General features: G+C 46.8%; 2 protein-coding genes across 2 annotated transcripts in view; both read right to left on the reverse strand.

Annotated features, from left to right (window-relative positions):
* Positions 1-12,994: 12,994 nt before the first annotated feature.
* LOC134396855 (G-protein coupled receptor 22-like) lies at positions 12,995-53,267 on the reverse strand. The gene is made up of 2 exons (XM_063123446.1): positions 53,232-53,267; positions 12,995-14,380 (listed from the first exon to the last, which is right to left on the reverse strand). Exon 2 carries the CDS (start codon positions 14,308-14,310, stop codon positions 13,021-13,023), a length of 1,290 nt encoding a protein of 429 aa, XP_062979516.1. The 5' UTR covers positions 14,311-14,380; positions 53,232-53,267; the 3' UTR covers positions 12,995-13,020.
* A 13,953-nt stretch (positions 53,268-67,220) lies between these two features.
* LOC134395885 (sodium- and chloride-dependent creatine transporter 1-like) overlaps positions 67,221-72,089 on the reverse strand; it is a 24,100-nt gene continuing 19,231 nt past the window's right edge. The window contains exons 12-14 of the mRNA XM_063122104.1: positions 71,980-72,080; positions 69,041-69,211; positions 67,221-67,862 (exon numbers count right to left, since the gene is read on the reverse strand). Coding sequence (XP_062978174.1) covers positions 67,713-67,862; positions 69,041-69,211; positions 71,980-72,080 — 422 coding nt within the window. The 3' untranslated portion in view covers positions 67,221-67,712. The remainder of the gene's footprint in view (positions 67,863-69,040; positions 69,212-71,979; positions 72,081-72,089) is intronic.

The raw sequence follows: 72,089 nt of genomic DNA on the forward strand, positions 1-72,089 counted from the left end.
CTGGTCACCCTAGTAAAGCTCCTGTTGTGATGAAGAGGGAATTTCACCAGGTGCTGCATGCATAAAAATGACACCTGCTGAAATTCCCTTTTCTATGCATCTGTTAAAGATACAGGAGCCCTGTCCTCCTTCCCATAGGGTCACCCTATCTAAGTACAGAAAACGTGGTGACAGAGAGGAAAAACTGACACATGAAGGTGTATATACAAATCTCCTAGGGATGTAGGAGAAATTATACCTATTTGCATTTTACCTAATTTTGCACTTTCAAACCAATACATGAACGGAAACTCAGTTATCCTTTGAAATTTGGCAAGGATTCCTGACTCCCAACTATTTAACAGCAGCAGCAACAAAAGGATTCTAGATTTTAAAAAGGAGTGGATTTTTGTGTTGAAGGACTGAGAGCTGTGTTCAGTTCTAGTGGTCAAAACAAACTCCTTTAATTCTAAGTGTACACCTTTTGCAGCGAGATGCTCCTGCATCTCGGGTTCTAAGGAAAAACAAAAAACAAAGTAGGTATTACAAGCTTAAAGTCTGTCCTGGAGGATGCTGCCTGCACCACTTTTCTAGGACTTGGAACTACATTGTGATAAGGATTCCTTCTCATTACAGGAAAGTTCACTCCTTGAGCCCTTTTTGAACTCTGGGATAAGGGCCTGCCAGGTGGGGATCTATCAAGCGCTTGCTGTACCTGTTTCATTAAAATGTTGTGTTCTGAAAGGCTTTGTTTAATTACAGTTTGTGAAACACATTCTCTCCCCCACCCCCTTTCTTACAATGCTTAGTGGTACTCTGTGAGGCTTTTAACAGGACTGGATTGAGATGGAATCCTAGGCCTTTAACCCCTAGAGCAGATGTGGGCAACTTGTTGCTCTCCACATGTGTTGTCCTACAACTCCCATCAGCCCTAGCCAGCATGGCCACTAGTAAGGGATTGTGGGAGTTGTAGGCCCAAATATCTGGAGGGCCAAAAGTTGCCCACCCCGCCAAAAAGAAGCTAGAGAACATTGTCTGCAATTCCTAGGCAGCTGCATGCTACCGTCATATCTGGTATAGGCAAAACACTGTTCCACACCTACACATGAGGAATAGCAGGAGTCACCAACAATAGTTCATTATGAAACCTCCTGTAGGGCATTCTGCTACTTTGATGAAGTTGACCAGCACTACATATCAGTCATATGGGGCACAGGAGCTGAAGGGCAGTTTCTAAAAGAAAAGGGTTCCCCCACCACTCTGAACCATGCTGCCAAAACCTTTTAATCTGGAAAACAACACTCCTATTTGTATGGATGTGGCATAGAAAGCAGAAACCATGCATTTTATGACCTAAATTGTGGGGAACGGTAGGGTGACCACATATGAAAAGGAGGACAGGGCTCCTGTATCTTTAACAGTTGCATAAAAAAGGGAACTACAGCAGGTGACATTTGTATATATGGAGAACCTGGTGAAATTCCCTCTTCATCACAACAGTTAAAGCTGTATGAGCTATACTACAGTGACCAGATTTAAATGCTTTATGTGTGTATGTTCTGTGTTTTAGAATTTTAAATTTTGTATACTCGTTTTTATCTTAATTTTAGAATTTCTGTAGACCGCCCAGAGAGCCCTGGCTATGGGAGTGGTATATAAGTGCAATAAATAAAAATAAATAAAAATAAATAAAAATAAAATAAAATAAAATAAAATAAAAGAGGGCAGGGCACCTGCAGCTTTAACTGTTGTGATGAAGAGGAAATTTCACCAGGTTCCCCATATATACAAATGACACCCGCTGAAATTCCCTTTTCAATACAACCGTTAAAGATACAGGCGCCCTATCCTCATTTTCATATGGTCACCCTGGGGAAGGGAAACTCGTGGTCCTCCAGTTTTTTTGGCCTACAACCCCCATCATCTCTCACCATGGGCCATGATGAGAATTGTAGGCCAAAATACCTCTTCTGCTCATTCTCAATGAATGTGGATTTTTATGTGCTACAGGAAATGCAAAAACTGATTCACGTATGTGTTGCATGTGAAGGTTTGCAAGCCGTATGTCTTGCAAGGAATAAGAACAATTTGGGAGCAGTTTCTTCCAGTGCTCACTAGATGGCACCAGTGCATCATCTAGGCCAAAACATTACCATGTCTTCTGAGAAGCAAGGCCCAGTACTGGAATAACAGAAGTCACCATGGAGAGCAATCAATAATGGCAGGAGGAAGCTTTGTAATTTTTGCTTTGTCATTTCATTACCAGAATGTTGTGGCATTTCCTACTTTCTTGCACGAAGCACAAAGCCACCCTCCCTTCAAACCGCTGCTGAAATAACACCGCAGAATGAGAGGATGTTTTTGGTTTGGTTTTTTTATTTATCTCATTGACTGAAGTTCTGGATATTTGCGTGGGAAAAGCAAAAGGAGATATTTACAGAAAAAGCCACTTGGTCCATAGAGCTAGAAATAAGGCGGCCAAGTGGCCTACTTTACAGAGGGCAGTCCTGTAATTGAAGGGCTGTCTGGTCCAAGTCCAGTTCAAATAAAGAGAACCATTAAGCAGAGAGAGCAGCCGGGGCCTTGAAGTTGTCCATCAGCAGTTAGCATCGGGACAGCAGACTGAGCAGGTGCACAGGTCCCCGTTACAGTCTTCCCCGCTAGGTTAAGTTGTATTTCTATGTAAATTATTGTAATTATTTCAAAAGGTCCATCTATACATATACATTAACATATGCCTTGTTATGAAAATTTTGTCCTCTTGTTTCATGATGTGCAAATTGCCAACCGATCTAGAAACCCTTTTGCTGACTTCCGGAATACAGCCCGTTCTCTTTCCAGACGCAATGCCTGCTCTGTCTGACAAAGATCACTTCATCAGTGACAAAAGGAGGGAAGAGCCAAGACTAAGGAGGGCATGGCTGTTTGTGCTCAAGGGCAAAGGAAAACACTACAGACCACTGCCACTACCAGTCCATGTCCTGTTGAATCCCCCTGATCCCAACACATTAGGTTTGGGCTAGTTGCAGGATATTCCCTGGCAATGGGATTCTGGAGCGTGAAGGCACCTTGAACCCCTCAGTCTCTGCTGCATCCCCAATTCTATCTCCTGCCATAGAGCTTTTCTGTCTCGTCCCCTCCAGATGCACTTTAGGGCCTGCCTCATGGCCTTGACTAAGAAGATGCCTGGAAAGAAGTGTGGGGAGTAGGTTCGTTGTGCCCCTCTGGGAATTCCTTGGTTGGTTAAGACACAGAGTGTCTTTGGCCACTAACACATCTCAGGCCTTGTGTTTGAAGCTTTTTCTACTGAGTAGTACCACCGCTTCTTCATGCTTCCCTGCATAACCCCAGCATATGAGAAACCCACCTGTAAGTGAAAGAGACAACTGCGCAGAGGAAAATAATCTCTGTTCTCTACAACAATGAATTCCTGAGAACAAACATGCCTCACTGGAAGCCCTGCTCTTTAATAACGTCTGCTCTCTTCATCTCATAGGCATGGAGGCAGGCTATGGCTACTCCCCCATGTGACAGGAAGTATTTTGGTCAAACTGTGGAACAGGATCATTAACAAAGGAATCGAAGATAAAACTGCCAATAGACTAATGAAGCTTTCCTCAGCCTGGTGCTCTTCAGATGTGTTGGACAAAGGGCCCATAGACAGCATGGGGGATTGTAGGCCAGGGCTGGCCCAAGACATTTTGCTGCCTGAGGTAAAGAGCAAAATGGCGCCCCTCCCATTCTATGTACAAAAGCTGACTGGACTGGTAGCTGAATCTTTTTTCAATACCACACCTGAAGGAAGCAGGCTAAAGGGGTCACAGGGCAGGCCACAGAGTACAGAGAGCTCTCTTCCAACAGCCAGTTGCTGCCTTTCAACATCTGCCTCCTGAGGCAACTGCTTCACTCTGCCTAATGGTAGGGCCAGCCCTGTTGTCGGACAAAATATCTGGAGGGCACCAGGTTAAGGAATGTTATAGTAATGCCTTTGTACAAATCTATGGTCCAACCACAATTGGAACACTGTGTGCAGTTCTGGATGCCCCAAAAGGATATTGTAAAGCTGGAAAAGGTACAGAAACACCAACCAAATGAGAAAGGTTACACTGTTTTGGAGTTATTTAGTTTGGGAAAAGTCTAGCAAGTAGTAGGATGGGGGATGGGCTCAGGATTTAGGTACATAAAATAATGCGTAGGTTGGAAAAAGTGAATGGTTTTCTTCCTCTCTCAAAATACTACAACCTGGGATCATCCCATGAAGCTGAATGGTGGGAAAATCGTAACAAATAAAATGAAGTACTTCACATAGCGCTAAGTCCAACTATGGAATTTGCTACTACAAGATGCAGCGATAGCCGCCAATTTGGGATGGCTTTAAAAAGGGATTAGACAAATGTGTACAGAATAAGGCTATCAAGGGCTACTGGTCATGATGTTTATATATTACCTTTGTTATCAGAGGCAGTATGACAGTATCTCATCTCCTTCTTGTGGGCTTTCCTTGAGCATCTGCTTGGCCACTGTGGAAACAGAATGCTGGACTAGGTAAGCCTTTAGTCTGATCCAACAGGGCTTCCCTTCTTCCAGGGCTGAGTCCAAGCATGAGAAATAGGTTCTGGTGCTGAGCAATAAGTCCTGCTCCTCTATCCAATTCAGACAGCCCTGTAGGAACAGGTTGACTGTTTCAGCTACATTAGCTCCAGGGTAGAAGCAGCCTCCTCCTGCATAGTAGTGGATGTTTGAACTGGGAAAAAGTATAGGGTGCATGCTTGCGAATGAGTTTCACAGATTCCTTTCCTTATTGTTGCTATACTCTCAGCAACCTCAAGGGTAGAATATGGAGCCCCTTGTGGAGTTACTACTTCATAAACTGGGCTTTGTGGGGCAGCATAGGAAGCAATTTAGGACACACTGTGGAGGAGAGTACAGAGAAGGCTATCAATGGCTACTAGTCCTGATGGCTAAGTGCAACCTCCAGTATCAGAGGCAGTAAGCCTGCATACACTAGTGACTGGGAACATGAGTAGGAGGGCACCTATGTCCTGCTTGTGGGTCCCTGGTCGACAGCTGGTTGGCCACTGTGTGAACAGAGTGCTGGACTAGATGGATCCTCGGTCTGATCCAACAGGGCTCTTCTTACGTTCTTATGGTGTGGTGTACACATCAGGTCTTATGGGACAATAGAACATATTGCCCTGGGAAGTGGTGGGTTTTCTCTCCCACACTAGAGGCATTCAAGAGGCAGCCGGACAACCATCTGTCAGGTATGCTTTAGGGTGGATTCCTGCCTTGTAGGCCCCTTCCAACTCTGCTATTCTGTGATTCTATGATTCTTTGCTAGAGGGAATTAAGCAGAGGCAGGATGGCCATCTGCCATGGATGCTGCAGCTGCATTGTACATCCGCATTGCAAATCCTGCACTGAGCACGGGGTTGGACTAGATTATCTCTGAAATCCCTTCCAGCTCTTATGATTCCATGAATTCAGAGAGAAGTGTTCCTGGAGACATACTGCAAATTAAATGTGATATTATTCACTGCAGTTTCAAGTTGTAATCTATCTATCTATCATCTATCTATCTATCTATCTATCTATATAATTTTTTATTGTAAAATTTCAACAAAACCAAAAAGACAGAAAAAAATGAGGCTACATAGATTTTAATAATAATAATAATAATAATAATAATAATAATAATAATAGCTGTAATCCTGGCACTCAGCACTGGCAGTTCAACATATAATGTGAAGTGCATCCATTGAGAGGGTGAGATCTATTTGACATCAGCAGCAAATGTCATAATACCGCAGTGGCAGCACCTACCGAAAGCACTGGAAGTTGTGATGAGAAAAACAAGCATCTCCTTGAATATGCCACTGAAGCTGGGGACTGCCTGTATGCATAGAGCACCATCGGGTACTGAGGACCCACTCTGACAATTACAAGTTGGCTGGTTGTAGCAAAACAAGAATCTACATGGCACGAATACCCCGTTGCAACCTTCACCAATCTGGTGCCTTCCAGGTGTGTAGGACTACAACCTCCACCATCTCCAGCCAGTATGTCAATTGACTGGGGACAATGGGAGTTGTAGTCCTACACATGTGGAGGGCTCCAGGTTGGGGAAGGCTGTTTTACATGATAAAGAAAGCTGAGTGAAATGGGCCCTGGCTTGAATCCTGAAATAACACCAGCCACAAGCAATCCTAAAAGGATCAAAGATCATTGGGATTTAAAAAACTGACTGTGATGCGTTCCCTTGATCTCTTATCATCCTATCAAGGCTCATGAAAAATTGACTAAGGTAAGAAGACTCATCACAGCACAGGAGAACTAACCGGTGAAATGCAGTGAAGAAATGAGTTGATCTAAGCCATTTCCTCCTCTTAAAAATGGATCAAGCCTCTCTGGCTGTCGTGAGTGTGTGTGTGTGTGTGTGTGTGTGTGTGTGTGTGTGTGTGTGGTTTTTTGGGTTATATGTGTGTGTGGTCTTTTTGGTTATGTATATTAACTTCTGATACATCGTAAAGCAAGTCTGTGACCATAATTTCAAATACATTTGTTGAAGTTTGCAGCTGCATCAAGGACAACCAGGCTGCCCATCTGCATCATTTGGAGCTATGGCTCAGACGGCACAGGAAGCGGGTAGTAAACCTCAGCCATCTTAGATCCGATAAAGGATGGCACAGGAGAAGTGAGCGCCAACCCTGCTGTGTAGTCCTACACAGGGCCATAAAGCAACTACCCTGGCCTGCAATGCAGAGCCTGCGGCATGCTGCAGCTCCGATGCAGAATGTGCACATTAGCGAGGTGGCAATGCAAAATCGTTTTGCAGATCCATGCTTCTGCATACACCATTCTGGCTATGGGGAACTGGGGCCCTTAAGTTACGTTTGAAACCTTGGAGCAGGGATGGGGAACCTCTTTCAGCCCAAGGCCTGAATTCAGTTTTGGAGAAGCTCTGGGGAGGGTGGGCATTCAGTGATGAGTGGGCGCCAAACCCAGAATACCAGCATATGTCAGCTTAAAGCTCTTACTGATAGCCACTAAGCCTTAGGTGAAGCATTTCAGGCTTTTAGAATGTGGGAAAAACTTCACAAAAGCTGGGAAACCACCCAAGGAGCAGAAGGAGATGGGGCCTGGGGAAGGGGGCGTGGCCATATGGGGTTGATTTGGCTCGTGGGCCTGAAGTTTCCCACCCCTGCCTTAGAGGAATGGGCCATAAACAGAAGTGGCCCCGTTCAGACAACATGCTAAACCATGCTGCTTAACCAAAAAATGGTTAATGGAACGCATAAAGGTTAATACATTGTTAATCATTTTGTGGTTAAGCAGCATGGTTTAGCGTGTTGTCTGAATGGGGCCAGTGTACGTTTGCAGAGATTGCATCTGGGAAACAGCTCAAAGCTTTCCAAAGAATAGAGCGTGAGTGTAATCAGTCACTACAGATCTGCTCCCAAGAATTGTGCCAGATGCATAGCTCAGTGGGGACCATGTGGTTTACACGTGCAATGGCCCCTGCTCCAATCCTCCATATCTCCGGCTGGAGGCTTCTAGGTAGCAAAGGTTTGGAAAGATCTCCACCTGATGTCTCAAAATGCTTCTGTCAGTCTGAGCGGGCAGTGCTGGGCTAGTCAAACCAGTGATCGGCTTTCAGATAAAGCAGGTTTGAACAAGACCGGTTAATAACACCGTATGAATGAGGGATACTGAAAGTGCGAGGGACCCCACAATCAATATTATTGCACCTTTTTTTTTGCTCCCCCCCCCCCATGCAAGATAAATAATGGTGCCGAATTTCTAAAAGATGATTGAACTTTTGCAGCCATGGCCACTAGGTCTTGTTCTGGAAGGATGTGATATCTTGTTTCATCTTCCTTGGAAGGATGCCAGTCCTGAAGAAGCACTTGTCAATTTCTGATAAGAGCAACACAGAGTATACTCGGCTTGATATGCAAGTTCTTTCCCCACCCCTGGTGAGATCTATTGAATCCACTGAAAGCACAATGCTCACAAGATGAACATGATGCAGAAAAGACCCATTCTTCTGTTACATCACTTGCCTTTGTGGGTGATTGTTGACTCTCCCAATCTGTCCCACAGCATTTGATTGCCATCACTTACGGTAACAAGCAAGTCAATTCCCCCTTGCACGTGGTTTGCTGCGACAGGGCAGTGGTCAGCACAGAAAATGAATACCTAGTCCTTAGTGGAAGAACCCTTCATGTTTTTCCATCTCCTCTTTTCCTCCCGCTCCCTAGCATCCACCACTGATTCTTTTGTTGTAGTCCTATATCTGGCATCTGTGTATTCATGCACCTGTTGTAAAGGAGCTGGCAGGTGCCTTCCCACACTCGAAAGGAGTGACTCTATAATTAAGAAGTGTCAAATAGGGATCTTCTCCCACTTTATATTTTTAATGCAAATAACACTCTTCTCACCATACACGAAGCGTTTTTGTGTGGCATGTGTACACCTGAGCGCTGATGTCACATTTGCAAAAACAACAACAACAACATTGCAATGACCAGTCATACCTTTTAAAATAAACAATGGCTCGCTGTCACATACTGCTGCTCTTGGAATCTCTTAATTTATTTATGGGTATTTTAGATCGTCTCATGAGGAGAGCTTGAGGCAGATGATATTTTCAATAAAGATCCTGGAGAAGAGCGGGGGGGGGGGGGGGGAAGAAACCTACAAAATGGTAAAGCAGCCTTCCCCAACTGGACGCTCTGCAGCTGTGTTGGACCACAATTCCCATCATCCCCTGTCAGTACAACCATCCCTGGCCAGCATTCCCATCAGGTTGGAGCAGGCTGCAGATAAACATCAAGTGAAATCTTTACCCAGGCCAAATAAAACAGCTTTATATCGCTTCTGAAAACGTTTTAAACCTGGAGGTTTACTATTCTCGGGGGGGGGGGGGGAGGAAATCCACTATGAATTGTCTGCTTATATGCTCTTGATGGACAGCATCATCAGGAGGACACACTCAGAAAGACTTTGATATATTAGTGGAACATAAAGGTAAAATATGGATTTTTGATCATTGTTTCTGCTGCTATTTTCAGTGTTGCCACCCCTGGGAAATCATTAAAGCAACCTATTATCACCCAAATGATCATGTCCTGCCAGGATAAATCTGTGAACTCCCAACTTTATCTGAAGAAACAGCAGGTTGTTCATGTGATATCAATTGGTCTTTTCCACTGAGAACCCCACTATTTCTGACACATTTCACACTTAATTCACCAGCTCTTTATTACCTTCAACGATGGCCACTTTACAGCTTCTAGAATATGACACTTCTGGCGAGGTACACAAATACACAGAGAACACCATGTGATCTCCTTCAAACTTCTGGCAGCCAGAATCCAGGCACTTTTGCAGGCTGGGCCCCATCTACTAATTACTTCCAAGCTGGCTTATAATAGCATGCTTTACATGGCTCTGCCTTTGCAGACAGTTGGTGCAAAATGTGTCCTCCTGGATACAATTGGGAGCCAGAAAGTCTAAACAGATAACACCATTTTTGTGCCAGTTGCACTGGCTATCAGTGTGTTTTCAAATTTCAAAGTGCTTTTTTTAATTTTTAAAGCTCTAAATTGCTTGGGAATGGGTTACTGAAAGGACTACCTTCACCTATATCATTCTGCCCATTAACTCAGATCTGCATCAGGAGTCCCTGCTCTTGAGCCTGCCAATAAAATTGGCTAGGACGGTGAGCACAAGAGGCAGGGGCTTCTCACTGGTGGCCCCACAGTTGCAAACAGCTTTCCGATTGATTTGTGCTTAGCCCCTTCAGTACAGGTCTTTAAGGAGGCCTTGAACATTTCTTTCTTCACAGCAGAATGTGAACAGCTTGTGTGATTCATAGCAGTTTGCCTCCTAATCCACCTGTCTGAGGTGCACACCTATCTGATGCTCCAAATTCTTTTTTGCAGCATTCCTCTTTGTATGTCGCTTTCAGCAGTTTTGACCCCAAAATAGTCTATAGTGTTATAAATACTCTATTTATTCAGAGTATTACTTCAGATTTTACTTCAGTCACATTCAGTCTTTTGTTGATATTTGCGTTCAATGTGAATAAAGGATGCAAGTTTGTGAGGAACTAGTAGGCAATACCCAGTTTGTGTAAATGTCTGTATGGCTCTGTGCCTATTGGAAGTCTGTTCATGTAGAAAGCAGGTTTAATGTCAGCTTTTAGGAAGCTCAAAGCAAGAAAACTACAATGAGCAACCAGTAGGATGACCATATGGAAAGGAGGACTGGGCTCCTGTATATTCAACAGCTGTGTAGAAAAAGGGAATTTCAGCAGGTGTCATTTGTATGCATGCAGCACCTGGTAAAATCCTCTCTTCATCACAACAGTTAAAGCTGCAGGAGCCCTGCCATCTTTTGTATCTGGTCACTCTAGGTAGGGCTCCTGCAGCTTTAACTGTTGTGATGAAGAGGGAATTTTACCAGGTGCTGCATGCATACAAATGACACCTGCTGAAATTCCTTTTTCTATACAGCTGTTAAAGGTACAGGAGCCCCATCCTCCTTTTCATAGGGTCACCCTAGTACCAGTAACCCACTAGGGCACTACTCCCAGAGTCTCGCAACAGCCTTTCGGCCTACTCAAAGATAGTTTCCCGCTTTGAGGATCACTTTCCTGCCCCTACCAACACTGTCTGCTCAAGAGGTCCATTCTAAGAGAACTCTGGGAGGCAGCAGGTTGCCCAACAGCTGACCAGAAGTGATTCCAGCATTTCCAGGTGGCCAGAAAGCAGCAAGGGGAATATCTGTAGCTGCTAGGCTACTTTTTGAGTGTTTCTTCTCCTTCCCCACTGCTTCCCTTAGCATGATCGCAGCAAGGAAACATTCTCTTGTGGCATGGAGAGGTTTGGTATGTGTGTACTTGTGTCTTGGGTTCCCTGGCAGTGCAATCCTATCTATGTCTACTCAGAAGTAAGCAACATTAAGTTAAATTGGATTTACTCCCTGGTGTGTACAGGACTGCAACGTGACTCTGCTAGATGCTTGTGACAGCCCTGGGGAGAGTAAAATGCAGCCTGTACGAACCTCAGGCCCATGGGCCAAATCTAGTCCACTGGGGTCCCAATCTGGCCACACCTCCTTCCCCTGACTCCACCCTCTTTTCCCCAATTGCTGATCTTTTTGTACAGCCCCAAAAATGTCTCTGATATTGGAGGGAAAGGGATTTGGCACCCCTGACTTAGAGGACCAATCAAATTGTCCCTTGGAGCCATGCAGACCATAGCTGTGCTCTGTAGCAACGCCTGCAAAGTGGTGGTATGAAACTCTGGGCCTAGCTCTTGCCCTTCCACCCTGCTGGCCTTGGGCCAGCCAGGGCCGGCCTACCATTAAATAAAGTGAAGCAGTTGGCTCAGGCAGGAGATACTGGGGGCAGGGCGGCAGCACGTTACCATTTCCCTCTAGTCCCCTAAACTAGCCTGCTGCTCCCAGGTGTGATGGAAGAAGCAGTGGGATTCGATATGTGGAATGCGGGGTGGGTGTCACTATCTTGTCCTTTGCCTCAGGCAGCAAAATGTCTTGGGACAGCTCTGGGCCCAAGTCAATACACAGGAGCCCTCCATTTTGCTGGGAAGCTATCAGCCTCCTAAAGGGCCACTCCAAGCCTCAGCACGCTCCAGTCAGCATACCTGTGGCATAGACTGCTCTTGTTTGGCAGCAGTACACCTGAAAGGGTCACATCTAACTCTGCTGTTGGTGGAGGTCTGTTGGTGAGACAGCTCCTCTTCTTTCTAGGCCATGTTGCCTGGAGGATACTGGCTGAGGAGGACAGAGCCGGGATGTGTCTGTCCTGTGGGCAGGGCTGCTTTGGGACACCGCTACAGCAAAGGTCCCTGTTCCTCTAAAGAAGCTCCTTATGGTGGTCCATTTCCCTCCTTTTCATCCCTAGAGCTGCTGCCATTTGGCACTGTGAAGGCCTTCAAATTCAGCAGAATGGCTGAACCCTGAACCTGACACTGCAAGTCAGTGGCCACCAGTGATAGAAGAGATGGAGGGGAAATTAGTGTCTCAGTACCAAGGCTTTTTTGAGCAGCATGTTAGGAAACTGGCCCCAATACAAAAGTGGGGTGTGGGAGGAGCACCCACTATAAGCCTTCACAGAGTTATGGGATACATCTACCAGGCTCCAGTCACTGGAAGAGGTGACTAGTAGTTCCACAACAGCTCTTCCGAAAAAGCTGTAGTGGTTTCTGGATATGGAAGGGCCTGAAACACTTGGACCAGAACACTGCACAGCTTGCCTAGATTAAGGGGCTCTGGAGATAAAAGCACAGCAGAGGGGCAGAGACCCACATGAGGCTCAGGCTAATCCCAGCCCTTCCCAAAGGCTGAGTTTCGCCCACAAAGGCAAATGCGTTCCAGGCCTTCTCTTCTTCCCTTAGCAAAGAACTTATTCCAACCATCCTGTACTTAGCCAGCCATATAGAGGACGGTGCGTTAGTTGCTTAGGCCCCCTGGGGTGCTCACTTCCTTAGTGTTGTATGGGTTCAACGGTCCCCTATGTAAGGGAACTCATGTGAGTTGGCAGCCTAGCACAACTCTTGGCACAATATAAACATTAAACAGTAGTAATAATCCTAGCTGGTCTGAGTGCGGTGAACTGGCCAATGTCATGGGTGGGAAGGCCTAAGCCTTCAACTTTCACCTCAGATTGTCGAGTGTTTTTGGCTACAGGAGGGTCTGACACTTGCAGGGGGGGACTTTGTGAGGAATCAGTATCGCACCCTACATGGAAACCGTTGAGGTTTCCGTGAGGAGTTGATGACTGAGCCTCACTGTTTGGTACGAGATTGCTCGCCCCGACTTATCTCCTTAGTGGCTTCCAACTGAGGCGTTAGCACCGGTTTCGTAGTTTCAGGTGACCTTGGTGAGAGCTCTGTGCCTGCCTCTCACTCTTTCGCGGTTTCAGTGTTTTTCACCAGCTTGGGTGAGGCAGTGGGATTAGTACACCCACCCAAACACTCTTGGCAGCCATTTTGAGGGCTCAGCACCTACACCTCACTCCTTAGTAGCCTCAGTCAGGCAGTGCTCAGCCCCATCGCTACCCCGAGGCCGGCCCTTGCAGTTTTTGCGTGGCGGCTCCACCCAGGAGTTGTGGATGACTGTACCGCCAGGCGCAGGGTCCACCTGCAGTGCCGACACCACCCGCTTCTTCAGCTTGCTGCGGAGCACGTTGCGCAGCTTCTGGCGGGTGAAAGCGTACAGAAGAGGATGGAAGATGGTGGTGCCATAGGCCATGGCCAGGAAGCAGATGCGCACCTTGCCCAGCAACGGGCTGGGCCCGAGGCACAGGATGACCAGGTTGGCGATGGACAGGGGTGCCCAGCACAACACGAATGTCGAGATGATGAGCAGGGACATGCGGAAGACTCGCCGCTGGCGCTCCCTCCGGTCACGGTGGCGCTTCACGGCCCGCCGGAGTGCAATGATCACAGAGACGGAAGCCTGCACCCCCATGGGAGGTGGCGTTGGGAGGGCGGGCACCGGCTGAGACCGCCGCTTAGCTTCCCCTCCGCTGATCATGCTGCCGCTTGGTTCTGCCGATTTCCGACGCTTCCTCTTCTTGGTCTTGCGGCGCTGGCTGCGCTTGAAGGTGCTGCCGATGCTGATGTTGAGAGCCTGCAGGATCTTGGCATACGTCACCAGCATGACAGCCACAGCGGCAAAGAAAGTGGGGATCTGGATCGCCAGATGGTAGGAGGTACCCAGTTCAGCATGGAACTCCTCTGGGCCCACGCAGAGCACCGTGCGGTTTTGCCACACGCTGGCATGGCCAAACTCGCCCTCGAGGAACGGCACAAAGAAGACAGCCAGGGACAGCACCCAGACACCGGCCAGGAGTAGAATGGCCCGGCCTGGGGTGAGCACACGCTGCGCCGGGCGCACGGAAATATCGTAGCGGTCCAGGCTGATCACCAGTACGTTGGTGGCTGTGGCCACGCTACTGAAGGTGATACAGGCCTCGTGGAAGCAGCAGAGCAAGGTGGCGGCCTGGTCGGGCGGCACCAGAACCACCACCATGGTGAGTGGCGCGCACACCACACAGATGAGCACATCCAGCACATGCAGGTTCATGGTCACCATGTTGCTGACGGAGTCGACCAGGCCGGCCTGCAGGCAATACAGCACCAGGACAGTCAGGTTGCTGCTCACTCCCAGCACGATTTCCAGCATGAGGAAGCCTGTCAGTGAGACTTGGAAGCCCAATGGGTAGGGCAGGGACCAGCTGGGGTCAGGGGTAACCCCATCTGTTGTCTCCAGAATAGTGTCAAACATGGGACTCTCCATGGCTGAGAGGGGCAGGGGCGTGTGGGCATAGTCCTTGGGCTGGGCTGGTGGTGACGGGCTGCTCCCTCACCTGTGGGGGGAGAGAGAGAGAGAGACCATCAAGTACCGCAGCAGGAATGTTAACCTTTGCATCCACAGCAGCCACCTGGGGCAGAGTTTTCAGAAGGGGCTGACTAACGCCCTGGGGTGTCTCCCTCGCCCTATAAACGTGCCATGGGCAGCCTTTCCATCAGCTAGCCTAGGTAACATCAAGTGGGAAAAACTGAGATACTAGCTTAAACCCCACATACAGGTTCAAGCGAAAAGGCAACACACTAAAAAAGAAGCAAAGAATATCTCACTGTGCTGTGAAAAGCTTTTGTAGTGAAAAAGAGATTCAACCTGTGCATTTCTTCCACTGAAAAACCATGTCTCTCTTGATGTCTGTCTCCTTGCCATACAGAAGTGCACTTACAAAAACGAGCAATTTATCTGAGGCAGTAAGCCTACATGCACCAGTTGCTGGGGAACATGGGTGAGAGGATGATATTGCACCGTGTCTTGCCTGGTCGACAGCTGGTTGGTCACTGTGTGAACAGTGCTGGACTCTAGATGAGCCCTCGGACTGATCCAGCAGGGCTCTTCTTATGTTCCAGGTGAGGGGGGCTTTTAAGACTGCAGGGATAAGGGACACATGCTGAAGGCCAGGGTTGGAGAACCAGATAGCCCAAAACAAGGCTCAGATGTAACCCCTCCCAAAGAGCAGCTGAGGCTATCGAAAGCACTCTGGTACATATTCAAATATGTCCTCAATGACCATGATGGCAAAGATTTTCAGGAATTGAAATTCTACACACACACCTTAATAAACCCTGAAATGACACTTGGAGGAAGAAGTGAAAGACAGAAAACCATGTAGCCTGTAGGGAAGGGGTGGGTGGGAATGTGTGGGTTGTTGACTGGCGTTGGGAGGGAAAAACTGTCCACCATGGGATGTGTGAGCATGAGGGAGAGGGGCGGTGGGGGGAGGGAGAGGGAGGGAAAGAGCAGTCAAGGCATGACAACCTCAGCAGTGACTTGACTCAGCATGGGCCGGTATCTAGTCCCCATCCATCCAAGCCCTCACAAATCAGGAAATATGGCACTTGTAGAGAAGACTTCAGTCCCTGTTTTCCTGAAAAGTGCAACAATTTTCAGGGCCACAGGTAGTTAAATCCCAATGGAGGTTTCTTCTAGATAAAAGCAACTGTGGCTGGAGCAGGAAGGGGCAACTTTCAGGGCAGAAGTGGTGGAAGAGGGTGTACTCTGCTTAGGGTGTCCATATGAAAAGGAGGGCAGGGCTCCTGTATCTATAACAGTTGCATAGAAGAGGGAATTTCAGCAGGTGTCATTTGTATATATGGAGAACCTGGTGAAATCCCCTCTTCATCACAACAGTTAAAGCTGCAGGAGCTATACCAGAGTGACCAGATTTAACAGAGGGCAGGGCACCTGCAGCTTTAACTGTTGTGATGAAGAGGAAATTTCACCAGGTTCTCCATATGTACAAATGACACCTGCTGAAATTCCCTTTTCAGTACAACTGTTAAAGATACAGGAGCCCTGTCCTCCTTTTCATATGGTCAGCCTAAGTTAAGTACACCCTCTTCCAACACTGCTTTTGCACTGCAACTCTGGGATGCCAGATGTGTTTGCACAGGGGATGGGAAGCTGATGGAAGAGATGGCGCTACAGCAGAAAAGAGGTGGGAAGGAGAAGGGTGAAGCACTTCCCCTGCCTGCTACTTCTCTAGTGAAAACCACATCCTGAAGCTGGTTTTCCCTAGGGATGGGGAACTTCAGGGGGAAGGCACTCATGGCTCTCCTCCCCACCCCCAGGTGGGCCGCATTCATGCTGGTGCTGTGCCATTGAAATCAGTGGCAGCAAAAGAAAATCAGTTGTTTCAGCCCAATAAAATAAAATAAAATTCAGCAGCAAACTGCTACAGAAGGACTAAACAGTCAAATTGACCTTATTTTCAAGCTAAATTTGACCTTATTAGCCCTCTGTAGTGGCCAGGTTTTTTTTCCCCTTTTTGCTGTCACTATCATTAATTTCAGTGGCATGTCAGAAGGGGATCATGGGTCCTCATGCAGCCTGGGTGTTGCCATCCATGACCTAGGAGAAGCCGTTACTGGAGTTTAAATACAAACATTTGTCCCTATTCCAAGGTTTGTCCCTCAGAAAACCGAGAAAAGACAGAAAAGAAAATGAACGCTTGGATAAAATTTGTCATGTACAAAGAAAAAACAAGATGATTGTTCTCTAGCATGAAGTACCCACACAAATCCTGGATACAAATGGATGCACGGTTTTGCCTAGCATATTGTGTGACTATCGACCAGGGCTGCTCCAGAAGGGAGAGGAAAAGAAAAACATACAACACAAGGGAAAAATTAGCACAAACTGAGGAAGATGCCAACCAACACGAGCTCCTTCTGGCAATTTTAGAATGAACACGAGCCAAATAATCCCAATCAAAACTGCAAACAACTGAGGAAGAAAGACCAGGGTTAAACACTTCCAATTTAAAAGCAAGAAAAACAACAACAATCACAGATTAATCCATCTTGGAAACGGCACCCAAGATGGCTCACTGGAAAAAGAATCTATACTTGAAAACACAAAATATCTACTGATGCCGTGACTCTGGAAAAATGAAAGAATGTGGGAGGCAGCTTGGCTCAGGCTCTGGAAGCCATATAGGCTCTATAAGAGTGACAGGTCGTAAATTCATCAGTCACAGAATTAGGACTCTCCTAGGGTGACCATATGGAAAGGAGGACAGGGCTCCTGTATCTAGTGGAATAGACAAGGGAATTTCAGCAGGTGTTGTTCGTATGGCATGCAGCACCTGGTGAAATTCCCTCTTCATCACAACCATTAAAGTATAGCTAGTGTGTCCAGAAACAAAAGAGGGCAGGGCTCCTGCAGCTTTAAATATTGTGATGAAGAGGGAATTTCACCAGGTGCTCAATGCATACAAATGACCCCTGCTGAAATTCCCTTTTCTATGCCACTGTTAAAAGTTACAGGAGCCCTGTCCTCTTTTCCATATGGTCACCCTATGTAAACTGACGCCAAGGGACAGCCACTCTCCACCAGGCCATATAGAAAGCCCTTGCCTAGATATTTGCTCCTTTGTCAGTAGGCCCAGCCCAAGGGATTTTGCTGCCTGGAACATAGCAACAAATGGTGCTCCTTATCCCTCAATGAAGGTACACAGTACCTGAGACTGAACACATTATTTTGGCATCTCTGAGACAACTCCCCCGACCTCTCCCCATCCCTAGCAGCAAAAAGATATATTAGGAATAAATTAAATAACTAACGATTTCCTGCCCTTTCAACTGCCTGCCAAAACCCATTCTGCCTAATAGTAGGGCCAGCTCTGAGTCTGACATTCTTATCTCTTGCTGCCTTGGATTTTGACTTGTGCTTCTTTTGTACAACACTCCTGCTTATAGCCCCTTGGAGCTTGACCTTTATATGTTTTGGACAGCGCATTTACTTCTGGGCCAAATGGACAGTCGGCGGGCTTTCCTTCCATCCCTGGATCCTGACTCTTGCTGAGGCCTGACAAGAGCTGGTCCCACACCCCATCAGGTATGAGATCCCACAAGCCACCACCTGGTATGTGCTGTAAAGCTCTTTTGGAATTTCTGGGTCTTTCAGATAGGGCAACTGTGGGCCAAACAAAATGTGACGTTCAATGTGTCTTGGCGTTTAATATGCGTATTTTAAAACGCAAAGAAACATGGAGTGGGGGGGACTGAGTAGGATCAGAACTGAGATAGGTAGGAAAGGGGAGTTTAACCCTTCCCTTGCTATGATCCCGCTGAAATACCCCTGCTGATGCTGTAGTTTGCACGGGGAGCAAAGCTCCCATTGTTAACAGGAATTTTAATTCTTTCCTCCTTGTGAAAATAGCATGGAGAAATTTTAGATGGGACTACAGTGAGGGAGAAGTGGTTAAATCCCCCCCTCCCTGTGCACTCCAATCCCAAACCTGCTCCTTCCCTCCTTGCAGTAATTTGCTGTTTAAAAACACTGTATGTTAAATGCAAAACACATATTTAAAGTCATATGTCCAATTCAATTTGAAAAGCGAGTGTCCCTGACCTTGCAACCCCTGGATTGACTATGTCCATGCAGTGTAGGCAGAGCTGCTCATGCAAAGTGCTTGCAAGCTTCAGATGGTTCAGAATACAGCTGCCAGCTTCCTTAAATGGAGCAAGTCAATAAGAACGTACGACACTTGGGCTCCACAACCTGCACTGGCTGCCAGTAGGCTTCCAAGCAGAGTTCCAGGTGTGGGAACAACCTATGAAATTCCAAATGATTTGGCTATAAGAGCCAAGCAAGATGACCAGCGGAATCATGTGTTGTAGTCAGGGCTGGCCCTACCCTGAGGCAGAGTGAGGCAGTCGCCTCAGGCATCGGATTTGGGGTGTCATGAAAGGACAGCAAATTGTTAGGTATTTTGTTTTTGATTAACAGGGATGGGGAGAGGTGCTGATGGGATTTTCTGCCTCATGTACTAAATTAACATGACTGGCTTTGGATACTATGCACCTTACTTGGGTAGGTGAGTGAGGTGATATTTGCTGCTCTGCCTTAGGCAGTATAATGTTGTGGGCCAGCCCTGGTTGCAATTCTTATTGCTCTAGATTGTTGTACGGCGTGGGCAGATGATGGCATGTTTTCGTGCTCCCCCACTTTATGCATGTTGACGGCTGGAGAACAGCTGGTTTTTACCCTTAAAGGTGGATTAAAAGTAATTTTAAATAAATACTCAGGGGACCCCCAGAAACCCCCAGAGCCAGTGTGGTGTAGTGGCTAAGGTGTTGGACTGGGAGTCGGGAGATCCGAGTTCTAGTCCTCACTTGGCCACGGAAACCCACTGGGTGACTTTGGGCCAGTCACAGACTCTCAGCTCAACCTACCTCACAGGGTTGTTGTTGTGAGGATAAAATGGAGAGGAGGAGGATTATGTACGCTGCCTTGGGTTCCTTGGAGGAAAAAGGGTGGGATATAAATGAAATAAATAAATAAAATCTGGGGTGGGGGATTGACTGCCTTCACCAGGAGTCTGAATGCAAAAAGATGGGGAAGAACTCCCCCTCGTGGGAAGAGGTTCACAACCTCAGTCCCACTACTGAAAAGGTGCTATCCCAGGTGACCCTTACCTGCAGTCATCCTCAATGTGGTACCCTCCAGATACGTTGGACTGTAACTCCTATTGTTTGTAGGTTAGCCTCTGGGGACCTTCAGGAGAATGGATACATTCTCACATCAAAAGGTTTGTGGAGTTGAGTGACATTCTTTTTTTTCTTTTAACCTGGAATATGATTTTACTTTAATTAATTAATTAAAGCATTTATATGTGTGTGTGTGTGTGTGTGTGTGTGTCCCCGTAATGTGTATCTCAGGGAGGATTATGGCATATTGGTTGGTTTGTTTTTGTATTTGTTTCTATTCAGTAACCCACCTGGATCCTTTGAACTGCACAAAAGTGGGATGCAAGTTCAGTAAATCCATCCATAAGTAAAGGTATAGGAAATTAGCCCTGTGGTCCCATTCCTGAGCTGAAGTCAGTCTCCCTGGTCAAATTTCAGCTGCAATAGACTGTTTATCCAAGAGCAGAGATGCCCTCCCACAAGGAAAATGTAGAGATGCAGGCCTTCGTTCTGCAACATTAGTAAACTGTGCCGCAGCAACCCCATCCTTATTCAAAATCTAAATCTGGAATCTGTCAATCACATTTTAATTCATGACAACTAAACACAGTTACTGTCTAGGGGGAAAGCTCTCACCAACTGCATCTGTAAGATACAGTCGCTCATTAACCAATTGTAAAAACAACTATTTCCTTGCTTTTTTGATTACAAAAAAAAAGAAGCATTGGAGAACTTTGGACTATGCTTTAACAGACTGGATATAGAAGGAGAACCTGCACATTCAGGTAAACAAGCCGTATAGACAAGCCCTTAGATGGCTTTAAATCAGACAAATTAATGGAGAATAGGCTCATGATGGTAATATGAAGGTTTCATCATGATCAAAGGCAGTATGCCAACGAATACCAGTTTCGGGTATGTGTGTGTAGAATATGCAACTTTAAAACATATTTTTAAACATGGGATAGCCTGCCCAAAGCAGGACAGGTAAGAATGAGAGCTGACTCACCATACAACTTCACATATTATGTACACATATAAGCAAACTGTGAAGCCAGAGTCACACACTCAATAGATCCCATAAGACTGAAGTCTGATTTAGTATAGGATTGCAGTCTAAATTAAAATCCTATAGTTCATCTGCCATCAGAAGGCCAGCAAGCAACATTTCCTTTATGTCCAGAATTTGAAGAAAGATGACTGCAGAGCAAAACTGGGACATTTCCCCCATCGCTACTGTGACCCACCCAAGACTTGATGATTAAATTTCTTATCCAACCTCACACGGCATTCTTGTTCTAGGTGCCATCCTTCGCTGAGATTTGGGCCTCTGATAGGTCCACCTTAGTAGAGGATCAACCTCTCGCTCACCCCAAATCAGGCTCCACCTATCCCTCACTCTTTTACAATTCTAGGTGTCAAGAGAAAGCCTTTCTGCTTACACACACTTTTAATATTTTGATAGGGTGACAATTCTCTTGCTGCTGTTTGTTCTAATCATGGCATTTGGTTTTAATGATTGCTTTAATGGTTGAATCGTTCATCACCTTCCATATGTAATTAGAAAGGCAATTTAAAAATACTTAAGTAAATATCCTGTTCCCATATCATGTTTGTGATTTCTTCTAAACTGCCCAGGAAAGTGTGTCTGCTGCTACCATTTATCACTTATACAGCATTTTATCACTTTAATTTGCAAAGTGATTTACAATCTGTGCGTCATCCATCATTCCCATTTTACAGAGGGGGAACTGAGACAGCACATGGCTTGCCCAAGGCCACAAAAATACATATGTGGCAAAGAAGGGCACTCCAATTCCAGTTCAGCTCTGATTATTGGCACACACTGGTAGTTCACTCCAACAGCACTTCTCTTGGGCAAGTCAGAATCTAAGAAAAAGAACTTGCTGGCTTTTTAGACGAAGTCTGTGGATTGTCAGCTGAGAATCTTATATCGGGTTCTGAGGCAGGAATCTGAGCACTATCACTGCAGTGAGTATGGACCTGTGGATCTGCATCCTTAGAACTCTGCCCCACAATTCTGGTAAGGAAGAATTTGTTTTGGAGGAATATAGGGTGACCATATGAAGTAGAGGACAGGGCTCCTGTATCTCTAACAGTTGCATAGAAAAGGGAATTTCAGCAGGTGTCATTGTATATATGGAGAACGTGGTGAAATTCCCTCTTCATCACAACAGTTAAAGTGAAGGAGCTATACTAGAGTGTCCAGATTTAAAAGAGGGCAGGGCACCTGCAGCTTTAACTTGTGTGATGAAGAGGGAATTTCTCCAGGTTCTCCATATATACAAATGACAGCTGCTGAAATTCCCTTTCCAATACAACCGTTAAAGATACAGGAGCCCTGTCCTCCTTTTCATATGGTCACTCTACTATGCGGAACAGAGGCTAACAGAGCAATTCTGTCTTGGAGTTATACCTGTTAGGTGGGATAGGATTCTCCTGCACTAGCAAGAAACGAAATTATGCCAGTGTACCGACACCCTTGTGCCAATCGAAAGCTACCACTGCTGCAAATTTGATGCTGGCGGGACTCCATGAGAGCAACGGGGAAAACTGGATGGAGTTTGGGGTGTAGTGCCAGAATACAAGGCCTTAGCTGGAATTCCATGCTTGCTCAGGAGTTGTTTTGGCCTCTGATGATGGCGTAACATTGTGCCTGTGAAAGTGAGAGTAGTTAGATGAGTGACCACACATGAGAGGGTCTTCTCTGCAGTGGCCCCACACCTTTGGAATAAGTTGCCATCAGAGATCTGCCACACTCCATCATTGCAAGCTTTTAAGAAGACCTTGAAAACATATTCTTTTGCCTTAGCCTTCTCTTGATATGACTGCTGTTGTTGCTGTTATTGCTGCTGGTTTTATTGTTGGCTTTTATTGTGTTAATGTTTTTATTACTTTTAATATTTTATCTATTTTTATGTATTTTATTGCTGCAAGCCACCATGGGAGGCCATCTGCCCTGAAAGGAAGCCAAGAAATATTAGAAAGAAAGAAAGAAAGAAAGAAAGAAAGAAAGAAAGAAAGAAAGAAAGAAAGAAAAGTATTGGCATAAGTTAAAATGATCCCATTTGAAAAAAATAATAATGACAGCGCTGGACAAGTTTTGTCTGCCTCTCTCCCAGCCACAACAGAGGATAAGGAGACAGCTCTGAAAAGCCAGGATCTCTCTGGCTATCACTCGTTTGATCCCAGCCTTGGCTCTCCCTGATCTCAGCACACAGGGTGGGGAGGTTTAAACTTCCACATCCCTGCGTGGTGAGATGTGCATGCATGTTGGGGTGGGGAGATGCCTGGGTGAATGAGTGTGCCTGCATGAGTGCATGTGCTGAAAGAGGGGAAAGGGTGCATTGGCACACACACATCCTGACACACCGTCCATCACTGTGTGCAACCCTTAGGAGCAAAAGAGTTGCCCACCCCTGACATCAGTCAAGGGGTGGAGAAGCAATGCCCTAGAACCACTTTCTGGGACTGACTCCCTGAAAATGACCAACAGCCATGCTGTCTGGGGATGATGGAAGTGTAGTCCAACACATCTGGAAGGTTCCAGGTCCTGCACCACCTGGCTTGTGACCACAAACATTTAAATGCAGCCAAGCTCACAACATGCACCAGACTCAAATGTGCTCAAGAGTCTTTTTGCAGCCCTCTTCCCTGGGGAGGCCATGGCTGTTGGGCTTACTTAGGGCCTTTGATAGGCTAAGCCTGTGTTCTTCCATTCTGCTATGGCCCTAACAGTGCCCCACTGGTTCTGGGCTATAGGGCTGGGAGGCTCCCTTTCCCCCCTCCATGTAGAGGGCTGTGTGTGGGAGGGAGAGGACAGGGCATGCTGTGGGCATGGGCCTAGGTGCCTACAGAAGTTCCCCTCCATCTTAGGGAGGCACGTTCAGAGGGTTGATTTGTGGAGTTCAGCCTGGATGCAGGCCCCTTTCTCCAACCTCATGCCGTTGTTGTCGACAAGACCCCTATAAGGCTGATTATGGGCCAATCTACACCAAGCAGGATATAACACTTTTAAAACGATATGAAAATGGTATATGTAATATGTCCTGGGCCTGAACAGTTGCCATAACCCTTATAAACCGTTATAAGCAGTAGTGTAGATCCTGCCTATGCCTTGTTGAAACCATGTCCATGTCTCCATCAGGATACAATTCAAGGCTCCACATTCTGCTCCCTCTTGCATTTGTCTTTCCCACAGAGTTATTACGGAGCTGACAGTGCTTCCTTGTGCATGCGCCCCCACTCCCCGGCAATCCTCTGGCTCCCAGGCAGCAAAACAGATGTGCTGAGTGCACTGTTGCGGGATTTGTCTATATGGAGACATTGTTCCCACAGTGAAGCTCATTAACCCTTTTCCTGGGAAATCTGTAGAGGGAAGGAGCTGTGGTCCTAGTTGTGTGTTGAGGTTGTGGTTGTTCAGTTGGAAGATGTCATGAGGTCATTCGGCTGTATTCTGATTGGTGCTTTCTATGCATGGGCAGTCATTCATTGATCAATGGCGTTGTGATGGGTGTCTGGTGGTGGAGTCCCAAAGCTAGATGTCATCCAGGATGTGGCGATTTCCACCTCCTAAGCCCAGTGGTGCAGCTAGGTAATTTTAGACCATGGGCTTTATGGTCCTAGAAAGCCCCCCTTTAGTAATGTATATTACTTCAGTTGTGAAGGACACAGATGACAATTCTTTTCCCCCCCGCCACCCACCCTTCCATGATTTTCAACTGCTTCTACATGTGTTCTAACTTAGAACATTATTTGCCAACCCTGATAAAATAACAACAACAACAATCTGAGCATATAAAACTTTTTGAATTTAAAACTTACTTAAACCATAGCACCATTATGACTGCAGGAATAAAGTTTGCTTGAGAATATAAGAAGAGTCCTGCCAGATCAGACCAAGGGTCCATCTAGTCCAGCCTTCCTCAACCTGGGGCGCTCCAGATGTGTTGGACTGCATCTCCCAGAATGCCCCAGCCAGCTGGCTGGGGCATTCTGGGAGATGCAGTCCAACACATCTGGAGCGCCCCAGGTTGAGGAAGGCTGATTCCAGTCCAACACTCTGTTCCCACAGTGGCCAACCAGTTGTCGACCAGGGACTCACAAACAAGACACAGGTGCAACAGCGCCATCCCATCCATGTTCCTCAGGAACTGGTGCACATAGGCATAAAGCCTCTGAGAGAGGAGGTAGCATATGGCTATCAGTATTAGTAGCCATTGATAGCCTTCTCTTCTAGAAATTTGTCTAAATCCCTTTTAAAGCCATCTAAATTGGTGGCCATAACTTCTGTTGCCCTCATCACCTTCCATTTTCTGGGTTGTCATGCGGGCCACTGTAGGGGTCCCAGACACTGGCCCTGAGATGCAGCCCCATCTGCAGCACTAAGCTAAACCTATTCCCTAGTGTGGAGGACAGCGTCTCATCACTAGTGTTAAAGTAAGATTTAACTGCCAGTCCAGTCAGCTTCTGTATATGGAATCGGAGGCAGGGATGGGGGGTGGGGGTGGGGGTGTCGGCGGGGAGCAGCATTTCGCCCTTTGCCTCAGGCAGCCCAAATGCCTTGTACTGCTAGGCCTGTAATAGTGAGCTGGAATTCCCTAGCCAAACAAAGAAGAATATCCTGATCTCTCAAAAGTCAAACTGCAATATAAAGGGCAAAACAAAAACAACAAACGTTGCTGAAGAAAAATGGAAACATTTATAAACACAAAAATACAATGGAACATATATAGATATCATGAAAAAAAAGGACCAAAGTACTACACAATAGCCAAACATTACAACAAAACAACTTTAAAACTCCATAATCACAACCTATGAATAGTGAAGGCCCAAAAGCAACCTTTGTTGTTTTTGTTCTGATGTTTTTTATATTGCAGATTGGAATGCTCCATTTCTTTATTTCTATTTCTTTATTTTCTTTATTTATTGCATTTTTATACTGCCCAATAGCCGAAGCTCTCTTATTTATCTATTTGTTTTCATTTTTTGTATTTCTATGCCTGCTTTCTGAAACTAACCAAAGTAGTTTACAAAAAATTCAGCACATTAAAAAAAAAAACATAACTAAGGGAAGAATAAGGCAGTAAGTTTCTACAGGCCCACATCATAGAGACCAGCAAAGGGCTAGGTGTGTGTCATGATCCATGTAGTGATCCAGAGATCGGCCACATGGCACTGGTATCCACTTTGGTATCCATTTTGACCAAGCTTTATTTTTGATTTTAAGTGTTTTTATGTTTGTTTTTAAGTGTTCTATACCATTCCTTCAACACGAAGGGCGATCCTAGGCAGTGGGATGGATGGATAAATATATAAATAAATCCCAGGCAGTGTACAAAAATGATAAATAAAAAAAACACACAATATAATTTAAGAACAGTAAAATTAAACAGAGGCATGAACTCATGTCAAGTTTATGGAGAAAGTGTGGCTAGTTATAGCCTTTCTCCCAGACTGGGCATGAAGGGAGGTGGACATCTCATCTGCTCAATGTGAAGAAAATTACTTTCCGCTGGCGATATTCTCTTAGCCAAAGCAGTTGAGACTCTTGGCACCCCAAAGAACTAGATAATTAAAAACAAAACTAGTGCTAATCAAAACAAAATCTGCCCATACATAGATTTAATTCCAGCTGGGAGCCCAACAACTCCCAATGACCGTAGAAGCAAACAAGCTAACTCTGAAGTCTTGAAAACGCTCACATCACAAGGCCGGCAATTAATATGACAGGTTCTGAATCACTGGAGGAAAGTAACAAATCAAAGCTATTATCAATTTGGACTGCTGCAGTTAAATGGCTTGCAGTAGCAAGCCGCTCTGCTATTCTGAGGTATAGAAACCTAAGGTAGGGTGACCATATGAAAAGGAGGACAGGGCTCCTGTATCTTTAACAGTTGCATAGAAAAGGGAATTTCAGCAGGTGTCATTTGTATGCATGTCGCACCTGGTGACATTTCCTCTTCATCACATCAGTTAAAGCTGCAGGAGCTATACTGCAGCTATACTGTGACCAGATTTAAAAGAGGGCAGGGCACCTGCAGCTTTAACTGTTGTGATGAAAAGGAAATTTCACCAGGTTCTCCATATATACAAATGACACCTGCTGAAATTCCCTTTTCAATACAACTGTTAAAGATACAGGAGCCCTCTCCTCCTTTTCATATGGTCACCCTACCTAAGGCAAGCAATAACACCTAGCAATAACTAAGAACGACTGAGACTGCATTGGGGTACCGGCGGTCCCACCCACCCCTTGCAGCACAAAGAGAAGGCTCAAGGGTAAGGGGTGGTATTAAAATGGGGGAAAGGTATGGAGGGGTAAGGGTTAAACCTTTTTCCCCAGGCCCCACTACAAATCAACCATGGCTGCATTTCCTTTTTCAAAAAAAATAAATGCAGGAAAGCCAGTTACAGATTTTGGACCTTACAACTGATTTGGATTTTATTGAGCTAGATATTTTTTCTGCTTCCATTCCACTCTCCCTCCCAATCTTAAGAAGAAATGTCCTCAAATAATTGGATTTGGAGGTTGTGTAGGAATGAATATTTTCAGTGTGCAATCCTGGAAGAATCAGACAACTGAAGACAGCAGCGTCAAACTGCGGATGCCTAGTATTGAGTCAATGATAGGAAAGGCACCCTTAAAGATCAGGCTTGGCCTATCTGGGTTATGTTCCAGGCATTGTGTTGACAGATTCCAGAGCAATATGTCCCCTTAAGGTTTTGGCAACACTTGTCTGCCTTCTGCTGCCAATAAAGTGTCTTTGACATTGACCCAGAGGGAAATCTGCCTTCCTAGTCATGTAGAGTAGTGTGTATAATCAAGGCCAAGAACACACGATCACCCTGTGTACTATTTTGGGAGGGACACCGGATATATATTGCCATGTAGGCTGTGCTAGGAAGTTGGAACTGGAAATGTCCCCACATACCTCGGAGGTGGGGGGGGGGCGGCATAGTACATTCTTTTACTCCGGGGATCTTTCCTCCTCCAGAGGAAACCCTCCCAAGCTTCACCATCGCATTGCTACCACATCAATCAATCTCCAGCCACAGGCTTTCTTAAGAGAAGATTTTTAGGACTATTATGTGAACCTCAGTTGTCCACCACAGTCCCACTCAAATGTAGAATCTTGTTGACAACGTACTGTGCCTGATACACGAGAACCTTTGCTTTTCCTAAGTGCAGTTTGGGCAGGGATTTCAAGGCCCTGAATAACTCCCAGTCCTCCTTGGGGCAAATATTAAAGGCAAAGCTATTGTTGTTCTCAACAGCATGTGGGAATGAGCTATTCAGAGAGGAATATGCTGATTAATGGGAACAATTCAGGTTGATTAATAGCGCAATCCTAAGCATGTTTACTCAGAAGCAAATCCCCCGGAATTGCTAGTAAATTGTTTAGAACTGCAGTCATCTGCACACTTACTTGGGTGTAAGATCCACTGGTTCAAGCTGTTCTTGATGAAAGTGAATTTTGCAATGGACGTTTTGGACGCTGAAAGCAGAGCTTGACAAGACCGCTTTAGTATGCTCAGAGCTTTTTGTGCTCTGGAGACTGCTTGATTCAAACCTGATTTTCTAACAGTTCTTTTCCAGCCTGCAAATTTGTAAAATAAACAGGTTCCCCACCCCCCACCCCGTCCTAATAGCATTGACCCCAAAGAGGCTTCTCCAAACAACTGATTGCACAGAAAAGGGGGGAAACAATATGCCCCCTTCCTTCTGTCGCTCATCCAGTCTCAATCTTCATGAGCTCCCATTTTCTTCCCTTCTTGCCATTTGTTGCTCCATCCTATGCAATCATTCAGTGCACTTCAAATTCTCTGATCACTTGAATCCTGGAAGTAGATTACTGGAGAAAGGCCATCTATCCACACTTTAACTAATTTGCATAAGACCACAAGAGAAAAAGACCTGCTGGATCAGATCAAAGAAAAGCAACCTGGAGACCCCAAAGCAGATGATACAAAAAAGGCACGGACCATCTGCACAACTGCTTTGCCCAGGGCTGCTGACTGCTTTTGAATATCTTCCTACCATACTAAACACTTGCAAATAATGACAGGCTGGAGTGCAGAGGAGGAGAAGGAGGAATAACCAAGAAAAAAAGGGAGTTGTACTGCTAGGCATAGCAGGGCAAAGGAGCCATTTCATCTCATCCTGAAGCACAACACTCATCTTCCAATGTGTTATATGCTATCATCTCTCAGCAATGCCTTTCTGCATTCTACATGAGACAAACAGGTCAGTCCCCACACAAAATAATAAATGCATGCAAGAAATGACAATATTCAGAAATCAGTAGAACATTTCATCCTACCAGGTCATTTTCATACTGATCTTAATGTAGCCATCCTGGAATAAAGGAACTTAGACGGAAACTTCATCATGAAATTGCTGAGTGGTAACTTATCAAAATGTTTGATTCTATAAATTTAGGTCTAACTAGAGGCCATGGTTTGCTGTCCCCTTATGGATGCTATTTTATTCAACAACGCTAAGATGATTCTGCTATCATCCATTACTGCTGCTGGGGTCATTTTGCATGCTTTTAAGCTCTAATTGAATGGACACAGACTGTACATTTTTCCATTCCATTCCCATTTAACTCCAGCCTTTAATTTTCCCTCCCCATGTATTTCATTAAATGGTCTCTTGTCCACAAAGGTGTCTTATGTCATAATAAAATGTGCTAATCTTGAAAGTGCCAAAAGGCTCTATCGTTTTAACCCCAAACAGTAGCAGCAACTGAATGCAGCCCATATAGGAGTCTTCTGCAGGGAGGCAGCTGGCTGTGTTGCCCTCACATGGATCACACAGCGCCCTAACACCAGGGTGGAGGATGCAACATCCCCCAGAATTGAATCCGCTTAGGAACAGACGTTATGACTGCACAGCAAAACAGGAAAGTGGGCTGGTCACTGGCACGGGTAAAACTTTCAAGCCCTTTTCCTATGGCTAAGACAACGGCCAATGTTTAAGTAGATTTTTTACAAAAGCACAGTCCTATGTGTGTTTACTCATAAATAAGCCCTACTGTGTTCAATGGGGCTTACTCCCAGGTAAGGACTGCATTTCATCAGTGGAGGTTGGTGGCTCCTATTTTAGTGGGGCTGTGAACCCACTCTGGGTTTCGGTCGGGATCCTAAAGAGCTATCCAAAGTGCTGAACCCTATACCCAAACTGGGTTCAGCACCTTAAATCGCTTCTTTAGAATTCTGAGTGGTTCTGACTGAAACCCAGAGCAGATTCGCAGCCCTGCTAAAATAGGAGCCACCAGCCTCTACCGGATTCTAAGTAAATAAAACAAACCATTAAAAATATCAGGGCAACAGAGAGCAAAATAGGCCAGAATGGCTGAAAAAGCACAGAAATAAATAAATAAATAAATAAATAAATAAAGGACAGAGTTGAAATTTGAAACCAGCTAGCAAATGTTCACAAACCAAAGGCAGAACAGCACATAAGTTTCTCATATCCCAAAAATATATCCAGAGTAGGGTGACGGAGTGTCCAATGCCTTGGTGATTTCTTGAAAATATCTGTCATCCATGGAGAGATGGGTGGGTGGAGGGGGGATGCGGAAAGTAAAAGTAAAATAAAAGATACTTGATCCTGAAATTAAAAGGAAGGCATGCCCAGCACAATAGCCAAACCCTTGTGTTCCCTGCCCATTTTTTGGGATACTATCTAGGGACCCAGGAGTTGTTGAACTAGAAGGTTCCATGTCCCACCAGGATTGAACAAAAGACCTTCAGGTCTGGAGGCAGACCGCAAAGCCTAGTGCAGCCTCCCCTATACTGGGGCACTCCGGATGTGTTGGACTACAACTCCCATTAATCCCCAGGCAATATAGGGAAGGGCCCAGGTTGGGGAAGGCTAACCTAGTAAATGCTAAACCTAAAAGACATGTGCAACTCAGCGCTGTGAAGATAGCTCCCAAGTCACCTTCAAATACTTTGAAATACTATATTGACCTGGTCTGCAGGATTACTGCAGCCCACCATGGTTTACAACAAACCATGGATTCCAGATTGCCTGTTCAAGCCCTGGCCACAGCTTAATGTTTTCTCTGAAGCTGGGCGGCTGGGGTTGTTTGAAGGTTAAACAATTCTCAAATAACCAATGGTGTGTTGTAGGGCTATTTGAGGGTTGTTTAACCCTCAAACACTCCCTGCTGAATGGCTTTGGATGATACGACAAATCATGCCAACCTCCCTCCAGGGACTGAATTTTCAAAATGGACCCCAGCACACACTGCAAGCCCACTGTGGCTTAAATAAACCACACTGGGCTGTGGTGATCATGCAAACTGGGCCATTACTGCTGTTAAATTTATTTCCTGCCAGCTATTGTGAGGACTGTAGCAAAGCTCCGGCAATACGGAATTCTGAGTGTGGGGTAGCAGATGACTTCAGTGTCCCTAATGTAAGCCTGTGCGGCAGGGTTTTGCTATTTTATTGTTTTACTCTGTACAGCACCATGTACATTGATGGTGCTATATAAATAATAATAATAATAATTAATAATAATAATAATAATAATAATAATCCAAAATTACCAGCACTGTGTCCCTGTGAGTCCTAGCCTCACTACAACAAAGAAACCCAACTATAACACAACCACAAGATGTAGTGATGGCCACCAATTTGGATGGCTTTAAAAGAGGGTAAACAAATTCTTGGAGGATAAGACTATCAATGGCTACTAGTCCTGATGGCTATGTGCTACCTCCACTATCACAGGCAGCATGCCTTGTACACCAGTTGCTGGGGATGGGTGGGAGGTGCTGTTGCATTCACGCCCTAGTTGGAGGTTTCCCACAGAGGCCCTTTCTACACCTAAGGGTTATCCCAGGAAAATAGATGGACTGCCCCTGCCTGCTCCCAGGATCCCCTGTGTGGCATTTGGATGCACAGGAACAATCCCGGGATGATCCCGGGATATAGGGCTGGTGTAGACATGCCCAGAGAGTTGGCTGGCCACTGTGTGAACAGAATGCTGGACAAGATGAATCCTTGGTCTGATCCAGCATGTTCTTATGTTCACAGTTTGCAGTTCTGGGCTAGAGCCTTTGCTCCCTCCGAACAGAGGGAAAGTAGCCCTGCATGATAGGTGGATTATGGGTTGTCCTGTTGGTCAGTTCCCCAGCAGACTCCAGGCACTTGCTGCTATCAATATGATGCATGGCAGCAGCTGTAAAGATCTTGGTAGTGGCGGTGTGTGTATGAAACATATGAACAGATGCACCAAGCAACGGTTAGAAAGCTAAGTTTACTATCCAGCATCATAGATACTCTCAGTTAACGGACAAGCAATTGAAAAACAAAAGGCACTTTGAACCTGGTGCAGCAGCAAGATTAGGATGCTATTTGAAAGATAAAGGCTACAGAGGAAACCAAGAAGTGGGCACCCCGATTATGCAATTTATGCAAAGCACACTGTCTGAGAAGGACAAAGGGGCTGCAGCAGGTAATGCAAGAATGAGAATGAAATTGCCAAGCAGCTTGCTGCGAGCCCTCTGCAGATGAGGGAGATGTTTAACTAGCATTGTCAAGGGAGGTGGGGCATAGTTAGAAACAGGCAATCAAACTCAGTCAAAAGATCAAAGTGGATCCGGCTCATAAAATGGCTGCACAACGATTTTGATCCAGATATAATTCTGCAGAGGGCTCCAAGAAAGCCTAGGCAAGAGCTGTGAGCTATGAGCTCTGGCAGGTTGGCTCCCGTAAGAGCCCCTAACAGCATTCACTGCCAATATGTGAAATTTCCAACGCGGCAAAGATCACCTTCTCCCTCTTGACAGATTCATCCCTGCTTGCTGTTATATTCACCAACCTGTGCCCTGAAATTCCCTCCCTCTTGCTTTATATTGAAAAGTCTAGCTAATAAAACTAGGCCTGGAATTTAAAAAAATTGCCTTCATTCAGGACTTTAACCCTAAATCTACAAGGGTGGGGAAAACATCAAACCCACCAACAGTCTCTTTCTAAGTGCTGATATTGTGCAGCCGGGAGCATCTGGGAATAGGGAGTTCTGCTGATCTGAATAGAAGGGCGCAACCGGAGCCCTCAAGCCACAGCTGGAGCCATTTGTGCATCATCAGGGAGTGCTGCAGGTGCATCGCTGCAGGGGAAGGTCATAGCTCAGTGGCAGAGCTGCTGCTTTGCATGCAGGAGGTCTCAGGTTCAATCCCTGGCATCTCCAAGTAGGGCTAGGAAAGAATCTTGCCTGAGACCCTGGAAAGCAGCTGCCAGCCAGTGGTGACAATATTGGGCTAGATGGACCAATGGGCTGACTCAGAATTAGGCAGCTTCCTATGTCCCCACGCTCTGATCCCTGCGCACGACTGCCACCCAAGGAGACACGTGTAGCAAGGATGTTGTGCATGTTCCTAGCCGGCGAGACCACATTACGCCAGTCCTTTTACAATTTCATTGGCTGCCAGTCCAGGTCCGGGCCCAATTCAAAGTGCTGGTATTGACATTCAAAGCCCTAAATGGTTTGAGGCCAGGTTATTTGAAGGAACGCCTCCTCCCATATGTATCTGTCCGTACCTTAAGATCATCCACAGGGGCCCTTCTCCGTGAGCTGCTGCCAAAGGAAGTGAGGCAGGTGGCTACTAGGAGGAGGGCTTTCTCCGCTGTGGCACCCCGGTTGTGGAATGAGCTCCCCAGAGAGGTCCGCCTGGCACCTACACTGTACTGCTTTCGTCGCCATCTGAAGACCTTTTTATTCTCTCAGTATTTTAACACTTAATTTTAACTTAAATTTAAATTTTACTGCTCTAATTCTGTAGTTTAATCTGATATCAATTTCTGCTGTGTGGTTTTATCCTGGTTGTGCTTTTTGTACTGTATTTTGTATTTGTGTTTTTAGACGGTTGGTTGTTTTATTATGGTTTTAATTTTTGTGAACCGCCCAGAGAGCTTCGGCTATTGGGCGGTATAAAAAAATAATAAATAAATAAATAAAGCTGCGTGCCTCTTGTTGCTGGTCCAGGGGGCACCTCCTAGTGATGCTTCAGAATACTGAGCTTCAATGGGCTCGGGGGCTGAACCCCACTGGCTGGTACTATCCCAGAAGGCAGCTATCAGCACGACCCAGCAGCAACAGACTTTGCCACTTAACCAGGTATCTATCACAAAGTAATCAGTGAAGTGAACAAGAGTCACATAAAGACTTTTCTAAAAGGCTAAAAAGAGTGGGGGGTATTGGTGTGGAAGGATGGAAGTCTGCTTCCTAGTCTGCACAAGGAACTCACAGTCCAATCCTATGCATGCCTACTCAGAAGTAAGACACCACCCACAGAATCCAATGGGGCTGACTTCCAGATAAGTGTGCATAGCAGGGATAAGGGAAGTGTGGCCCTCCAGATGTTGGCTCTGTTCAGATGACACGCTAAGCCACAGTGGTCAAGCATTTTGAGCTAAACATTATGACTTAGCATGTCGTGTGAACCATTCCTAACCATTGGGGCTTCATAACCATGGTTTAAACACACTCACTAACCATTTGCTGCAAAATGGTTAGCGGCCTAACCATGGCTTGCTTGCTTTATTTATTTATTTATTACATTTATATCCCACTTTCTTTCCTCCAAGGAATCCAAGGCGGCATACCTAGTCGTCTTCCTCTCCATTTCTATCCTCACAACAACCCTGTGAGGTAGGTTGGGCTGAGAGTCTGTGGTCTCATTTACAACAAACAGGATATTCCACAATGAAAGCGGAATGAAAGTGGTATATATAAAAAAAAAAAAAAAAGCAGGAGCCACCGTACTGCTTTATAGCAGTATTGAAGTGCACTGCAGGATCTACATTACTGCCTTATAGTGGTACTGCAGTGCACTGACAACTGGTGGGGCCCATGACACAACTACACCAAGCAGAATATAACACTATGAAAGTGATATGAAAGCAGTACCGCTATCATAGTGGAATATCTGCTTGACGTAGATGAGCCCTGTGACTCTCCCCAAAGTCACCCAGTGAGCTTCCATGGCCAAGTGGGGTCTAGAACCCTGATCTTCCAACTCCCAGTCCAACGCTCTAGCCACTGGCACCACACTGGTTCTCAGTTAGTGTGTTATCTGAACATTTGTACTCAACAATTATTCAATATGTATGCAGCAGATATTTGATGTATTTTTTTTCTTATTGTGTTAGTTTCAGTTATATTTTGGAAATGTTTATCTATGTTTATAAAGTAATTTAAAAAAAAAAAAAAGTGTGTTATCTGAACAGGCTGGAGTGAAACTCATACCACCCCTCACCACTGGCTATGCTGGCTAGGGCAGTTGGGAATTGCAGTCCAACAAGATCTAGAGGGCCACATGTTCATCACCCCTAGAGTATAAGATTTCAGCCCAAATACCACAGTTGGATTACTGACATGAAGACTGTGCCAGAGGGAAAAACAACAGAGAATCCTCTAGCAACTAAAAGGCTAACAAACTATATTGTGGCAAAAGCATTCAGAGGTCAGAGGCCCCTTCGTCAAATCCATGCAGACATTATCCTTAACTCAACTGAATCATGTTTAAGAGATAAGACTCATCTAATTAACCTGATGGGAGCCACCAAATGAATTCCCAACCAAAAGTAGCAATTCATACTCTGCATGATTTCCCTCTTCAACGTTATTTTATTTACTTTTAAAAAAAGGTTGCTTTTTAGCAAAGCTCCCATTACTGTAATCTTGTGGGGCTCCTTGCATGGAAAACTGGCCACAGTAATCCAGAGGCTAACAACTTTATTTACTAAGCATCTTACTAAAATTAGCCTTTTAAAAATAAAAAAGCAATATCATGCAGAAGCAGTATCCATGAACATATCATTACCCCCCCCCCTCCGCCCTCACCCTGCCGCTTCTCCACCATAGTCTGTATTTCAAGCTGTAACCAAGACTCTGAGTGCAAAAAGCCTCTCCCCACGCTGTCTTGTCCTAGGGCTGCTTCATTTGCTGTGGGAACTCTTGCAAGCAAGGCTGGGGATATTAAAGGCATAAATCTCCACGGAGCCCAGCGAGGTGCTGGCAGAAGGGGACGTGGGCCAGAGCTGCTAACAGACCCATCCGTCAACGGTGGCATGGAACGGAGGGGTCTCGCGTGAGTCATTATTACAGAGGTGGCGTAGGCTGGGAGTGTCAGGGACAGCAGGAACGAGGAAGGCTCGCTCCTCCAAAGCCGGAAAGGAGCTACTGTACAACCAGTGTATGATAGGGAAGAGAATGAGTCAGTTATCTCAATCATCCCAAGTGCAAGGAAGGGTGAGGAAACTGCTGATGTGAGGAGAGGAAATTATGTGAGGTTCTAGAACAGCCTTCTCCAGCCTGGCACCAGGTTGGGGAAGGCTGTTCTAGAAAAAAGAGACGAGGAAAGGGGCATATCTCTGCACTACAAACTTATTTACACTCTTTTAATTGTCATGGGTTTCTCCTAAGAAGCCGGAAAATTGTTGTTTGGAGAGGTGGAATGATCATTTCTTGTTAGTCTTAGTCCATCTCACAAAACTACAGTTTCCAGGGTCTCCTAGGAAGAGAGAAAGATTATTAAATCCATTTAAGTTCATGGTACAGATACAGCCTTACAATTAATAGACAGAAGGGACTACATGGGAGCACTATTTGCTTCCCAAGCAGATAGCACCCCACTCTCTTGGCCAGGCTAGACAGGACGTTATTTAGGGTGACCATATGGAAAGGAGGACAGAGCTCCTGTATCTTTAACAGTTGCATAGAAAAGGGAATTTCAATAGGTGTCATTTGTATGCCTGCAGCACCTGGTGAAATCCCCTCTTTATCATAACAGTTAAAGCTGCAAGAGCCCTGCCGTCTTTTGTTTCTGGTCACTCTAGTATAGCTCCTGCAGCTTTAACTGTTGCGATGAAGAGGGAATTTCACCAGGTGCTGCAGGCATACAAATAACCTCTGATGAAATTCCCTTTTCTAGGCAACTGTTAAAGATACAGGAGCCCTGACCTCCTTTCCATAGGGCCACCCTAGGAATGCAGCTTCACTCAAGCCCATTATGCAGAATCCAGGGAGAGCCTCCTATCCCATGGTCCAGTGAGCTGGAGATGGAAATGAACTTAAATCCTTGCTCAGCCATGAATTTACAGGACGCCCTTGAGTGAACCACACTCTCTCAGCTTGCATTTCCTGTCTGAAACAGTGCAAATAAGGGCACTACTAGATGAGATGCAGGACAGCTGACATCAGAACCCACCCCCTTATCAGCCAGCTTTTACAAGTTTATAGTTGCTGAGGAATCAGATTGGCTCTGTAGTTCTGGGGAAAGGGCAGGTATCCATTTTACCTTTTATCATTTCCCCTATTTTTTCCAGGAGATAAGGGGGATACACAGATACCTCTGTGTAGGTATGCATAGATATTTAAATCAGGGGTGCATTCCTCAGCCCGCAGGCTTAATCCCAATCGGCCCACGGAGCTTCCTGCCAAGGCACACAACTCGGTGCCTCCACCAGCATGCAGAAAAATAATGCACAGGCCAGGGCAGTGACATCAGCCAATGTTGGCATCCAGCCCGTGGGAGGCCTTATGGGAGGCAATTCACCCTCACCTCTAAAAGTTGCTGAACCCTTGATTTAAAAAAAAATCTCGTGTCCTATTCTTGCAAGGCTGTTGTTGGGATGATAGCAGGACCGCCTGACCTCTTCTTGTATCTTTAGCAGCAGCTTGAGGTGCAGAGGTCTGCAGATGAAGCTTTTCACTGCATGTCTGCACATCAAGCAGTGGTTAGCAGTGGCTGGGTGAAAAGCTGGTGACTCCAGCAGAGAAAGAGATTAAAAAGTACTTTGCATCTCTAAAGGGCACAAAAAGAGGTAAGGTCTAGGCAATGGCTGCAGAGGTCAAAGCAAACAGTCTTGCCCCTGGCTGCTAAAAATTCAGGCTGCAATCCTCTGCATGTTCAGTCACAAGCAAGACCCACAACATCCAGCAGAGCATACTTCCAAATCAGGGTGCATAGGATTGCAAGCCCTAAAGGCACAATCCTATGCATGTTTAGACAGAAAAGGAGAGTTGTAGGACTTTTTTCCTGTCTAAACATGCATATGATTGCATCTTAGGAGGCTTTAGAGCAGTCATCCCCAACTGGTGCTCCCCCACATGTGTTTGACTACAAGTCCTATAATGCACAGCCAGTGTGGCCTTCAGTGGTGGATGGGGAATGGCAGTTGTAGTCCAACACATTGGGAGGGTACCAGATTGGGGAAGGCTGTTTTAGGTAGAATTTCCTGCAGTCAGCAAGGACTTGATCAAGGTTCTCTCTGTTCTTGCCTCCTACTCTTACACATTGATTTCTCCAACCAAGCTTGTGGGGTTTTTTTTTTTTTTTTGCTGCTGTAAGTCACAGCACTTCTTTCCTAGTCCACGGACCAAAAAAACCCAAATAAATGTGGATGCAACTTTTTATTTTTACTAGCAAGTCCTGCAGAACGTATAGTAAATTGATTCAAATTGAAACCGTTTGCTTAATATCTTCCCACGGTGATTTGTGAGGTTTACGCTTGTAGAATAAATAATTACCGTCCTTTAGCCCCTCTGCTTAAAGCTCAAAGACACCCCATCCCAGGGGGCTTCCCCCACACCACTCCACAACCCCGTGACAACTCAGAGCAGCGCCACAGGCACACCCATACGTATCTGCATGTAAATTTATGCAGTCTCTTAAAAGCCTGGCACCAGGGCAACCTGCTAATGAAGCAACATCAACTGTGTCTGCTCCAAAGATAATGAGCTCAGAAAGAGCTCCTCAGTCTGCTGTGGCCCCGAAGCCTCAAGGGCAAGGCAAATAAGCAGGATGGGGAGGGGGGACACACACTAGGAAATAGGGGCAGCAGGGAGGGATTCTGCATGCACCTCACTTCCCTGGAAAGGAGCTGGGGAGAAGAACCATGTCCTGCACTGCCCGGCCCAGCTCATGAATCCTGAGAAATCCACAGTCCTTACCTCAGCCATAGCTAGAGAGGGCTTTAGCCCAGGGCGAACCCCGGGATCATCCCGGTGCGTCCACATGACGCACAGGGGATCCTGGGATCAGGGAGGGATGGTCCCTCCCTTGCCCCAGGATATAGCCCTCCTCTTTGGCCCCACTTTTTCCGTGCTCCTGGGCTGAGCCCAAGACCGCAGAACGTGGTCATGCAGAGCTGGGAGCCGGGCGCAAAGCTGCTCCCATCGGGGGTAGGGTGGGGGGAGCAGGGAAAGTAATTTAATTTTTTTTTAAACGTACCTTTTGCGCACAAGCGTTCATGCACTGCTGGTCCTTTGAGATTTTTTTTTAAATGGCGGGCACAACGCCTCTCCTTCTGAGGTTGTCGCGTGTTGCGCGTAAACAGAGGAGGGATCTTCCGTTAAACACAATGCGAGATCTTCCCTCCTCCGTTGCGGGATAACAGGTAGGTCTAGCTAAGGCCCTAGTGATCAGCTAGGGTGGCCACTTAGGCCTTGCCAAAAGAAGTGGAAATGCTTTACCAAAAAGAGGACAAAATAAGACAAGAGATTTACACAAAATTTGCATGTGTTAACTTACGTGTACGGATGTGGATTTAGAAAGAATTACTATAATCTAAATAGAAATACATTGCATCTCACAACAGTGGGGGGAACTGTGACCAAGTGGCCTGTGTGCTTGCCTGTTCAATCTGCAGTCCTCATCTGTGGATGAGAACTTTAAAGCCCCTGCTCTGCTCTGCCTTCTAATGGGAGTTTGTCTTAAAACCGGATTTAAACTGGACAGCTCCTCAAACAGAGGACTATCCTTCAACGAGAGATGTCCTTTCAATAGAGAAACAAAGATGTCCCTTCAATGGAGGACTGCCACCTGTAAATTAGGACATATGGCCACCTTATTAGGACATATGGCCACCCCAAGCCCTACATGGCTTGGGTCCAGGTTACCTGTGGGATCGCCTTCTCCCGTACAATCCGCACCGCACACTCAGCTCCTCTGGGGAGAACTTACTCCAGTCAGCCAAAACTAGGCTGACAACCATTTCCCAGGGGACCTTCTCTTCTGCCGCTCCCAGACTGTGGAATGTCCTGCCAGGAGAGATCCGCCAGCTTAATAGTCTTTCTGAATTTTAAAAAAACTATAAAGACGGATCTCTCCCGGCGGGCCTACCCAGTCGAATTTTAAAATGTCTTAAAAGATTTTAAGATTTTAATAATGTATTAGTTTTATGTTTTTAATCAGTTTTATGTATTTTATATTTTTGTATTCAATGTTGTTCCCTGCTTCGATCCAGAGGGAGAGGCGGGTAAGAATTATTATTATTATTATTATTATTATTATTATTATTATTATTATTATACTATGGGAATCAACGGAAAGACAGTGAAAATGCCAATGATATCCCAGGGGTGTGGACACATAGATGTAAGTTAACTTGCCCTCTTAGGGGCAGTTTCAATGTTATGCTTTATTGCTCAAATAAAAATTCAAGTAGAGATGTAGATGAAGAAATGGTGGGAAATGTGAGTTTTCATCACACAGGAGTGGTTCAATACCTGTGGGAGGTGAGGAATACTTCCACATCTCTACCAAGCTTCATGCCAGACTTGCAGCTCACTGTTCCAATGTGACGAAGGCTCAGTGCCCGTGTCTTTAAGACGCAAGTAGAACGCCGTGCAACTGCTGGATTTAGAAAGAGTTAGAAAGAGCTGCAATTTGTGGGGGAGGCTGGATTTCTACAATAAGGCCTGACCTAATTATTATGAGTGCAATATTTAATTAATCAGCTACATTTTGACTGACTAAGGAGCCCCCACCTAACCCTGATTAATCAGCAGCAGATTTCACTGTTTAACCCTTATTTTTAATGCAAGAATGTATAGAAAACTGGATGTGGCAAACACCACCTTATCAGAGGCATTTCCTCCTGTGTATGAGCAAAGGGGCATCCTTCTTCTAAAATGGCGCCTCTTGCGGCACCAGTAGTAGTAAACTCTGAAGAGCAGGCACTCATCATGCTATTCCCCATAGCTGCACCCCCAGCACCCCCAATGAAAATCCAAACATTCAGGCAGCTGTGTTGATCCATATCAAGAAATCAGTTCAAGCATTTTTATCTCCACTAGGATCAGGTCTTTTGTAAAGCAAAGGGTCTCAGGATGACATCCTACGCATATTTAGACAGGAAAAACCCCTCTACAGCTCTCAGCTGGGACCTGTAGGGGTTTTTTCTGTCTAAGCATGCATAGGTTTCTGTCCTAAATTGCACATTCAAGACCAAGCCACCCCAAAATACTTTATAACAGGAATAGCTCATAGCAATATACTGTTGCTTGGAAAATGATTTTCCTCCCAGTTCCTGTGAGGATTGCAACTAAGCGCAGAGGGGACAGGGAACTCTGGGAACTGGGGGTAGCAGATGACAGCAGTGTCCCTGCTAATAAGAAGTGCAAGGCTATGAATCCTTGTAAGCCCTGGCCACAACACAAGGCACAGACATGCATCATTTAAGAACAAAGGAAGTTACTACTGTTTTTCACCTCATATGCAAATATAAGCAGATTTAATTGGTTAATCAACTAAAAATCATACAATTAATCAAAATTTCTTTAATATATAGCCCTATTAATGATATGAGGTAATTCCCCCCTCCCCAAATTGTGATTCGTATCTCACAAAGGAGTCAAGGGGACTTGTGTACAATGACTGCTGAAAACAATGAAGTGTAAAAGACATATGACGTATATAGACTTCCTGAACAAGGGGTGTGTGTGTCTGTATGAAACATTTAGAACTACAGATGGATAAAGTTTCGCTTTTTCCTATATTTGGATTTTTTAAACATCAAGTTCTTTCCATCCTGTTTATAAAGAAGTCTGCACATTTTGACAAATGTATGTTTTCATTAAAAATACAAAAGCAAGTAAAAGGGAAATGCTCGCCCATCCACACCAGCCAAATTCAATGGGTAGTATCCAATACTTCCTGAGCATTAGCATGACCCACCAGTAGCGCAACAGGAGTGCTTCCTAGAACAATTGGAAATAAGCTGAGAAGTTGTTTCCGGGATGGAGCAAATCAGGGGAACTAGGAGGAGGGAGATTCGCTAACCTATCCCATGTCAGAAACCAACGTTTTGGCTCATTTCCCTGTTGCACTAGCTGTGGGCCCTGCCGACGCAACACAAACAGCGGAGGTGCAACGGCAACATAGCTTACTGTCCCTAAGGACCCTGCTATTCTGAGCATGGAGAGGTCCAGGTTATGCCTGTTAAAGATGAGAAGCCTGTCAGAAAAACGAGATGGCAACCGTAACTCAGTGCCACAAACATGGCTGAATACACAGGGATTCAAATCCAGACTTTTAAGAGCTAAGGACTCAAAACTCTCTGCCTGGATGGATGAATCTGTCAGTTTTGTTTTCTCCCACATCCAATTTTATTTTATCTTTGAACTCGACTTACGAAATTCTGAGCCAGCCCTACTGGGAGCATGCAACTCCACTGGAAGCAGAGCTGGAAGTACCATCAGGCTAAACGTACTATATAGTTCAAGGCCCCCTGCCAAATTGGGAGCTCCTGCTGTAATTATCCACCTGACGGTGACCTCTGTGTAGATGGGCTTCTGCTAGGCTCTCTTTTCCTTTCCTATGATTCAGAAAAAAAGTTGTGCATTCTTGTATCATATACTGCACACATGCATTTAAAATATTTACATCCTGTGACTGGCTTTATCCTACACTCGAGGCAGCTTACAACAATGATTAAAAACCATAATACTGATTAAAAGCAAGCAAATAAACAAAAAGCCATTCAATGCCGACAAGCACAGAGAAACTGAAACCAACATGTCTGAACTGCAACTCCCAAACACCCTCCTGAGAAAAGATGAGTCTTGCTGAAACCACTTCTAAAAGCTGTGAGGGACAAGGCCAGCCCTACCATTAGGCAGAGTGAAGCAGGTGCCTCAGGCAGCAGATTTAGGGTGCTTGTGGGATTTTTCTCCCTCAGGTGCCAAAATAACTTGTCTCTGGATACTATACACTTGGATGAGTGAGGGGTGACATTTCCAGCTCAAAATGTCTTGGGCCAGCTCTGGTGGAAAATGGGCCTCCTTTCACACAACAAGGAAGCTGTGGCCATGAAGCACAAAATGGCCAGGTATGCCCTGTGTCCATGGTATTAGCAAATCAAAGGAAAATATTTCACCCTGGTGTTCCTTTAAGACTGTAGACATAGGGGTGAGTGTGGCAACAGGGTCAGAGAGCCATAGTACAGAGACCATGTTAAATTTCTAAAATGAAGTGCTGTGGCTCAAGTTTACTTGAAAGCCACACCCCATGATTTGAAATTCATTCTGCAGATTGGATCCAGATTTAAGCTGAATCAACAGTGCTGTTGGAAGTGAACTGCCCCGCCGCCTTCTCCCCACAGCAGTCCCTGAAAATGCTATGCAGAGCGTCAGGAGACCCTGCTGAATGGGGTGAGCTGTAGTTTGTGTGGGGAGGGGGAATCCCTGAAAATCGGGCAGAGGGAGTTTCCATGAGTGCTGCTATTCCTCTTCCTCTCACAGATCCCTTCCTCACCCAGAACGCAAAACTTGGATCCAACTCTCCCTAATTTCACATGCGTGCGGACTGGAGTGGGTTATATCAGTGAAGACAGGGGGACCTATTTGTGCACATACACAAGGGCTACTTTCCATTTTTGTATTCCATGACTGAGCCTTGGCAAACCCTGAGCAGAGACGTTTCCCAAGCCCTTTAATTCAATGTGGGTAGGGTGACCATATGAAAAGGAGGACAGGGCTCCTGTATCTTTAACAGTTGAATTGAAAAGGAAATTTCAGCAGGTGTTATTTGTATATATGGAGAACCTGGTGAAATTTCCTCTTCATCACAACAATTAAACCTGCAGGTGCCCTGTCCTCTTTTGTATCTGGTCACTCTAGTATAGCTCCTGCACCTTTAACTGTTGTGATGAAGAGGGAATTTCACCAGGTTCTCCATATATACAAATGACACCGGCTGAAATTCCCTTTTCTAAGCAACTGTTAAAAATACAGGATCCCTGTCCTCCACTTTATTTACATTTATTTATTTATTTATTTATTTATTACATTTCTATACCGCTCAATAGCCGAAGCTCTCTGGGCGGTTCACAGAAATTAAAACCATAATAAAACAACCAACATGTTAAAAGCACAATTACAAAATACAGTATAAAAAGCACAACCAGGATAAAACAATGCAACAAAATTGATATAAGATTAAAATGCAGAGTTAGAACAGTAAAATTTAAATGTAAGTTAAAATTAAGTGTTAAAATACTGAGAGAATAAAAAGGTCTTCAGCTGACGATGAAAGCAGTACAATGTAGGCGCCAGGCAGACCTCCCTGGGGAGCTCATTCCACAACCGGGGTGCCACAGCGGAGAAAGCCCTCCTTCTAGTAGCCATCTGCCTCACTTCCTTTGGCAGGGGCTCATGGAGATGGGCTCCTGTAGATGATCATAATGTCCGTGCAGGTACATATGGGAGGAGGCATTCCTTCAAATAACCTGGCCCCAAACCGTTTAGGGCTTTAAATGTCAATATCAGCACTTTGAATCGGGCCTGGACCTGGACTGGCAGCCAATGAAGCTGGAAAAGGACTGGCGTAATGTGATCTCGCCAGCCAGTCCCTGTTAATAAACGGGCTGCCCTGTTTTGTACCAGCTGAAGCTTCTGGACCGTTTTCCAAGGCAGCCCCACGTATAACGCATTGCAGTAATCCAAGCGAGAGGTTATCAGAGCATGGATAACTGTAGCTAGGCTATCCCTGTCCAGATAAGGGCGTAGTTGGTATATCAACCTAAGATGATAAAAGGTGCTCTTTGCCACTGAGTTCACCTGTGCCTCAAGTGACAGTTCTGGATCCAAGAGCACCCCCAAACTACGGACCCGATCCTTTAGGGGGAGTGCAACCCCGTCCAGGACAGGGCAAACATCACCTCGCCAGACAGATGAACCACCCGCTAACAGTACCTCCGTCTTGTCTGGACTGAGTCTCAGTTTGTTAGCCCTCATCCAGTCCATTACTGTGCCCAGGCACTGGTTCAGAACAGCCACTGACTCACCTGGGTTTGATGAAAAGGAAAGGTAGAGCTGGATATCATTCGCAAATTGCTCAGTCCACATTTCCGGATAACCTCCCCCAGCGGCTTCTTGAATATGCTAAACAGCATAGGGGATAAGATAGAGCCCTGTGGAACCCCATGTCTTAGGTGCCACGGCACAGAGCAATAATCCCCCAGCACCACCTTCTGAAAACGGCCATCCAAGTAGGAGCGGAACCACTGCAATGCAGTACCTCCAACTCCCAGCTCAGACAACCTATCCAGAAGGATACCATGGTCGTTGGTATCGAAGGCCGCTGAGAGGTCCAGGAGAACCAACAGGGTCACACTCTCCCTGTCTCTCTCCTGGCAGAGGTCATCCCACAGGGCGACCAAGGCAGTTTCCATTCCAAAACCAGGCCTGAAACCCGATTGAAATGGATCTAGATAATCCATTTCATTCAAGAGTGCCTGGAATTGCCCTGCGACCACCCGCTCAAGCACCTTGCCCAGGAAAGGGATATTAGCCACCGGCCTGTAGTTGTTAACGTCCTCCGGGTCCAGATTAGGCTTCTTCAGGAGTGGTCTAATTACCGCCTCTTTTAAAGAGGTCAGCACCACTCCCTCTCTCATGCAGGCATTTACAACCTCCTGGACCCAGCCGGCGATCCCCTCCTTATTTGATGTAATGAGCCACGAGGGTCAAGCACACAGGTGGTCGACTGGACTTGGCCAAGCACCTTGTCCACATCCTCGGGCCTCAATAACTGAAACTCATCCATTAAAACTGAGCCGGCTTCATATGGTCACCCTAAATATGGGTGATATGGGCTGTACAAACTGTACGATGTTGGGTTGCCAGAGCATAACCCAGAGATCCTTCCTGCCTCTTTAAAAGTTCCAGGTGGCAGCAGAAGAGTGTGAAGGCAATTGTCTCACTGTCATGAGCACAGAATCAGAACGTAGGCACTTATTCCAGTCTAATCCAACGTGTGTGTGTGGGTGGGTGGGTGGGTGGAGGGAGGGGGAGTATAATCTTTTATATGGACCACGAAATGGTATCTGGCCTGGAGCCCACCTGGCATTCGTATACAAAAGCATAGCAGGTAGGCTGCCCCTTTGAGAGCGGCCTGAGCTGTCGCCACAAATGGCTTCGCTGCTCCTCTGGCAAAACGAACATTTGCGTTACTAAAAAGAATAATGCCAGTGGCTGCACTTGAATGCTCGCTTTTTCACCTTCCAGGACATCTGTGGGTTCTCTGCCCAACTGAGCATGACGGAAACAATGCAAAGCAATAAAGTGCAGGGGGAAAGCCGTCTTTTAAATTAACCAAAATAATTACACGTACAAAGATTCCATCTGTAATATTTTTACAATTCTTCAAACCAGGCTTCGCTCTGAGACTCGGAGGAAGGGGCATACTCTTCACGTTTCTTCTCAAGGTGTTGAGCTTTTATTCTGGTATCGGCACTCTCACTGTTCAATACCACCTCCCGCTCCAGTCTGCAAGTGACTGAAAAGACCAGTCTGCAAGACCGATTTGGCTTTCTTAGATCTATTTGAGCTAGGCTAGGGAATGGACCATGCCATGTCCACTAAGAAACAGCTGAGTTGTTGAGCAGTGAATGTTTACTGCTGCAGACGTGATTCTTGTTCCCCAGTGTTTGAGGAAGGATGACCCCCATAGAGAAAGGGTTCACATAGTGGATAAACAAAGGCTAAGAATCTTGCAGTCAATCTACTTCACAGGGTTTTGCCTGAAGCTTTTGTTAGAGGGAGCTTATGGGAAACACACAGCTGAGGTTCTATGGCACATCTCACACAATGACTAATCCATCAAAACCCCTGGGATGCCCTATTAATGGACCCCCAGCCTCAGGGCTGGCATCAAAGGTAAGCATGGCTGGGCACTTGCTGAGGGCCCACACCCCAGCAGGGTCCCACTGACAACAGCCCCCTGGAATTGCTCCTCCAGTGTGGTGTAGTGGCTAAAGTGTTGGACTGGGAGTCAGGAGATCTGGGTTCTAGTCCCCACTCAGCCATGGAAACCCACTGGGTGACTTGGAGCCAGTCACAGACCCTCAGCCCAACCTACCTCACAAGGTTGTTGTTGTGAGCATAAAATGGAGAGGAGGAGGATTATCTACGCCACCTTGGGTTCCTTGGAAGAAAAAAGGCGGGATATAAATGCAATAATAAAATAAATAAATAATTATTGCAACTTGCTTGTTCACCTGCCTCTCGCTCTGGCCCAGACAACAGTGGTGGTAAGAAGGAGTACTACTAGTTATCTATTTATTAGACACCTGATGTCCACCAGTTACAAAGTAGTGGTTTGGAGAGGAACCTACACTTAGAATTAAGGAATTAAGCCGAGGAATTTGTTTGAGTTCCAGAACTGAACTTGTAATACTTCCACACAAAAATCCTAGTTTCCCCCTACGTTTTCCATTTCAGCAGCCTAATCTAGGGAGGAAATCCTACCTTGCTGTTGTCTTTGTTAAACAGAGCAGCCTTCCCCAACCTGGTGCCTTCCAGATGTGTTGGACTACAATTCCCAGCATGCCCCAACCAGCATGCCCAATGGTCAGGAATACTGGGAGCTGTGGTCCAAAACATCTGGAGGCCACCAGGCTGGGGAAGGGGGCAGTAGTGGGTCAGAACCCCTTGTCAATCTACTGCAAATCACCCAGAGATCTCCGATAGTAGTTCACCTTTCTGTCCATCTCTGTTCTAAGGAGAGATTTCACAACGTAAATTGTTCTGCTGCAGATCATCTTCCCTTGAGGATGAGTTTTATGAGCATCTGCTGGCAGTGTGAGTGTTAATGGACCGTGCAGAGCGGTGCTTGGCATCCTTTTCTTCACAAGTCTGTGCCTGTGCCCAGGGGTCCTTCAGCACATTGTCCGAGCGCCCATGAAAGCATGCATTTTCCATGGAGCAGCTGGCTCACACATCCTAATGTTATTTCTTTGGTATAGCATTCTCGGTTTACTCTATGCAGCCAAGGGTTTTTCTGATGGCTTAACACACCTCTCCTTTGTGGGGTGGGGGAGCAGCTGGGCAGTGTCAGCTCCAGGTTTTAGATGGCCCTTGGACTAGGTACCCTCAATGGGCCCCCTCCCTCAGTGAATCTGCCTTCACCATCACCATTCCGGCTGGCTATTGCTGTTCACCCTCTTTCTCATCATTTCTACCGCTGGCTCACTTTCTTCACAGGCAGTGGCATCTCCCAGATCAAGCAAGCTCAAAGTGTGTTGGCCCTCGTCTTAGACCAGCCTTCCCCCATCTGGTGCTGAGGATGCTGGGAGATGTAGTCCAATGCTTCTGGAGGGTACCAATTTCCCATTTCCTAACCTAGGGAATACCTTTCCTAAACAACAAGGACTTAATTTTAGACAGAGCTGACCAACCCCTAAACCTAGCTTAAATAACAGAGCTTAGTCCTAGGGCAGGTGAAGTAATTATAAAAAAGAACCAGTGGCAAGTAGAAGGAAGAGTACTAAACTTGCACTAGGGAGACCTGGGTTCAAAACTTCATTGAGCCATGAAGCTGCCTACACTAGTCCATCCATTTCACTTCTCTGGCTCCATATGCCTGTTCTCCTTAGCAGTTGAGGTACAAATGCAATCAATAAAGAGGAGTGACTTGATGCCTGCATTTACTTCTTTTCAGCACTGAATCCATAAATCTAGAATTAGGGTTACAGACTTTCAGGTCAGAAGGTGTGATTTCCAAGCACGTTTGAGCCCCTGCACCTTTTTATTTAAGAGCTCAGAACAGAAGCCAGGAGTCCCATGTCTCCACTCGCCATGACCCAAAGTAATTCATTTATATTTTTACTCTACCCTTTCCCAAAAGCTCAAACATGATACATAATTTAGGCTGCAATCCTATACACAATTACCTGGGAGCAAGTCCCATTGATCTCAATGGGGCTTACATCTGAGTAAATGTACATGGGATTGCATTCCTATAGCTGAAAAGTATAACTGACCTCCCATGCCTTTTAAATAGCAATAGCCTTCTCTGACCAAAGGACTTCAAATCCCACCATTCTGACCTACAATTAGCCACTCTGACCCACTGTACCTCCTTCCCCAAGGAAGGGATCATATGCAAGATACATACACAAGATCACTACCTTGTATTCAGTATTGATTTGGATTAACCAACCCTAGCCTCCCCACAAGCAGGGCTGGCCTTACATCAAATAGTGCCCTAGGAGATAAGTGCCTTAGGTACCCCTGCCTACAAATTGTGTTCAGCTTCTGAATAGCTGCTTTTTTTTTTTGCATTGCATCTGATTCTGCAGCCTACTTCATAACTTTGTCACACAATTTGCATGCATGATTTATCCTTGCTATATAAGATGATAAATTTGCATGCACAAATCTGATCACAATTACTCTCTCACACACAGCTTATTGAATAGGCAGTGATGTTGTACATCTTCCTGAAAGGGGGGTGGGGAACAGTGGCCATGTAGATCAGATGAGCTATGCTGAATCAGATGAAAGATCCTTTGTTTGATCCAGTATGGGAACATGACCTGGAGGGTGCTATTGCCTTCATGGCCTGATTCATAGAATCATAGAGTTGGAAGGGGCCTATAAGGCCATCGAGTCCAACCCCCTGCTCAATGAAGGAACCCACCTTAAAGCATACCTGACAGATGGCTGTCCAGCTGCATCTTGAAGGCCTCTAGTGTGGGAGAGCCCACGAGTTCCATTGTCGTATTGCTCTAATTATTATTATTATTATTATTTATTTATATAGCACCATCAATGTACATGGTGCTGTACAGATAACACAGTACATAGCAAGACCCTGCCGCATAGGCTTACAATCTAATAAGTTGTAGTAAACAATAAAGAGGGAAGGAGAATGCAAACAGGCGTCCAGCAGGAATCTGGCTTCCTGTAACTTATATTTATTTTTATTTATTACATTTTTATACCGCCCAATAGCCGAGGCTGGGTGGAATTCCAGCCATATATCGAACCTGTTCAGACGGCACGCTAAGCCACAGTGGTCCAGCATTTTGAGCTAAACATGATGGCTTAGTGTGTCGTGTGAACCATGACTTAGCGTGTTGTGCAAACCATTCCTAACCATGGTGGCTACACAACCACAGTTTAAACACACTCACTAACGATTTGCTGCAAACAGGTTAGCGGCCTAACCATGGCTTAGCGTGTTGTCTGAACAGGCCCATCATCCTGACAGTGAGAATGGCAGGGTGATTAAGGGCACAATCTATGCATGTTTAGAGAGAAAGAGGCTGACAGCTCTCAGCATTCCCCAGCCAGCCAGCATGGGACTGCACCCTTAATATCAATAATCTTGACCACGAGTCTTTAGAACAGCTTAGGAAGCACCCAGGAAATCATAAAATCTAGCCTTCTGTTCCAGACAGGACCCTCCACAAATTAAGTTTCCCCTTCTCCCCTCACCATTAATTTACAGCAAGCTACAAACAAAGAGCAGGAGCAATATAGCCAGTAGTCTCCCAACCACAAGACCACAACATCAATGCTAACATAGTATCTAGGCACCTCGCTACCAGTCATTTATCCTCCCAAGCCCTGCAGCTTGGCAAAGAAATACAATTATCTTCATTTTATAAGTGAGGCACAGTGAAAGAGAGATTGACTTGGCCACGGTCAAAAAAATGAGTTTGCTTTAGAGTTACAAGCCATAATAAATCAATCAGAAGCAATTCCCAGATACACACCCACACACTCAATAGACCACATAGAAGACAAAAATCTGAATCCCCCAGATTAAAAACACTCATGACAGCATATTCTCTACGCAGACAACCTAGTAGTTGATCCCTAAGTCACCCACCCTCACACGCAATTCCACCAGACTTCAATCTTTCAAATAGAAAGACAAACTGTGGAAAACAGAAGCCAAAAATCCTATTCCCAGTCCATCTCATTATTATTATTATTACTTATTTATTTATTGCATTAATATACCACCCTATAGCTGAAGCTCTCTGGGCAGTTTACAAAGATGAAAACACGGAACATTAAAAACAAATGTACAAAATTTTAAAGCATAAAAAACATAAAAACTGATCGCCCTGCTATGCCATAAAAATTGCAGATGCCAAACACAAACACACACAAAAAGATGAACCTCTGTTTTGAGATCCAGAGGGCCGATTCACACATTACACCTTTTCTTGCACTGAAAAGCAGTTCCACGTAGGAAAAATCTGTATGTAGGTCATCTCACAACTAAGGAACCTAGACACCATGCGTTTGGGTTCTAATAGCTTTGGGAGTTAAAACCCAGCACAGTTATGTCTATTAACCTAAGAGCCAATTCAAACACTTCCATCAGGGGCAAGCCACACTCTACAGCAGCCTACTTCAATCTGATGCCCAACAGAGATATTGGACTACAAGTTCCAGCTGTCTAGGGTGTGCTGGGAGTTGTAGTCCAACACATCTGTAGGAGACCAGGTTGGGAGGCTGCTTGCACCCAATCATGTCTCCCTGTTAAGTGTACTTGATGGCACAGTTTAGGCAGTGTAAGTGTGTACACACACACACACACACACACACACACATACACACACACACACATTTTTAGGCTGTCCTTCAGGATAAAACTCCGAAGGTGGCATAAAAACAATAATAAAATTCCAATAAAAATGTAAAAACTAAATACAGAGATAAATGCACAAGAACAATAGCTATAAAGCCAATAGAATCCAGCAAAGCTATACCACGAAACCAAAACCGGTTATAAAACATGCTAAAATGTCCAGGCAAATAAAAACAATCTTTTGACTCGTGCCAAAGAGGACAGCAGGATTAGCACCAGACAGACTCCTTGGGGATGGACGTCCCATGGACAGGCCCCACAACCCAAAAGCCTTCCCCTCTCTTTCCTCCCCTTCCCTCTAACCTGAGATGGTGGAGAGGGTGACCAGAAAAGGGCCTCAGGTAAGGGACATGAATTATGTCATCCGTAAAGCAGACCTCGCCACGAAGGAACAGAGGCATGCTGGATTGTACCCATAGTTTATTTGCAACAGACAGACATACTCCATCAGTCATTTGACACAGCCCTGGGCCAGGTGTGAGACGTTTGGCACCACATGGAGCGACATCGGGTGGCAAAGATAGTGGAGCAGCATATTCCCCCCCCCCCCCAGTTGGCTGGACTCCGCAGTTCCCAAGGGGCTCTGGTGTCCTGCTGGCATCCCAACCCAATTGCCATTTGCTCTGTCCAGGGGACCAAGCAGTCTCCTCTCCCACTGAAGAGAATGGAAATCTCTCCAACCCAAGAATCAGAGGCTTGACAGCTCCTTCCTTCTCAATCACCCCACCTGCCCAAGGACCCAAGAATCTTGGCTCCAGCTCCCCTCCCGCCCTCCTCCTTGTGTGCCCAGGAGACTTCAAGCCTCCCCTCTCCGCAGACACCACCCTTTCCCAAAAGGGCCCAGTGGGGATCCCAACACACCTTGCCACTCCCCACACACACCCTGTTGTCACCACCACCTCTACCACCAGCAATCAGTGGTGGCTGGTGGCTCCGATTTTGATTGGGGCTGTGAATCGATTCTGGGTTTTAGTCAGAACCAGCCAAAACTCTGAAGGCGCAATCCAAGGCGCTGAACCCGGGTTTTTTGTCCAGCACCTTGGATCGCTCCTATAGAGTTCTGGCTGAAACACAGACTGGATTCACAGCCCCACAGAAATCGGAGCTACCAGACTCCAATGCCACCAACCCTGGTCTTGATCCCTAACCCTCCCGGTTTTCCTTCCTTCGAACATACCTCCCCAAGGTTCTTTCCCTCCCTCCCTCCCTCCCGAATAACTCCGGAGTGAGTCCCGCGGCTGCTCAGCCCCGATGTGAGTGACGCTACCTCGACCGAAGAGGGCAGCGCGTTGCTTCCCGCCTGCTCGCCCTGCGCGTGCAGAAAGCCGCAGCCGGCGCTGCCGCAGGTCGCTCCTCCAAGGTCAGCGAGAGAAACCGAGGGCTGCCTCCCCGCCAGCAGGGCTGTTTCCCGCCGCCGCCACCGGCTCGTCCTCGCCGACCCGGCCGCTCCGTCGACCCTCCCGGGGAAGCCGGGCAGGGCGACGCAGCAGCGGGCTGGCAAGGGAAGCCCAAGAAGCCGCCCCACCCCCCACCCCCGCCCGCCTGGCGCAGAAAGCGGGCAGCGTGTGTGTGTGGCTGGCTGGCGTGTCCTATGCTGGCGGCAGTCAAGAAACTGGGAGTCGAAGGAGAAGCCTTCGTCTGCGCCCCGGCGCGAGCTTGCAAAGGCGAAGCTCCCCCTAAGACGAGCGCGCCTCGGAGCATGTGCAGAAGGCGTCTGTCTCAAACAGGCTTCCCTCCACTCCGCCCCGCGTCTGAAAGGCATGAGCCCCCGCACTTCTCCCTCCGAGAAAGTGACCTGCGGCCAGGGATGCCCCTCCCGCGGCTTTTTGCTGGGCTGGGGGCGCCCCTTCGCGGCGCTTTCCTCGTGTCTAGAACTCCAGGGGATCAGCAGCCCTGCCCGGCCTGGCCCAGCTTTGCGGCCGTGGGCGTTCCTGCCGCCCTCGCCCATCCTCGGAGCAGGGGGCGCCTAGGCAGCAGACGGGGGGTGGGGGCGCCCACTCACCTGGGGCCGACGGCTCGCGTCTCAGCAGCAGTGGCGGCCGTGCAAGCTCGGCTGCGGCATCTCCTCGCAGCTGCCCGGGGACTCGCCACCACCATCACGGCTGCCGCCGCCGCCGCCTCCCCGCGCCACCCTCCCGCTCGGCTCCCTCCTGGCCCAGCCTGTGCAGCCAGCGACGGGCTCGTGGCCGCGCCGCGCGCCACTGCCTGCCTGCCTGCACATCTGGAAGCTGCGCGCGCGCGCAGCACGAGACCCCGGGCGGCTGGACCGGCCTGGGCGCGCCGTCGCGGCAGCGCCTCGCTCTCTCCCGCACAGCTGCAAGCAGAGCCACGCACCGGGCAGCGCCTGGAGGGAGGAGGCGGAGGAGGCGCTTGGCACGTGGCACGTGGCGGTGCGGGGACGCCCCAGAGCGGAGGAAAGGCCCAGAGGATCCTCCGCCCCGCCGCCTGCAGGGGTCGCTTGCGGATGCCGGCTCACGGGGTCGCCCCTGGCTCAGCGTTTCTCGTTCGAGGAGCGGCGTCGAAGTTGCCATCCGGGCCCCATGGCGATGGTAGACTGTCGAGCAGCACCCAGATGCTTCCTTCCTTCCCCCGGGCAGGATCTACTCTACCGCTTTAAAACGTTTTTAAAACAGTGGTGACAACTGTTGGGGCCCAGGAGGACACGCACCACCATATGCAGCTTTCAAGCCGTTTTCAAAGCGTCGTATCCCCTGCTTGGTGTAGGCAAGAAAGGAATTCGCTGCCCCAAGAGGTAGTGATGGCCATCCGCTGGGACCGCTTCAAACCAGGGTTAGGAAAAAATAATGGAGGAGAAGGCTACCAATGGCTACTACTAGTCAGGATGGCTCTGTGTTCCCTCCAGTATCAGGAGCAGCCTGCTGGTCAGTAAAACTCACTGAGTAACTGCGGCAGGAGGGATGTGGGCGACAGGTTGGCCACCCTGGGAACAGAATGCTGGGCGAACTGCTCGGCCTTTGGTCTGATCCAGCAGGACTCTTCTTATGTCCTGAAGCCCCCTGGCGATGGCCCGGAGCAACTGCTCAGTTGCTCAGTATGCAGCAACAGCAAGGTGTCTCCCCTTCCACCAAATACAATTCCACACTGTGCCCTAAAAGGAATTGCCCTAGGCTTCATCAGCCTGGCAGCAGCTAGCGCTCTCCAGACGTGTTGGACTATTGCTCCCATCCTCCCCAGCCAGGCCATGCTGGGAATTGTAGTCCAACAGACCTGGAAGGCACCAGGTTGGTAGAGGCGTTCTAACCTCTGCTTGGTCATGAGGCTCCCTGGGTGACCTCGAGACACTAAGGCCTTAGCTAGACCTAAGGTTTATCCTGGGATCGTCCCGGGGTCATCCCTATTCATGTAAATGACACACAGGATATCCCGGGATAAACCTTAGGGCTAGCTAAGGCCTTACTGTCTCTGAACGTAACCTAACTTGCAGGGTTGTTGAGAACGATCGATGCTGCTTTGAGCTCCTGAGAGGAAAAGCAGGCTCTAAAAGTCTTTGATCAATAAATAAAATTAGTAGGCGTGGCTACATGCATCTGATTCAATGGTGTGGACTCACAGGAATCCACATCTTACGAAGACTGCTGAAAATTAATGAACACAAACGCATTTTAATTTGGTGCATAGGAGGCAGCTGCAGATCTCCTAAGAATGTTTCATGGTGCCCAGAAAGACTGATTCCTATTTCCTGAATGGGAACATACTAGGAAGCTGCCTTATACTGAGCCAGACCATTGGTCCATCTAGCTTAATATTGTCAACAGTGACTGGCAGCAGCTCTCCTGAGGTTCAGGTAGGAATTTTTCCAACCCTACCTGGAGATGCCACAGATCGAACTTCTGCATGCAAAGCAAGGTGCTCTATCACACGGAGCCAATGATTAGGAGATCTGTTTGGATTTGGAGATCTGTCTGAAAGGGGGGGGGCATCAGAATTTTGAAGGTGACTCCCTTCAAAGCTGTTGGTGTCTGAAGAAGCAGCAGTTTTGAAATTAAGATAGGGAAGAGAGAGCTGTAGCTGAAGGCGTCAACAGGGGTTAGAGGACTCTGTGGACCTGATGTGGAGCAACAGATCTACTACCTGGGAGGAGTTGGGTGTTTTTTGTCTTTTAAAAAACATGTCTTTGACTGCAATGATTAAGAGCGAGGCCGGTCTTACCATTATGCCTCCAACAGCAGATGCTGGGTGGCATGGGGAGAAATGGTGGCTCACAGAGCTCTGTCCTCCAACAGAGGGTGCCATCGCTACTCAGCTGCCTTTCCCTTGTGTGAAGGACAGAGCTCTGTGTAGCCAGGCAGCCTGGCCTTCAACCTCCAAAGCTAACTTGATGCCTTCAGGTGAAGTAGAGGACTCTGTGCCATCATCAGTGTTGAGATGGTGTTCACCTTTAAAGCCTTAAAAGGGTTGGGACCAGAGTATCTAAAGGACATCTTCTCTCATGTGAAGCATGCCTGGACCCTTAGGTAATCTTTGGAGGCCCTCCTCTAGATGCCCCTCCTGCATGAAGTTAGGCAGGTGGTGACATGAGAGAGGGCCTTTTCAGTTGTGGCACCACATTTGTGGCATGCATGGCCTCCCTGAGGAAGCTTGCTTGGGCCCCACACTGCTATCATTTGGTTATCAGGTGAAGACATTCCTCTTCTCCCAGGTATTTAGATTTTTATTATTGTATCTATTTTAAACTTGTTTTCTTTTGTGATCCACTTTGAGAATGTTTTGTTATAGGGTGGCATATAAATAAAATACATAAATTCAGTTGCCATCCCAGTCTGTTTGTGTAGGTGGAATGGGATTTTTTTTTGGGGGGGGGGTACCATCTTGTCCTTCCCCTGAGGCAGAAAAAAATGTCTTTGGCTGGCCCTATTTAAAAGAGTAAGCTACTAAATCAAGAAGTCTTTGTTTCAAATTTAATATCTGCCATTACAAACTGGCTTTGTGACCTTGGGATGAGAAGGCTGCCTAAGGCCCCCCTCCCCCATCTGCAGTAGGATGATAATAAGACTTACGTGACACGGCTGTCATAAAGATTACGAGATAATGCATCTGGTGTGCTTTGAACACTTGAAAGCACTATACAAATGCTAATTATTACTAATAAATATTCAATTCAATACTTAATACAATGTAATGGGTAAGTGATGTATTGACTATAAATATCCATTTACCCATATCATGTTAGGGCACTTAAAATGTAAGCCATCTTTATTGAAGGATATGTTTACTGGGCCCAGCCATGAGCCTGTTATTCACTCTTTTTCTGTTGGAATCAGAGAGGGAAGAATTCGTGGATCAGCGATGCAAATAGAAGTGGGATGCAGATTTCACGGCCGGAGATGTAAAGTGGCAGAGAGATCAGCACAGGTTTCGAATGCAGTGTTTTTGCAAGGTTGTGTGGGTGATAGGTGCCATCTTGCAAGAGTCACCGGTGGCACTTAATCTAGTATTCATCCTGGTAGGAATTCGCACCACAATAGCCAGTGCAGTACACTGTAGAACGTTGGACCTGGACCAGGGAGACCTGGGTTCAAAATCCCAATATAACATGAAGCTTAGCCAGTCATTACCTCTCAGCCTAATCTACCTTGCAGAGTTGTTGTGTGGATAAAGTGGGCGGAGGAACCATTTTCTGAGACCTTTGGAGGAAGGGTGAAATTAAAATGTAATAAATAATAACACCGTCTCTATTGTGTTCCCAACGAGTCTCTGAAATAGGCCGCTGTTCATTCCATAGCAAATATGCAGTCTTATGTAAACAGCCCAGAGATGGGGTGGTATACAAATGTAATAAATAAATAAATAAATAAATAAATAAATAAATGTAACGATAGTAACAATGCTGGTCCATTAAAAACCCAAAAGCAACTCCGCAGTGTAAAACCTTTATTAAGACCAACAGAGAAAAGCACAATGGAGTCAGCAAGTTTGTTTCTACATTCATAAAAAATCTTCCTCCAGCAAGACTTTCTTTTTTATCCCCCGCTTTTTCCTTTTTCCTTCGCATCCAGCCTGATGAACTAAAAAGCTACTATCCTTCCCATCTCTCCCTCTCCCTCTCATGCATGTGCACATGAACACACACGCAGAGGTACCAGCATTGTCTCATCAATATCTAGACATTGCGAAAGCTTGCACATTTTTTGAGTTTTTGGGTTGGCCTAATAAAGGTATTGAACTAATAAGGATTTTGGAATTATTCTTTCTATGTTTCTCATAGGGACCTGAGGCTGGAGAGGTCACTCCACATGCCTTAAACCCAGATCTTGAGGATGAAAGTCAAATTCTCCATCTCCTGGGCTCCACTGGCATTGAACAGTGTTGTTAGTCTTCTGGTAATGTGTTAGAATGAAAAGGGTTTTTTAAATCATATATTCCCCACTCAAAATTCACAGGAGCCTTGTAAGGTTCTCTGCATGAAGCAGCGATGAGCACGGAAGCTGCCCTTTCACCTCGCTTCTCACTCGCTGCAGCCGGTTGGCCAGTCCGTGCAAGTTCTGACTGGAACTATGCAGAGCACCTCTTCAAGGGCTGGTTTTCCCACACTGAGCCCATGGCAAAAGCAGGGTGCCCCCCCCCCCCGTCCTCCTTGGAGAACTAGGTGGTCACCTGGGGCGCCAAGGCAAGTGGGGCACCACATTCGAGAAGAGGGGGGAAACAAATTTCAAGACAAACAATTAAAATAATGAAGATAATGACCCTTGGGATTTGGGGGTGCCAACGGCATGGTTTTCCTAGGGCACCAGTTGCTGGCAGATAGTCTAGACTCTAGGGCCTCCTCTGGGGAAAGGCACTTGAAAAAGTGGAGATGGAAGCACTTGCCATCGGTGAGAGATGGATCATAGAAATAAGAAGATACAGGAGCTTTGTGTATTTGGGGTGGGGTGGGAGAATCCGCCCAGAGTGCAGGACATGGAATCATGGGCTCAAGTTACAGGAAGCCAGATTCCGGCTGGACATCAGGAAAAACTTCCTGACGGTTAGAGCATGACGGCAATGGAACCAATGACCGAGGGAGGTTGTGGGCTCTCCCACACTAGAGGCCTTCAAGAGGCAGCTGGACTGCCATCTGTCAGGGATGTTTTAAGGTAGATTCCTGCATGGAGCAGGGGGTTGGACTCAGTGGCCTTGTAGGCCCCTTCCAACTCTACTATTCTACGATTCTATGACTTTTTCCACTGCAAGGCTGCATTCCGTCTTGGCTAATCTTCAGAGTGTGTGTGCCATTGGTGGGATGGGTTTTTTAAAAGTCGGCACACGCACCCCCCTCTCTCACAGCTATGCATCCATGCATATATATTCACACACCTGCAAGAGAACTCGGCTAATTGCCACGACTCAGCTGTAAGCCAGAAAGGAAAGCCCACTCACTGCCCCACGAATAAGTCTGAGAACTGGGGAGTGTGTGGGCTGGCAGCATATGAATTCTGTGACATCTGCACAGGAAGCAGAGCAAGGCAGAGGACGGTAGAATGATGGGAGGCTGGAGTCCTCTTCAGGGCTGAGCTGGTGGGAGACAGATTTAGACAAATGGCTCTTCCTTTCTTTTCGAAGCAGGTATTTCCATTTCAAGAGAAACCTCCATTGGGGCAAATGTAGGCTTCCTTTGAAATGCAAAGACCTGCTTCAGAGAGGTTTTTTTTCCCCCCCTTTGCAAGGAAAAGAAATCAACTTCCCCTCTTCACACACACATCCCTTCCTCTACTGCTATTTACATAACAAAAATGAGCATGTTAATTGCAGCTACAAATCTAATTAATCTATTTTGGTCCTCTGTAAGGAGCACATGAAAATTGTTGAGCGTCCTGCAGCATTAAAAACAGGGCCCGGGAACACGCTAAAATATGAAAACCCCTCCCTGTGCAGGGCTATGCAGTAGAGTATGCAGCCAGGTGAATGGAATTGTGATGCCCTCCAGGTCTAACTAACATGTCACTTGTCTCTGCTCAGTCAAAGTGAATAAAGCCTGAGTAAGACAGCCACCAGACTCACTGATGTCCTTTGTATGTGTGTTCTGCTCAGCAGGTGGAGATATTGCAGCATGGAAGTCTGTCGGAAGGACATGCTAACTAATGGAGCAAGAATCTCATTGAAAATTTGGTCATCAGATTGGCCCAAAATGGACCAAGGAGCAGAAACTGACCCTGGTTATAGAATCATAGAGTTGGAAGAGGCCTGTAGGGCCATCGAGTCCAACCTCTGCTTAATGCAGGAATCCACCTTGAAGCATCCCTGACAGATAGCATCTTGAAGGCCTCTAGGGTGGGAGAGCCCACAACCTCCCTGGGTCATTGGTTCCATTGTTGTACTGCTCTAACAGTCAGGAAGTTTTTCCTGATGTCCAGCCAGAATCTGCCTTCCTGTAACTTGAGCCCATTATGCCATATCCTGCATTCTGGGATGATCAAGAAGAGATCCTGGCCCTCCTCTGTGTGACAACCTTTCAAGTACTTGAAGAGTGCTATCATGTCTCCCCTCAATCTTCTCTTCTCCAGGCTAAACATGCCCATTTCTTTCAGTATCTCCTCAAAGGGTCTTGTTTCCAGACCCGTGATCATCCTTGTTGCACTCCTCTGAACCCTCTCCAGCTTGTCTGCATCCTTCTTGAAGTGCGGTGCCCAGAACTGGACACAATACTCAAGAGGGGGCCTAACCAGTGCCGAATAGAGGAGAACCAGTACTTCACGCAATTTGGAAGCTATACTTAGAATCATAGAGCTGGAAGGCCATCGAGTCCAACCCCCTGCTCAATGGAGGAATCCACCTTAAAGCATCCCTGACAGATGGCTGTCCAGCTGCCTCTTGAAGGCCTTTAGTGTGGGAGAGCCCAAGACCTCCCTAGGTCATTGGTTCCATTGTCATACAGCAATAGCAATGTGGAAGTTTTTCCTGATGTCTATCCGGAATCTGGCTTCCTGTAACTTGAGCCCATTATTCTGTGTCCTGCACTCTGGGATGGTCAAGAAGAGATCCTGTGTGACAACCTTTCAAGTACTTGAAGAGTGCTATTGTACCTCCCCTCAGTCTTCTCTTCTTTCCGTCTCTCTTCACAGGGATTTGTTTCTAGACCCCTGATCATCCTCCGTGCCCTCCTCTGAACCCCCTCCAGCTTACCTGCATACTTATTGTCTGTACTTTATCTGTCTTGGGGAACTGGCTCAGCCTATAAGGAAATCAGTTTGCTCATGCAGCTCCATGTAATTACTGGGTAACTTCACTCCACTATGGCATGTAGTGCCGGGTCCAGGTTTTTGAGGGCCCTTGGGCAAGGGCCCTCCTCCAATGGGCCCCCTTCTCCCTCAGTGAGTCCATCTTCTCACCACCATGGTCATGAGCTTCTCTTGCTCCTTCTCCTCTTTCTCATCATTGCTGCCTCTTGCTTGAGAGGCAGAGAGGCAGTAGGCCATAGCAGCTACTGCTCCTCCTCACCACCACAGGCTGGGCTAGTGCAAGAGGCAGGTGAGTAAGCGATGGTGAAGAAGAGAAGCAAGTCCAGGAGGCTCTAGCAAGTGGGCTCCTGGTATGTGGGCCCTCAGCAGATGCCGCAGCATGCCTATTCATGACTTCAGACCTGGATACAGAACTAGCTGGGTGGGGCGGATGGGGGAAGCACCACAAAACATTGAAATCAGCCATAGTGCCCTCAAGAGGAAAATCAGAAGATTTTTTTTCAGAAACGCCTCTTCAATAAGTAAAAACACTAGCTAAGAGCTTCCCTCACAATGCTACGACAATGGCGGTTGAAAAGAGACTGAGGGGAAGGCGGGCATCGTTGGAACATGTGCTGTTGACGGCGGGGGAGGGGTTCCCACTTAAAATGCCTCTAGCTATAGAAGTTTCCCGAAAATGCTCTACGCAGGCTCAGAGCCCATGTGTGTGAAGCACAGAGACCACGAAAAAGAACTGTCCCATCTTTTTATAGAGATGAGAACAAGGTGGTGGTGTTAAAGCCTATGGTGAGATAGGAGCAGAGCATATATTATTGCTTCTCATCAAGGCTTCGGCTATTGGGCGGTATAAAAATGCATTAAATAAATAAATAAATAAATAAATAAATAAATAAATAAAGGCAGCTCAATTTATTACCAGTTTCCAGTGGAGGCTGTGATTTCACTAGGGCTGTGAATCCACTCTGAGTTTCAGTCAGAATCTAAAGGAGCTATCCAAGGTGCTGAACCCAGTTTGGGGTTTGGGTGCAGCACCTTGGATAGTTCCTTTAGACTTCTGACTGAAATCCAGAGCAGCTGCACACCCCACTGAAATCAAAACCACTAGCCTCCACTGCTAATTTCCGAATAAATGCTGCTGAGAAGATTCTGCAAGGTTTGCCTTTGCCTGGCAGGGGAAGGCGGAAGCTCTAGTACAGTCAGAAGACTAGGCCTGAAGGCAGTGTTTGTGCTGCCACCTTGTGGCCATGGCCTACAAGAGCTGCTTTTTCAAAGACTGCGTATCTCTCACTCGCTCTTTTAGTGACATCAGAAATCAAAAGATGCTCGGGGAGGCGGGAGGGAGGACTCCCTTCCCAAATAGGTCACTGCAGCATCCTGACTCATAGCCATAACAACTCTGGCTTGCTTACCCACCTACCCCCCCACACTCCCCACCACACCCACTCCTGTTCAAATTCCCACTCCAATAATTTCGTTGAAACACTGTTTCCCCCTTGGTCAGTGTTGGACCGGATGACTCTGCCCCGTTGTCCAACATCTGGGCCAGTTGCCCATTCAGGCAACAAAATGGCCCAGGCAACAGGCCTTCCCATCATGCTGCTCTCTAGATGTGTTGGGCTGCCATTGACCATGCTGGCTGGGGATGATGGGAGTTGAGGTCCATCACATCTGTTGGGCACCAAGTTGGGAAAGGCTGGGCTAATAAAACCACGTTCTGTCAAGTAACCGGTTTCTTGTTTTGTCTCCTTGGCTTGTTACTTCCACTCTTCCAACTCCAGCGAAGGTCTCCTGCTCCATTCCAGGACTTGGCCCATTTCCCCTTGCTGCCCTCTGTGTGTGAACTCCCTCCCTGATTAGGTAGGCTTGTCCCCTACATCCTCGGTCCCCAACTGTAACTAAGTTGTAAGCCCAAGTAACGTATTTACTCCCACTCTCCCACCTCTCTTTGTTTTTGTGTTTTTGGCTCTTTTACACCTTTTGTTTTCCCTATTGTCTATCTTAGATTATAAGCTCCTTAGGGCAGGGACTTGTCTATATTTTGCCTTGTAACTCTGTCCAATGCCACATACACTGATGACTCTGTATTTCTTAATGACAACAACAACAATACCAGAGACATGTTTACACCAGCCCTATATCCTGGGATCGTTCCTGTGCATCCAAATGCCACACGGGATCCTGGGAGCAGGCAGGGACAATCCCTGCATTTTCCTGGGATAACCCTTAGGTGAAGAAAGGGCCCAGGAGTGATACCAGACTGGTGGCTTGCAGCACTCGCTAATCATTGGTCTTCCATTATTAGGTACAAGTGGACTTGCAATTGACTTTCTACAGTTTCAGGTGGTGTGGTATATGCAAAGTGTGCATTTTGTGCATGTACAGTGCTGGCTTCAGGTTTTTTTGGGGGGGGGCTTGGGAACCCCTTCCTTAGAGGGCCCACCTCTTCTTTGCTTCTGTCCTTTCTGCCCATACACTTGCTATCTCCGTTTGGAGCTGATTTGTTCAACTGCCCAGAGAGAGTGCACTAGGCAAATGGAGGATGCAGCTCTATCTCCCCTCTCTAGTCACTGCTTGCAGCGAACAAGAGAGCCAGTGTGGTGTAGTGGCTAAAGCGTCGGACTGGGAGTCGGGAGATCTGGGTTCTAGTCCCCACTCGGCCACAGAAACCCATTGGGTGACTTTGGCCCAGTCACAGACTTTCAGCCCAGCCTACCTCACAGGGTTGTTGTTGTGAGGATAAAATGGAGAGGATTATGTACACCGCCTTCGGTTCCTCAGAGGAAAAAAGGCGGGATATAAATGCAACAATAAAAATAAACAAGCAGTGACAGGAAGGAAGAGGGCAGTAGCAGCAGAGAGTTGACTGTGAGTCCACCACAGTGGTGTGGGCCTTAGCAGAGGCCTAACAATACCTATCTCTGATGCTGGCCCTGCATATACGTCCTGCTATATTCCATCCACAGTAGTAGCCATGTCATATCCATGAGGGTAGAGAAGGGACCATTTGCCTCAGCATGCCATTTTATTTTATTGTTAATCTTTTTTCAATCAATTTTAAAAATATTTTCTTGAAAATTGCACTCAATTGCATTTAAAATTTCATTGCGATGGCATGATTATTTCAAAAATGCTTAAAAGTAGAATGAAAAGACCACATTTTTCAAAAACCTTTTATACTGTAAGACTCTAGCCATATTGGAGTATGACAGAGGTGAATGGCGCTCCCTCAGAGTATGTTTTAACTGATGCAAAACAAAACTCAAGAGCATAGCCCTGAGAAAAGGGGATCATGAAGAGGGTGAGCTCAGCCAAGAACTACAGAGGAGTAAGATTTGTTTAAGGGGGGGGGGTCCAAGTCAGAGCTACCCCCTCCAGCCCAGCCCATGTTGACAACCCTTTTATCCTGGCTCAGTCACAAAAAGCTGAAGCCCTTCAGTGGCTCATTAATACGACATCTCTTTGATCAGCCTTCTGAGGCAAGCGTGTTTTGCTTCCCTAGAGGCATTAAAATTCCACTGCTCTCCCAGTTGTGTTGTGTGCTGAGGACATAACAAAAGCACATTAAATAATCAGGATGTGTGTGTGTGTCCCCACCCACCCCAGTTCATGTTCACGTCAGCCTCTTCTGGACTTCCACACCTTCACAGTTGGGCTCATGGGGATCAGGCGGTTTTCATCACATGTCCTAGAATGCAGGAGATATCGCCCAGCTGAGTGACTTCTGTGCTTCCTTCTAAGGTGGAGACTGTGGTTCTCTGTCCATGGGATTGACGTAGATGAGGCAGCTGCTCTGTGAATTTTGGCACCTCAAGATGATTGCCCATTTTGTTTGGGCCAGCAGGCCCACCTCATCCTCCCCCTTCCACCCCATTTCTGCAAATTCCTGGATGGATAAAATCCATTACTTTTCTACCCATCAGACTTTTGATTCCCTAAGAGAGCAGTGGTAACCCTACCTCTGGCCAGTGTCGTGTCATGCTTGGACCCAGGTTCAAATCCCACCAGTCAGCCAAGAGGCTAATTGGTTGACTTTGTGCCAGTTGCATATGCACAGCCTCACCTACCCCACATGGCTGTTGTGAGGATAAAATGGGAGGAGGAAAGAAGAATCTTGTATGCTCCCCTGAGCAACTTGGAAAAACAGTGGGATAATATTTATTTATTACCCGCCTCTCCCTTATTTAAACCAAAGTGTAAATAAAGAAGTGCTGGTCCCAGGTAACCTGCCTTACTGACCCTCTAGCAACCCATACTCTTAAGTGGATCCTCCTCTTCCGCCTCCTCCTTAGGAGATCACTCAGTTCTTTGCCAGTCTCTGTATCCATGCCACAGGCTAGAACTGGTGGGTTACTGGATTCTGGGGTGGAAGCAAGGCAAGAGAATGATGGGGGTGAAAAGGATGAGATGGGGAAGCATTTTTTGTTACTACTCCCCAATATTCTTCCACCCCAGCCCACATGTTCTCATGTACAGCAGCACGACACATGCAGCTTCAAGGACCTCCACACGCTTACCCTCCACACAGGTCTATGGCAAAGGATCCAAGGTGAAAAACGTTTCAAAAGCACTGCCCTGCAGCAGCTTTACCCCCAACTCTGGTGCCCTCCAGATGTGTTGAACTCCCTCTCCCATCATGCCCAGACAGCATGGACGATCTGGAGGTCAGGGAAAGCTGACCTACTTGTTCTCTCTGCTGCAAACGGTATGCCGCTCTGCAATCTCTTTCTTAAAAAATGGTATTGCAGAATTGCAAGGGAAAAAAGGGGTGGGGACATATCTCACAAAAAAAGCCAGAGGTCAAATGATATTTTCCCACTAAACACCACCCATAAGTGTCCAGTAGCATAAGAGAATGTACTATCAGGAACTACGGCCGTGGGAAGAGTAGGCACATGGGATGGAGCGCCCCCACCCACCCCAGATAATGATCAAAGGGTGGCTCGACCACCCCATAAACAGAAGCTAGTAAAACTGGCCTAAAAGACATCAGAGGGTGAGGCAAGCCTCAGGAGCCCAGCTTAAGACAAAAATGCCATTGACACAGATAGAATCTCTCTCATATTTATTGTCAGAGGTCGGATCTGTACCACAGCGGGTATTGTGATTGCAAAAAACAGGGAGCTGAGAAGTAGGCTGGGGAGGAGCTAGGAGGGGGTGATTACAGCTTGGTGCATGGAGGAAGATGGGCTCAGCCCAATTTGGCACAAACACTCATATATTACAAATATGAACTTTTGGGTGGGTGGGTGGGGTGCAGCTGCGTGATTAGGAGCTACAATGTGCAGGGGATGGAGCGGGGGGCTTCACACACCTGGCCAAGAAGTACCTCTTTTCTCACAGGGCTCCTATGACCTTAGCATCAGGGCTGCAGGCAGAAATTCAACACGTTTATTTTTTCTCACCATGAACAAAGAGTCGAGTTATGAATCTACTGAGATTACAAGCTTCTTCTTTCATGGCCATAATAAATGTGTCTGATTCTGAGGCAGCTTTCCGCAACCTGGTGCCCTCCCGATGTGTTGGACCTCAACTCCCAGCATCCTTCATCCACCCAGGCCAGCTGGAGGATGCTGGGACTTGTAGCCCAACACATCTGGTGGGCACCAGATTGGGGACGGCTGTGCCAAGGCACCACCAGATTGTTTGTTGTGATTTTGCGGCAACGGACTAACATGGCTACCCCTCCGGCACCTCCCTGCCAGAAAAGACGACATCTCTTGAATTTCTGCCTATAGGGCAGATGTTGAAGCTACAAAAGTCCAACCAGGAAGAACTCTATTAAGCGGTGTTGGTGTGCATGTCAAGTGCTCCTTCCCAAGAGTTTCCTCCAGGCTTGTTTGGGAAGGGAAAAGGAGAGTGCTGACAATCATCTTGTTTAAGCAAAGACACAACCCCCCCCCCTCATATTCTTAACAAGGCCCACAAAAGAACTAGGTATTATCCATTTGGGGAGGTTCCCTTTCGCTCTCCAAGGAGAGGAAGGTTTGGGAGCTTCATCCTGAATTCACGGGTGTGATGTGCAGTTGGTGTGCCCTTGATCACCAGCCTCCCAGGGAGCCACGGCTAAGATACCCCAAAAATGGAGAAGGAGGGCAGAAGTCTTTTCTAGGGAGGAAAGGTGGGAAGGCAGTAGAGGATGATGGGGACAGGGGCAAGAAGTGGTGGCCAGGAAGCAAAACCCCCCAAAAGGCAACTGCTACATGATCAAGATCATAAGTGCAATGGTAAGTGAAATCGCGGAAGAGATGTGATTTTGGAGTGGGACAGGGAAGAAGGTACGGGGGAAATAGGCCACAGAATGCTGGAAACAGGTGGGTCTTTTTTGCTTTGGGGGTTGGGAAGGAGAGGAGGAATGGGAACCTGAGGAGCAGGTTGACCACCTTAACCAATGAGGGTCAGATTGGGGGATGGGGCTAAAGAGCAGACCGAAGAAATAGCCGAAGGACAAAAAGCTCCTTCCAACCCACAAGGTCAGAGTCCAGCAAGTTTAGAAGCAGTGGTGGATGGTTTGAGGGCCTCATGTCCCATCAGAGCTTTTGCTGCGGTGGAGAATATTCATGAACCCCGAAAAACCTGGCCTGGAGCTGTCCTCCAGTTGCTCCTGGGGATGGGCTGCCCAGCCTGTTTCGGTAGGAGGAAGTGAATGCCCTTGCTTGAGGCTTGCGTGCTAATACTGAAAAGTACTGGATGAGGCAATCGTGGAGGGGAGAGGCAGGGGAACTTTGGAAATGCGTGTGTGTGTGTGTGTGTGTGTTTGGGGTGGGGGTGGGATGTACGTGGGGGGCTGGCGTTGGTGCATGTATGTGGGTGTGGGATAAACAGGAACCTAGGAAGTCACCTTACTCTGAGTCAGGCCACTGGGCCCAGTGTTGTTTATTCTGACTGACAGTGGCTTTCCTGATCTTTTTCACCGGAGATGTCAGGGGCTGCCCCTGGAGCCTTCTTCATGCGGTGCTCTACCACTGAACGACAGCCCTTCAACTCTACGTGTGCAGGGTGTGTGTGGTGCAGGTACGTGCGTGTGTGCGTGCGTGCGTTGTTCTTGCCCACTGCTGCTCTGAGCACCTCCATCCAGCCAAATCTGATCCAGAGCTTTTCATCCCCCCCACGTACCTCCCTGAAGACAGCCTCGTATGGAAAGTGCTCGACGCAACCAGAGGGCAAGAAGAGCAAAGGGGCCTTCCTTGATCTCTCGCGTTGGGATCCTGCCTCCGTGAAGGGCGGAGTGCTCCGCCTGCTATCCCCCGCTCCCCGTAACCGGTCTCGGTGCCTGGCGTTATTGCTATGGGGACAGAGGGCACGAGAAATTAAATCACAGTCTCAAACAGCGTAGCCTTCTCCGCCGGAGGGGCTGCGGCGAGACTGTCTGGTGGTGGCAGCAGCTTTGCCTCCGCTTCGGGTGTCATGTACTCCAGGTGGTGATGGCCCCAGACTGGGGTGGTCAGCAATTGCCAGCGCTGGGGGAGAAACGAGGCAGTGGCGTCAACGATCAACTCAAGGCAGGACCTCAGGTTGTTCACTTGAATTTATTCGCATCGCACGTATACCTCACTTAAACTAGCCCAGTCAGGTTTTGCGAAGCGGCTTACATCGAAACACCGTCGATACAAGAAAAACAGAATTTAGAAAAAAGTTTTGAAATCTTCTTTTTTTTTAAAAAAAAATGAAAACAGAAGCCAGTAACCACGAGCCAAACAACAATTCACTAAAAGCAAACAACCCACAACAATCCACCAGCGTGCCATTCCAGCATGTTGGGTGAACTGGTTTTAACAAAGGTTTTATTTGCCTTGTCGAGTTTTACTGCTGCGACTTTGTTCTCCATTTTTATGTTTTCTCATGACTTTTATATAGTTACAGTTTATATCATGATGGCGTACCCTGCCCTGATTGATTTACTGAAAGATGCCTTGAAATCTCTTAAAAGGCATAAATAAATAAGCCGTAATTATCCCTCCAGAGATGCAAAGGCCTCCTTGAACAGGAAGATCCTTAGTGGCAGAGAATCAGCCAAGTGGGCATCCTAAAAAAGGAGTTCCATAAAAGGAGAAGCCAATGCAGAAGAAGCCCCTCTCACCCTTCCTGTGACATGTACCCAGATGACGCCAGAGACCTTGTACAGGCACCAAAGGTACAGGCAGCAGGCTTTTCTGCATCAACACCCGCCCCCCGCCCCCACCAACCACACTCCCTGTGAGTCTTCTGCCGTGGTTCTATAGCTGAGATGGAGTCGCAGACAGGGCTCACCCCATATCCTTGGCATCTGCCACTCCAGTCTGCTTGAAAAGCAGGTGGGCAGTGACATTTACTGGGTCTCCTTCTCACCAGCACCATTGCCTGGGCCAGAACAAGAGGCAGGTGAACAAGCAGGTTGCCACGGCAAAGAGGAGGAGCAACTGCAGAGGGCTCTTGTCAGTGGGCCTCTGCTGGGCTGTGGGCTCTCGGTAGGTGCCCAACCAGGCCTACCTTTGTCGCCAGCCCTGCTCCACAATGAGCCGCCCAGCCTCCAGCAGCCCCAAATAGACTTTTGGCAGGCCCATCACGCCAGGAGGACTGGGCGCCAGTGGCAGCTCCGTCCCGATGGGTGAAGCTGGGCCCTGGGCATGAGGCAGAGACAAGAGACTGACCTACTCACCTGTTGCAAGGAGCCCTTGCTTCGCAGAAGCTTGTAAATGACAGTGCAGGGGATGCAAAGCATGGAGGCAAGGGCCAGAGCCCAACCAATGGCCTCACCCCACCATGGGTAGACGTAGGTCTTGTTGTAAGTCAAAGGCTGGTAGTTCACCACGTGGAACAGGAAGATGCCCTAGTTAGGAAGGGAGGGGGCAGGAAGGAGAAACCACATGAAGACAGAGGTAATATAAGAAGAGGGCTGATAGCTGGTCCCCTCATCTGGCTTCTCTCCAGCTCTGCAATGTGAACGCTCGATGTACCTGCCACCGAACCAAACTCTGGTTCAGCATTCGGCGTTGCTCCTCCCCGCATGCTTTGGTTAGGTTACCTTTTCCCCTTTTTCTTTTAGCACTGCATGAACATTTATTCATTTATCTTTAAACTGATGCCTTATCTTTAATAATAATTTAAAAAGTTGAAAAAATTACACCAGGACAGGGAGGGGATTTAAGACAAGAAAGTCCCCAGTCCATCAGCCCTGTCTACAACTGGTGTAGGTGCTGCCAACTTGACCCTAGACAGGAATAGGTGCTTTGAACTGAATTATTTATTTTATTTAAAAGATTGATGCCATTCAGCAAAATGCTCTCAGGTAGCCTCTAAACTAACCCCATTGCTTTACACATCATGTCTCTCTTCACCGCTAGTAGATATGTGTAGCTTTGCTTAATTTGTGCATTTTACTCTGTTATACAATTTAAGATTTTAAACTTATTCTTGGTGTTCAGCATTTTATGTCCTCTTTATTTGAGATTAGGATAGGGACTGGGGAAGGAGATCCAGAAGAGCAAAACAGTTCTTATGTTCTTAGAGTCTGGGTAGATCAGCAAATAAAGTGGCTAGAGAGAAGGATATTACGCACTCCCTCTGTGCACTGGGACACGTTATCCCTGTGTGTGTCTGTGCACATGTCCATGGACATATCTTTGCGTGTATGTTTCCATAGGTGATATACTCCTGCCAAACATGTAAATTCCTACAGTAGCCTGCATACAGAGGCAAATGTAGTCACTTCAGTGCCACATGACAAGCCTATACAGTGGGAAAATGAACCTGTTAAAAGTGTACGGAAATTCAGTCTATTTCTGGTTTGTGTCAATTTTGCATGTGTTCACTTGTAAGTGTGTTCTGTCCTGTTTTTGCATTATTGTGCGTTTTTTTCAAAAAAAAAATCCATAGGAAAAATTGTATACAAATGGATACAATATGTTTTTTTGAATGTATTTTCTCACAAAATACACATTTCAAAACACATGTAACTCAATGAAAAACACTAAATGTATTTTATACTCTGATACATCTTTTGAAATGCATTTTGGTACAATTTGAGAGCTGTGTCACAAAGTTCAGAGAAGTGTGAAATTCGATGGATAGCTATGCCCTGATTCACACACAAATCAGATAAGCTGGCATCACAATTCACAAAGATCAGGTTCCTCTTAGCTTCCCTGCCGAAGTGGGGAAAGACAGGTAAGGAAACATTCTTATTTTTTATAGAAGATCCCAGGTTCAGTCACCAGGATCACCAGCGGAAGGACCCGAGAAAGCAGCCCTCTCTTTCTAAAAAGAGAAACATTCGTTACCCCTGTGACCGAGGTAGTACAAAAGGAGAAAAGCTGCTCATGTCTAAACAATCCCCTCTGACAACCTTCTGTGTAAGGTTATCCAGTGCCCTTAATTTTAGAAGGGATTGCTCTTTTACTTCAAAACACAAGCGCTTCACAGAATATAAAGGCCACCTCTTATTTCAGAGCAGGCAGACCAACTTCACTGTACTGCAAATTAAAAGTAAAGATTTTTTTAAAAAAACACCAAAAGGGGAAATGTTTTTTTAAAAAATGGTAAGGGACACACATTGCTGTGTCAAGGCCACTAGTAGGGAAAGAACATAGGGGGATGTACCCACAGAAAAAGTGCCACCCCTTCCTCAAATGTGGAAAGTCAATTGGGGTTCCACATGCAGGTTACAGTAGAAGGGCAACAATTAATGCGAGGAGCTGCCAGCCTGGCAGTACCACCACGTCACATGGGCACGATCAGTTCAACTGAAGTGCAAGAGAGGATTTCCTGCAGAGTGAAATGTAATTTCTTGAGCGTTAAGGGAAGTCACGGTTTCCAGAAATAATCTGACCTTCTCCCTCTTAACATCTCATACACTGATTCGGTGCCAACGGCAGGAGCTGCCAGGGCATATATTAAAATGGAAGGGAGAAGTGTGATACCAATGTCTGATTGAAAAGATCTGGAGAGATCTCGGCATCAGAACAGATGGTAGAAATGTACGATTGCATTTCTAAAAAAAACAATAATAGCAGGTGTGTGTGTGTGTGTGTGTGTCCCAATTCAGATTGGGACTCTGGCATGGAAGGAGGGGCTTTAACCCTTTCGCCTACACCACTGTCTTGGATGTAAATCCCTCACCTTCAGTTGCTATTTGCCCTGGGAGGAAAAATGTATGAGCACACCTTCCACTTAGATTTATAACTGGGGCACATGGCAACTTCGGGTGTGTGGGGTGTTCATCAGGAAAACAATGCAGGGGGAAAGGGCTAAGCCTCTGGGCCACAGTAGTCCCAAATCAGGTCAGGTGGGTATTTTCCTTCTTTGTTTTTTTGGCATCTGACGTCCTCACATTTCAGTATGGTTAGACAGGAATCTTTTGAATGGGACAGGGGAAGGGCAAAAGTTACCAACACTCTTTTGCCTGTGCTGTACTATTCGAATATACAGAAAATTCCAAGTCTCCACTGACTAGGGAGTGAGGTACAGGGTGAACCTCGTACAGTCAAGCCAGTTACTAAAAAACGCCCTCGGGTTAAATCAGGGTGTGAAAAACCAGCCCAAATAAGCCTGTCTTTAGGAAGGGGCCCTTCTGATTTTGCCCCATCACTCATGACTCACCACGCACACCACTGGGGTAATAAATGACCAACACCACTTCATGTAGGGCAGAGGCCGGTAGCCAATCATGCGGGCGACGTCATCCATGAAGCGGTCAGCTCCTACAAGGA

This window comes from Elgaria multicarinata, chromosome 3, assembly GCF_023053635.1.
Source record: "Elgaria multicarinata webbii isolate HBS135686 ecotype San Diego chromosome 3, rElgMul1.1.pri, whole genome shotgun sequence".
NCBI classification, from domain to species: domain Eukaryota; kingdom Metazoa; phylum Chordata; class Lepidosauria; order Squamata; family Anguidae; genus Elgaria; species Elgaria multicarinata.

Excerpts from the sequence above, each read along its gene's own strand:
- LOC134396855 (XM_063123446.1), bottom strand. The coding sequence starts at position 14,310 with ATGGAGAGTCCCATGTTTGACACTATTCTGGAGACAACAGATGGGGTT.